The sequence below is a fragment of the Gobio gobio genome (genome assembly GCF_949357685.1).
Source record: "Gobio gobio genome assembly, chromosome: 2".
Classification (NCBI taxonomy): Eukaryota; Metazoa; Chordata; class Actinopteri; order Cypriniformes; family Gobionidae; genus Gobio; species Gobio gobio.
Window position 1 is genome coordinate 7,669,381 of NC_137098.1, and position 72,089 is coordinate 7,741,469.

The following is a 72,089-nucleotide window of genomic DNA, read 5'->3' on the forward strand; positions in this document are numbered from 1 at the left end:
CCATTAATATGTTTATAAGCAACTGAAAAAAACACAAATGTAAGAGCAAGTCAAAACTTCTAAAGGGCCCCAAAACGGCTCAGACTCCAGAGGCGTTTGGAGTACGTTTACAATTTTTAATATATCTCTGATTGTATTCGTCTGAAAGAAGAAAGTCATATACACCTAGGATGCCTTGAGGGTAAGTCAATTATGGGATAATATACATTTTTGGGTAAACAACCCCTTTAAGGCCTTTAAGCACATGCGAAAAAAAGATATTATGTTTTATTTAGCAAGCCTGTTATCTCAATATAGATGGAAATACAGCCAATACAGGAAATTTACCATAGAAAATATGTGGATTAAAGTTTTTTAGCCCGACAGTTATAGCCCCACCTATGGTCCGATTTCCATAAAAGTTTGCATGCTTGTGCATGTTTTTACCTATTTTTGTGAAGTTTCGAGTTTTCGTTCTGGAATGATAGGCTTTTGGGTGCACTTGGCCACGCCTATTTTCTAAATGACCCAGCTAAAGCTATCCAAAGGCCAAAGGTCAATATTTTTTTTATATAAATATTGACTCCTCCCACTTCGAACATTTTGGCAGCCCTGAACATTTTGGCCGTGAACTGAAATTTCAATTTTTTTGATGACTATTGACAATCAGACTCTAGAGAATCTTGCTGCGCTGGTTTGGTTCCAATTGGGCCAAAAACCTAGGACTAGTTCGCAAAAGTAGCTTTTTCAAAAATGGCTAGACGACTGGGTCAGAGTATCTTCAAAACTGCAGCTCTTGTGGGTCAAAAGTGGGACAGTGGTGAACCGGCGACAGGGTCATGGGCGGCCAAGGCTCATTGATGCACGTGGGGCATCAGAGCTGGACCACCAGGATGCACTATGGGAAGAAGGCAAGCCGGCGGAGGCAGTGATGCTTTGAGAAATGTTCTGCTGGGAAACCTTGGGTCCTGTCATCCATGTGGATGTTACTTTGACACGTACCACCTACCTAAGCATTGTTGCAGACCATGTACAGCCTTTCATGGAAACGGTATTCCCTGGTGGCTGTGGCTCTTTACGCAGGATAATGTGCCCTGCCACAAAGCAAAAAGGGTTCAGGAATGGTTTGAGGAGCACAACAACGAGTTTGAGGTGTAGACTTGGCCTCCAAATTCCCCAGATCTCAATCCAATCGAGCTTCTGTGGGATGTGCTGAACAAACAAGTCCGATCCATGGAGGCCCCACCTCACAACTTACAGGACTTAAAGGATCTGCTGCTAACATCTTGGTGTCAGATACCACAGCACACCTTCAGGGGTCAAGTGGAGTCCATGCCGCGACGGGTCAGGGCTGTTTTGGCAGCAAAAGGGTTACCAATCCAATATTAACATAATGTTATGCCTGATCAGTGTACTTCACAATAGGGAAGAAAAGACTATTGCAACATGTCGACTTTAAAAAACACAGCTGTCTGTCCAATCAGCCAGCTTATGTCTGGCTTATTTCATGATATCCCAATCCAGTTGGAGGATAAACCAGCGTTAAGACCTTCTTGGATGGAATTAGTGTTAAATGAGAATTACGGGTTATAAACTAAATCCTGACATCTGTGTTGTGTTTGTCCAGGTGTGGATTCTCTATGTACAGTTATTTCCTCCACAAGTTTGTCTGTGCAACAATATCTTCATCGTATCCCCAGAGACAAGTGTGACTCATGACATATGGAGTCGGTGTTCATACGGCCTCTCTCATACTCTTCACTACGGCAGAAAATGCGTGTGGAACAGTGAAGTATTGACCTCACAGTGAAGGTGTCAAGAGCACACAGTCTGACCTCATGCTATCATTCGCCCAACTGAAAATAGCGAGGGAGGCTTGTTGTGTAGCGTAAACTAGAAGCTGTTCCGGAGGTCAATAGTCCTGTTTGTTTCCTTGCTTTTGTCCTGTCTTGTATAGTACATTACATCTGAAGATGGATCTGGAGGGATTTTCATTTGAATAGTCTTAGGTGAAAATATATATATACCGACATGCACAGCGCAACTCTAAGCATTCAAAAATGAAATGAAGTGGAAATTGCATCATATGATGAGGTGCTCATAATAACTTAAAGATGGGGCAGAAAGAAACACACAATCATAATTTAAAGAGGATCTATTATACCCTTTTACAAAGTCTTGATTTTGTTTTTGGGCTCTACTAGAATAGGTTTTCATGCTTGTATGTTCAAAAAACATTATTTTTTCACATATTTGACCTTGTTACAGCCCCTTCCCAGTCTGTCAGTTAAGTTCTGTTTAGTCTACAGGCCCTTCCTTCCGAAAAGCGCAATGTGCTCTGATTGGTCGACTGAACCCGCGTGTTGTGATTGGTCAACCGCTTCGGGCGTGTTTGGGAAATGTCCCGCCCCCTACCATAACCTTGAGTTTGAACCATAGACTAAAAAAATATGGACGTAGTGTCAGTCAGTGTTGGGGAAACTTACTTTGAAAGGTAATGCGTTACAATATTGCGTTACTCCCTTAAAAAGTAACTATTTGAGTTACTTAGTTACTTTTTAAGAAAAGTAATGTGTTACGTTACTTTTGCATTACTTTTTCTCACCTGGGCTGGGCTTGTTTTTTTATTTTTTTGTTTTTTTTTATATTTTTGTGCAACGGTAAAGACCTCTTCATACCAAAATTGAAATAATAAGCCCCAGGCTGAGGTAAAAATGCAAATTCATGCATGAACAGTAGAGGGTGCAGCTCTGATGTGCTGCCATTCTGGATAATGGTAGAATAAGATGCAGGAGAAAAAAGTTTTACCTATAAAAACTAAAAATCTAGTCATTTTCATCATCAAAGGTCAGCAGCAAGACATTGGTAGATTAAATATAAAAATAGTTGTTTTATTTAACATTTAATTATTGGAGGTTTGCGTAGTACTCTGATTTTGCATTTGACTGATTTTATTAATTTTGAGGAGTACAGAATCTTTATTGTGCAAGTGAGATAAATAAATGCTCACATTTAGTCTAGAACTACAATAACCCTCATGTTCACACACACGCCTCTGCACTTATTTTTCTCAACATGGGGGCAGGAGAGCTGTCAGTCAAATTAATGTGAAAAAGTAACTTGCGTTACTTTTTTTTTGTTGATATTTTGTTGTAAATTTGAAAAGTAATGCGTTACTTTACTAGTTACTTGGAAAAAGTAATATTATTACGTAACTCAAGTTACTTGTAATGCATAAAGAGGCGGGACGTGGGTGGAGCTGAGGTGCTTGGATGACAAATGGCTAGTAGTGACAGCAGTGGCCATCCACCTGTCCCTCAAGTGGCCACGCCCTTAATTATGCAGAACTTTAAGCCTTAATATAATTTAAACGGAAGAGTTATTAAAAAATGGGGTCTTCTGCTGTTGTAGCCCATCCGCCTCAAGGTTGTGCGTGTTGTGGCTCCACACATGCTTTGCTGCATACTTCGGTTGTAACGAGTGGTTATTTCAGTCAAAGTTGCTCTTCTATCAGCTTGAATCAGTCGGCCCATTCTCCTCTGACCTCTAGCATCAACAAGGCATTTTCACCCACAGGACTGCCGCATACTGGATGTTTTTCCCTTTTCACACCATTCCTTGTAAACCCTAGAAATGGTTGTGCGTGAAAATCCCAGTAACTGAGCAGATTGTGAAATACTCAGACCGGCCCGTCTGGCACCAACAACCATGCCACGCCCAAAATTGTTTAAATCACCTTTCTTTCCCATTCTGACATTCAGTTTGGAGTTCAGGAGATTGTCCAGGACCACACCCCTAAATGCATTGAAGCAACTGCCATGTGATTGGTTGATTAGATAATTGCATTAATGAGAAATTGAACAGGTGTTCCTAATAATCCTTTAGGTGAGTGTAGTTCAAATATAAACACTGACGTCTATGGTAGCGATCAACATTTCTATCACTTTGAAAACAGCCCTACAAATAACAACGGTATAGTTAGCATTGTTTCGCCACATTAAAAAAACATGTTTGTCATTGAATAATTTATTCAAGAGAATGTTGCTCTGTAATGTGTGATGCTTCCGAAATCGAGATGATATGAATTGTTTTTGAAAATATGACTCATCTTATACATCATCAGTGTATAATAATAAGTGTGTATGATTCAACTTGTCCCCATGGTTTAGTGTTAGAACCCCCCCCCCCCCCCCCCCCTCTCTTAAGGATCGCAATACATATTGTATCGGCACCCAACTATCATGATAGTAGTGAATCGGGAGTGTATTGCCCTCAACCGGGCCTCGCCTCCTTTATTCTGCGTATGCCTTGGGCGGGAATTATTTAAATAAGGAATATTGTGCATGGCGTGTGCATTCCTGGAAGAAAACTTAAGACTGATATAGAGAATAACTCCCGTTGTGCATTGTAAAAAAGCATAACAGGTCCTCTTTAACATCTGGTAGTCTTTCAGCAAAGGTCGGCACAGAAAAAAACTCATTTCTGAGCAAGAACATTACATTCTCTCATCCTAGAAATCATTGGTAAACACAACACAACTCTACACAATTATTTTATTGTGCATTCATATTAGACTTTATTATCTATTCAAATTCATGTCTGTGCGCATGACTCATCTCGGCTCTGCGATAAAAGCTGTGTCCTAGGAAAAAAGGTCATGCTATGTGTCAAGGCAGAGCGGTGGCCTTGTTTTGCAGGGAACGATTTATACCCAACTCGGGCTCCTCCCAGTCTCCAAAAGGGCCGTGCATAAGATTTTAGAGCATAACTGCATGGAAAATCTGCTGTAATGACAGCCCAGGGCAAGGCTGTGTCCATTGTGCTTCTTGTTTACATGGCTTTGTGGAGATAATTGTATCAGAGGGAGGGAGAAAAGGCTTACGAACTGAATGGGGTCTTTGTTAGGCCAAGCTTCTCATTGTACTAAATGAGTTTTAGAGGAGTAAGTAGCTAGTCATGGCTAAATGATGAGTGAAAAGCATAATGATTACTTCCTCTAAGGTGGTATAGAACCACACTTGTAAAGAAACGATATCTGTATAGGTATAGAAAACTTTCAGAAATAAGTTCTGGTACATCTTTAGCTTTATGAATTATAACTTGATTATTGACAGCACACTCTTGATGAGTAAATCAGCAGGACGACTGCAGATCAGTGAAGATTCTGCTGTCATATTGAAATACAGTGAGGAAAATAAGTATTTGAACACCCTGCTATTTTGCAAGTTCTCCCACTTAGAAATCATGGAGGGGTCTGAAATTGTCATCATAGGTGCATGTCCACTGTGAGAGACATAATCTAAAAAAAAAAATCCAGAAATCACAATGCATGATTTTTTAACTATTTATTTGTATGATACAGCTGCAAATAAGTATTTGAACACCTGAGAAAATCAATGTTAATATTTGGTACAGTAGCCTTTCTTTGCAATTACAGAGGTCAAATGTTTCCTGTAGTTTTTCACCAGGTTTGCACACACTGCAGGAGGGATTTTGTCCCACTCCTCCACACAGATCTTCTCTAGATCAGTCAGGTTTCTGGCCTGTCGCTGAGAAACACGGAGTTTGAGCTCCCTCCAAAGATTCTCTATTGGGTTTATGTCTGGAGACTGGCTTGGTCACGCCAGAACCATGATATGCTTCTTACAAAGCCACTCCTTGGTTATCCTGGCTGTGTGCTTCGGGTCATTGTCATGTTGGAAGACCCAGCCTCGACCCATCTTCAATGCTCTAACTGAGGGAAGGAGGTTGTTCCCCAAAATCTCGCAATACATGGCCCCGGTCATCCTCTCCTTAATACAGTGCAATCGCCCTGTCCCATGTGCAGAAAAACACCCCCAAAGCATGATGCTACCACCCCCATGCTTCACAGTAGGGATGGTGTTCTTGGGATGGTGTTCATCATTCTTCTTCCTCCAAACACATTTAGTGGAATTATGACCAAAAAGTTATATTTTGGTCTCATCAGACCACATGACTTTCTCCCATGACTCCTCTGGATCATCCAAATGGTCATTGGCAAACTTAAGACGGGCCTGGACATGTGCTGGTTTAAGCAGGGGAACCTTCCGTGCCATGCATGATTTCAAACCATGACGTCTCAGTGTATTACCAACAGTAACCTTGGAAACGGTGGTCCCAGCTCTTTTCAGGTCATTGACCAGCTCCTCCCGTGTAGTTCTGCGCTGATTTCTCACCTTTCTTAGGATCATTGAGACCCGACGAGGTGAGATCTTGCATGGAGCCCCAGTCCGAGGGCAATTGACTGTCATGTTTAACTTCTTCCATTTTCTAATGATTTCTCTTTAATGCTTGAATTTAGTCAACATGCATCTTGATACTGCCCCCCACCCCCGCCAGAAAAAAAAAATGATATAATGAATAATTATCACCAGCCGCCACTGAAATTGAGATGTCCTACAAGATGGCTGAGCTTGATCGGTTTCCGGGTCATGGAGGATGGAGGAGCGAGAAAACGAGGAGGGATATTGAGAAGCACCCCTTGTTTTGAATAAGTGACCTCTAGTGGCGGAAGTTACATATTGTGCCTTTAAAGTGATTGTATTTTTTTTTTTTGGAGAAAGGAATTGACAAACAGATGGAATATTTCTTAATAAATAGCCAGTTTGTCATTTTACAAGTTATTGTAGCTAAACAGCCACTCAAACTTATTCATCCAGTGTTTGCTCAATTGTGATAGGGTAGAGTACCCCCTTGGAGTAACCCCCTTTTTGCTGTTTTTCCCAAAATAAGACAAGAGTGATTTACTGAGAAGCTTACACTGGCGATGTACCTGAGAGAAAACGGATTTCGTGGTAAATTATCTCATTTTCAGCAGTAAGAAAAGTGTTTTAGTTGTTTTGCAGAACATCACAGTTGTAGGCCTGTATGATATGAGAATAGTAAGGCCTGGAGTTATGAAGTAGCCTACATGGAAGGAAAATATAATTATATTTTTATAAATTATTAACTTTTTTTTTTTTCAAACCTCGTCTGTGGGGTAAAGGGCATCCCTTCCCATCATAATCACCATGGTTTGAACATCACATCCTTTATATTTTTATATATTTAAAAATGACCTTGTTAGCATGAGCTAGCTAGTTAGTTTGCTAGTCAGTTAGCATCAGCTAGCAATATTTTTCAAATACTCTGATTTTCAGGATGGTTCATTAATAAATATTATTTTTTCCCCTTTCTTTTTATCTATCTTGTATTTTTTAATTTTACCAACTATACCATACCAACTTTATTTGTTAAGCACTTTACAACAACCACAGTTGACCAAAGTGCTGCACAGAAAAAAACATATGTACAATTAATAACCACACAATAAAAGCATTCAAAGTAACAAATTAAATCAAGTAAATAAAGTCGACATCTTACTAGGTGTCAAAAGCCAAAAAGAAAAGATGGGTTTTAAGAAGGGTTTTAAAAACAGATAGAGAAGGCACTGCTTAACATGCAAATTTTAAGCTAAAACTGTTTACTCTGAATGTTTTTTGCTTTTTTTCCCCATAATGGGGGCATTTTGTCCCTCCCTTGGGGCAAGACGTCCCATCCCCTTGGTACAAATTTAATTTTAGTTAAAAATCTAATAGCATGAAATTGATTGCTTTATAATTTGTCATTGTCACTGAAAACTAGGATAGCTGGACACGTTTTTTTCACAGAAAGAATTACACAGTCCTTAGGGGGGCGTTTCCCCCACTCTACCCTGTAGAAAACTAACTTAAATGGGTTTTATATAATATGTTAGGACATATGAAGAGGATATGAAAATATAAAGCAAAAGAGACCTTGTAATGACGGTCAGTCTCTAAAGCGAAAGCGTCCCGTCAGTCAGTCAGTCAGGGCGGGACTGGGAAACGCGCGTGCAGAAGGGAAGCAAGAGTCATTACAGAAATGGTTGGAATTCCACTTCCGTTCAGTGGAACTCAAGAAGTCTCCACAACTTTAAACCCACACGTCTAGATAAGAGTCACATTAACTGTTTTGCTTATCGAATGGCTTCACCGCAGAAATCCCCGTCCTCGCCGAAAGCTCCCACTCCGAAGTCTCCATCCTCCAGGAAAAAAGATGATTCCTTTCTTGGAAAGCTTGGTGGAACTTTGGCAAGAAGAAAAAAGGCAAAAGAAGGTGTGAATTCAACTTTAACTGCATGGATAACAGATGTCTCTGATATTTGATGCTATGCATGTCAAATCAATCTCTCAGCTCTAAAGCGCACTGATGTTTAGGCATGATCTGTCATAGACTGCTGTAGCCTATTATGAACACCTGTAGGCTACTAGCTCTTTGTTTAATTTTTATAATGCAGTGCAGTATAGTGCAATATTATAAGGCCTATATCAATTATGCTATAATATATATATAGGCTACTAATTCAACAGTCTTCTTTCTTTCTTTCTTTCTTTCTTTCTTTCTTTCTTTCTTTCTTTCTTTCTTTCTTTCGTCTTGTTTTTGTTTAATTCTGACCATGTAAACTGTAAGTATTACACTGTTGATATAAACTGAACAATGTGAGTGTTTATAAAAGGCAGCACGTCTCTGCTGTGACCATATAAGGAGGAGAAGTGGCTGTTTTAAATACTCATTGTGAGATGCTGGGTAAATATGGAAATGATATGCAAGACAAAAATATAATTGCCTACACTATAAAAAATGCTGGGTTGTTTCAACTTATGTTTGGGTCATGGACAAACCCAACTGTTGATTTAAAAATGTAGCCTAATTCAAAATGTTCAATATGAACCAACACAGCAGTTGGGTTTAAAAATGTAATAAAAAAATAAATATGGACAAACCCAACTGTTGGGTTTAAACATCATTTAAAAAAAAAAAAAAATGTTTTATGGACAAACACAGCCATTGGGTTTAATGATTTAATTTAATTTAATATATATATATATATATATATATATATATATATATATATATATATATATATATATATATATATATATATATATATATATATATATATATATATATATATATATATATATATATATAGTGTACAAACCCAACCGTTGGGTTTAAAATTTTAATAAAACAATTAAATATGAAAAAAAAGACATATAAATGGCAAACCCAACTGTTGGGTGTAAAAAATGTTATTCAAACATTTAAAAATGGACAAACAACAAACACATTTTAAATATGGACAAACCCAACCGTTGGGTTAAAAAATGTATTCAAAATTTTAAATATGGACCAAGACAACCGTTGGGTTAAAATTTTAATAAAAAAAATTAAATATGGAGAAAAAAGGTCATTAAAAAATTTAAATATGAAAAAAAAGTCATTAAAAAAATAAATATGGAAAAAAAAAGTCATTAAAAAAATTAAATATGGAAAAAAAAAGTCATTAAAAAATTTAAATATGGCAACCCCAACTGTTGGGTGTAAAAATTTAATAAATTTTTTTAAATATTGACAAAACAAATTTATTCAGAATTTTAAATATGGACAAACCCAACAGTTGGGTGTAAAAATGTAATTCAAAATTTTTTATCAACAGTTGGGTTTGTCCATATTTGACCCAAACCTTGTTTAAGAGTGTATGTTTCACATTACATTCAAATATTTAAAGCAGCGATTAAACTTTAATACGTTGCCTTTTTTTTTTATTTTTACTGTGTATGTATTTATTTTTCCTAAAAATATCAAATCCAACCTTTCATTGTTAGACGTCCATTGCTCATTCAGAATGCTTTGACAGTATATATATATATATATATATATATATATATATATATATATATATATATATATATATCCAGCATAGGAGAGATGGAATTGTGTGTCTTGTTGTTTTGATCCCATGTGGCAGACACATATTTAGTTAGCTGGTATGTTTATTTAGGGGTTTAGATTTTCACTGAGAGAAAGAACCACATGCAAGCCACAACAGGAAGTACCATCTGGCACCCCGAGAGAAATGAAAAATCCTGTCAAAAGTTCATTTACAAGCTGTAAATCTGCTGTTATGGATGCGTCCTGAATCTGAGAGTTCACGGGGAAGCCGGAGGGGTGCTTCTCCTCGCCCTCAGCTGTTAGGAGCCGCTCTGGCAGGATTCGTGTTGATTAAAAACAGGATGTCGATATCTCTGGGGATCTGTACCGATTCTTCTTCTGCACTGCCTCTCACAGAGATGTGCTGCAGCATTGCTTTAGTGATTGGCCGGTATCGACGGGGCCGCTGGGCGGATGGAGACGGAGAGGGCGTTTAGAAGATCACATGTGCTGATTCACAGGATGGCAGACAGGGGCGATTAAATGAGACATTCAATGGAACAGCATGATTCACAGGCTTGATCTATAAGCATTAACTAGCACTAATATGTTAATAGGTTTGAGAGTTACATGTCCAGTGTCCACTACAACAACACTGAACACATTACATTCTGCTCTCACTTAAGAATCCTCTTTTTTGGTAATAAGTTCTCCATATAAAAGGAAATTATAACACTGCACATGGCTGTTGTCTCTGTGTATTGTGCATGGGTAGGTGTTTTAATTGAAGGATTAAGTATTTTAATGTATAATATAAAAATCACCTGATTTCAGAAAGTGCAACATGCTCCTGGATTAACATCTGTTGTTGATTTGAGGGAGGAGTTTAGGTGTTGAAGCATCAGAGGGTTAGTTCTTCTACATCAGTGTGTTTAGCTCCGCCCTTCAGAGGAGACGTTAAACTGAGGTCCTGACTCTCTGTGCTCATTGAAAACCCCATGGCACTTCTCATAGAGAGCAGGGGTGTAACCCCCAGTGTCCTGTCCTGACTCACTCCACTGACCTCCTAATATTCCCCATCCACTGTGTCTCTATCTCTCTCTCTCCTCTCCACCTATAGCTATAGCTCTCCACCTTCTCTCCACTCTCTCTCCTCTCCACCTACAGCTATAGCTCTCCACCTTCTCTCCACTCTCTCTCCTCTCCACCTATAGCTATAGCTCTCCACCTTCTCTCCACTCTCTCTCCTCTCCACCTACAGCTATAGCTCTCCACCTTCTCTCCACTCTCTCTCCTCTCCACCTATAGCTATAGCTCTCCACCTCCTCTCCACTCTCTCTCCTCTCCACCTATAGCTATAGCTCTCCACCTCCTCTCCACTCTCTCTCCTCTCCACCTATAGCTATAGCTCTCCACCTCCTCTCCACTCTCTCTCCTCTCCACCTATAGCTATAGCTCTCCACCTCCTCTCCACTCTCTCTCCTCTCCACCTATAGCTATAGCTCTCCACCTCCTCTCCACTCTCTCTCCTCTCCACCTACAGCTATAGCTCTCCACCTCCTCTCCACTCTCTCTCCTCTCCACCTATAGCTATAGCTCTCCACCTCCTCTCCACTCTTTCTCCTCTCCACCTATAGCTATAGCTATCCACCTCCTCTCCACTCTCTCTCCTCTCCACCTATAGCTATAGCTCTCCACCTCCTCTCCACTCTCTCTCCTCTCCACCTATAGCTATAGCTCTCCACCTCCTCTCCACTCTCTCTCCTCTCCACCTATAGCTATAGCTCTCCACCTCCTCTCCACTCTCTCTCCTCTCCACCTATAGCTATAGCTCTCCACCTCCTCTCCACTCTCTCTCCTCTCCACCTACAGCTATAGCTCTCCACCTCCTCTCCACTCTCTCTCCTCTCCACCTATAGCTATAGCTCTCCACCTCCTCTCCACTCTCTCTCCTATCCACCTACAGCTATAGCTCTCCACCTCCTCTCCACTCTCTCTCCTCTCCACCTACAGCTATAGCTCTCCACCTCCTCTCCACTCTCTCTCCTCTCCACCTACAGCTATAGCTCTCCACCTCCTCTCCACTCTCTCTCCTCTCCACCTATAGCTATAGCTCTCCACCTCCTCTCCACTCTCTCTCCTATCCACCTACAGCTGGTGTGTGATGAGCGCTCTGTTCGTTTGTTCATTCATTCATTCATTTGTTCGTTCATTTGTTCATTCATTTATTAATTAGTTTGTTTATTAATTTGTGCATTCATTCATTCAATCGTTCATTCGTTTGTTCATTAGTTCATTCATTTGTTCGTTCGTTCATTTGTTGATTAGTTCATTCATTAGTTCGTTCATTCATTCATTCATTAGTTTGTTCATTCATTCATTCATTCATTCATTCATTCATTCATTCATTCATTCATTCATTCATTCATTCATTTATTCATTCATTAGCTGGTGTGTGATGAGCGTTCTGTTCATTCATTCATTCATTCATTCATTCATTCATTCATTCATTCATTCATTCATTCATTCATTCATTCATTCATTCATTCATTCAATTGTTCATTCATTTGTTCATTCATTCATTCATTCATTCATTCATTCATTCATTCATTCATTCATTCATTCATTCATTCATTCATTCATTTGTTTGTTCATTCATTCATTCATTCATTCATTCATTCATTCATTCATTCATTCATTCATTCGTTCATTAGTTCATTCATTCGTTCGTTCATTAGTTCATTCATTAGTTTGTTCATTCGTTCATTTGTTGATTAATTCGTTCATTAGTTCATTCATTAGTTTGTTAATTCATTCATTCATTCATTCATTCATTCATTCATTCATTCATTTGTTCATTCATTTATTCGTTTGTTGATTCATTCGTTCATTCATTCAGTAATTTGTTCATTCACTCGTTCATTAGTTTGTTCATTCGTTCATTCAATCGTTCATTCATTCATTAATTCATTCAATCATTCATTCATTATTTAATTAATTTATTAGTTTGTTGATTCATTTGTTAATTTATTCGTTTGTTGATTAACGTGTTCATTCCATCATTCATTCATTCGTTCATTAGTTTGTTCATTCGTTTGTTCGTTCGGTTGTTCATTAATTAATTAATTAATTAATTCAGTTGTTTATTCGTTTATTTATGCATTCATTCATTCATTCAATTGTTTGTTGATTTGTTCATTCATCAATTCAGTTTGTTCGTTCATTAGTTTGTTCATTCATTTGTTCCTTCTTTCGTTTGTTCATTTGTTTCATTTGTTCATTCATTCATTAATTTGTTCATTCATTCATTCATTTGTGCATTAATTAATTAATTTGTTCGTTTGTTTATCTGTTCATTCATTTCATTTGTTCATTCATTCATTCATGGGTTTGTTGATTTGTTCATTCATCAATTCAGTTTGTTCGTTCATTAGTTTGTTCATTCATTTGTTCCTTCTTTCCTTTGTTCATTTGTTTCATTCATTCATTCATTCATTCATTCATTCGTTGATTAATTTGTTCATTCGTTCATTCATATTTGTTCATTCTTTTCATTTGTTCATTCATTCATTTGTTTGTTCATATGTCCGTTTATTAATTTGTTTGTTCATTAGTTTGTTCATTCATTTGTCTGTTCATATGTTCCTTCATTAATTTGTTTGTTCAATAATTCATGCCATCGTTCAAACATTTGTTTGTTCGTTTGTTCGTCCGTTCATTCATTTATTTGTTCATTAATTCATTGTATGGATAGGTATAGGGTTGCGATTGGGCAATTTTCAGACAGGAATATTGTTTTAGGATCAACAAAACATGCTGACCCAGGAATGCGTATAACTCAGCAAAATCAGGAAGTATAAGAAAATAATGATAGAAAAAGATATTTTAATGTTAAAAATATATATAATATTCAGTATAATAAAAAATACACTTTTCACCAGATATTTTGTACTGGTTTTTGAACATTCTTTATTTTGTCAAATATTGCTGTATTGATTGAAGGTCTGAATTGTAGTTCTTTTGTTAATGTGAACGTGTTCAGGGATAAATGCATAACATTAAATGAGAGCCTTGAGGAGCCCCTCCACGCTGAGGCTAACACTGCATAACTGACCTCCAATGAGGACAGGAACAGCTCAAAAAGAGCCGTGTGCCAGTTATTGCCAGAGAATTGCTGCTATAGATGATGCCACAATTAATGAGTTCATATCATACAATATATTATATATTTTTAATAATATAATAATATAATTTATTTGTCATTGTTAGTACAACGAGATTACATAAGTACATCAATCGACAGTGCATTTTCATAAAGTGCCAGAGATAAACAGTAACACATGTCACTACATAACAGGGCAATTGACATACAGTAGACCGAGAGTGGGGAATATGAAAAAAAAGTGTGTGTGAATATGTATACTGCAGCGATGCAAAGTCCAGTTCTCAGGTATTGCAATTGGTGGATAGTGTGCATCCTAAATGGGTTAAGTTAGAGGGGAACAGTGTTCATTCAGCAGTCTGACTGCCTGGGGATAAAGACTATTAGCCATTCTGGTGGTCCGGGCTTGAAGAGACCTGTACCTCCTCCCTGATGGTAGCAGACCGAACAAGCTGTTTGCTGGATGGAACCTGTCTCTCATGATGTTAGACAGCGGGAGGTGAACACTGTTGAAATCTCCGGGAGGACAGTCCCAATGATTTTGCCAGCAGTTTTTACCACCCTCTGAATCCTTTGCCGTTCAGCTGTAGTGCAGCTGGAGAACCAAACTAACAGCCCATAAGTCAGTACACTTTGGATTGCACAGTTGTAAAAGTTTGTCATGAGCCTCTGTGGCAGTTTCACTCTTTTTTCTTTAATAATATTATAATAGATTGAGTGAAAATATTAAGGTTTCTTGGATCAAAATAACTAATATATTACAATAAAAATACATTTTGCTTCTCAAGTAAATTTATGATTTAAGAATGTTTGTGCTGGAAAACGAGACATTTGCAAAGCATATCTTTCCTTTATTTCTTTTTACTGGCTGTGATTAAATGGACCAAGTTTATGAACATAGGCAAGGTTTGGCTGACATATAAAGAGTTTTTCAGTTCAGTTTTTATGACATGAAGCATAAAGCGGTTCAAGAGAAAATCTTGTTGTGATGCATATCTTTTCGTAGTGTCTGAGCTCCAGGAGGAGGGAATGAATGCGATTAACCTGCCCCTCAGCCCCACACCCTTTGAGCTGGACCCTGAAGACACCATGCTAGGTAAAATTGATCAACATAACTGATCATTCAGAGTTGAACTGCACAACTTCTGTCATACTAAAAGCTGCTGTATTTCCCATTTGTCTCAAAAGAAGAGAATGAAGTCCGTACCATGGTTGATCCCAACTCAAGGAATGATCCCAAACTCCAAGAGCTGATGAAGGTAAAGCAACTGTTCTCTGAGAGCTTTGGCCTTTTTCTGTCACTCTCTTGACTTGCAACTTTCAAGTGAGACAAGTTAGTCTAGTGGTACAGTTGTTTTCTATCATGCAAAGAGACTCATATTCAAATCCTGATCCAATTTTACACTCTTAAAATAAAGGTTCCAAATAGGGGGTTACGCAGCAATGCCATAAAAGAATGATGTATGGTTCCCCAAAGAACCAAACCAATTTTGCTTAGGGTGTTTTCGCACTTGGCAGGTTTGGTTGGATTAAAATGAACCCTGGTGCGATTGCTCTGTTAGTGCGGTTCATTAGAATAAGTGTGAACACTGCCATCTGAACCCTGGTGTGCACCAAACAAGAGGACCGAGACCGCTCAAAAGATGCCAGTGTGAAGAAATTTTCCACTGTAAAGAATTCTGTGGAATGGAAAGTTTCCATGGACGTTTAAGGTTCTTCATGGAACCATTGATGCCAATAAATAATTTTTAAGAATGTACATATTCAAAGTGAAATACATAAATGATAAATAAAAAATAACGCAAATTACAGTATGTATATTTATAATTGTATATCATCCTTTGAAGACATTCACTAACTAATAATAGAACCACAAGCTACTTTAGGAAGCATTGATGATTGACTAGTTTTGTGCTACGGTAGTCTTTCAACGTGCATATTCAACAAACAATTTTTCCCACAAAATATCCCACTTCTCTGGTGTTTTATGACAGGTGCTCATTGATTGGATCAATGATGTGTTGGTGGGAGAGAGAATCATTGTTAAGGATCTAGCTGAAGACCTCTATGATGGGCAGGTTCTTCAAAAGCTCTTTGGTGAGGAATCTGGAAAAGAGAGTATATTATTGTTTCATTAAGACCCTTATATCGTGTAACCTATAAATTGTGTATTTATTCCCAGAGAAGCTGGAGGGAGAGCAGCTGAATGTGGCTGAGGTGACTCAGTGTGAGATCGCTCAGAAACAGAAGTTGCAGACTGTTCTGGAAAAGATCAATGACACCCTCAAAGTTTCCTCCAGGAACATTAAATGGAAAGTTGACTGTATGTACTGTAGCTTTGGCCTCTTTTCCCATTGGTATAATCATTACTGTTCATCACTCAGCTGTCTCTCCTTTTTTGCAACTAGGGCTCTGTTTACACCTGGTATTAAAGGGGTGGTAAACCACGATTTCACTATTCTAACTTAAGCTAGCGTGTAATGTTGCTGCTTTAGCATAAACAACATCTGCAAAGTTACAACGTTCAAAGTTTAAAGCAAAGGGAGATATTTGCTTTTAAAGAAATCCATTTCTAAGAACTACAGCAAACGGCCAGTAGGCGACGACACACATTCCTCCAGGGTTGGTGACATCACCAGGCTCAATATTTACATAAACCCCTCCTCCGAGAATATTAAATAAGGGGGGGTGAGGCCATTTTGTATCGCGGCGCTGTTGTGGTATAGTTAGGCTGGAGTGTTGTTGCCGCGATGCCGAGGAAACGCTGTTATATTCATCCGGATTGCAGGTCTGGGGTACTTGCTTTGTTCAGCCTTCATAGGGACGGGGGTGCGTTGCAGAGCGTTTAACATACAACATGTTATATGCACGTGTGTATGAGACAGAAGGGAACAGGCACGTGCGGGGGCTCCCGCAGCACATCTCACGGAGGGAAACTTTCACAATGTTCGCGAGTTCAACACCGGATTTGCACAACGTCAGCTGCATAAGACAAACACTGCCAGTGTGTGGATGCACGATGCGCGCGGGGCTCCCTCCCGCAGCACATTTCACGGAGGAAAACTTTCACAATGTTCGCGAGTTCAATGCAGGATATGCACAACGGCTTGACCTGAAAGCTGGATTTACAAACAGAAGCTGTTTACGGGCCACAACCTGTAAGTCTGATTTATTTTTCATCTATGTGTTTTCCTGTAATAGGTTGTAGCAAGGAAGTAAACAGATGACAACTCTGTTCTGCAAACCAGTCTGTTAAATGCTTATTCATACTTAACGTTATCCGACGAACACCTATCGTTACAAACACTAACGTTAAAATCTCAACAGCGAACTTGGCATTAGTGTAAATGATTCTTTGATTAGAGCTTTCATGTATTATTTATCTACAGGCATGCCAAACATGGTTCTGTGTGTGATTTGGCTACTATAGTAAAGCCAGTGTTTAGTGTTTTGGGTTAATAGTTCTTGCGACAGATATTTGGCCATAATCGTTCTAAAAATACAAAAGTAACAGTGCCATTCAGTAGCGATCACTAATGATCCGCAGTCTTTACTCATTAGGACTGAACAGGTTCTGCTCGATCATCTTCACTAAAATGTTCTGGGTCTGATTCGGGCTCAGATTGGTGTGGTTTTATTGACGCCATCGTTTCTAATACTAACCAAAGCACAGTCTACCGGTAAGGTAAGGGGCGTGATGTTTCCGACAAACGTACACTGCGGTTAGCGAATCACAACACACTGGGCCAGCTAACCAATCTGAGCCCATTGCGTATTTTTGAGGGACTGGCTTCATACAACCCGGAAAGCATCAGACCGTTTTACAAGGAGGGACAGAGCAGTGTAGAATAAATGTCAAATATATGAAAAATAATGATTTTTTTAAAAAAACGAAGCATCAACACGTTACAGTGCACCCCACAAACACAATCAAGCCTTCAAAACAATGTGTTTTACCACCCCTTTAAAGGATTAGTTCACTTTTAAATAAACTTTTGCTGATAATTTACTCACCCCCCATGTCATCCAAGATGTCCATGTCTTTCTTTCTGCAGTCGAAAAGAAATTAAGGTTTTGGATGAAAACAGTTTTTCTCCATATAATGGACTTCAATGGGCTCCAAACGGTTCAAGGTCCAAATTACAGTTTCAGTGCAGCTTCAAAGGGCTTTAAATGATACCAAACGATGAATAAGGGTCTTATCTAGCGAAACAATCAGTTTCTGCGAGAAACCGAGCAGTATTTATGCTATTATTTTACCTCTTTTCAGACAAACGTGATCATCTCTGAGCTCTGCCATAACTTCCGCTAAGTGAGGTCAAAATACGAGCGTGGTCATAGATGTATACATAGATACTTCATTAGCACTTGTACGGATCAATAGAATTAGGCATCTACGATCAATATATCTATGACCAGGCTGGTATTTTGACCTTACTTAGCGGAAGTTATTGCACTCTGTTCGTCTGAAAAGAGGTAAAATAATAGCATAAATACTGCTCGGTTTCCCACAGAAACTGATCGTTTCGCTAGATAAGACCCTTATTCATCGTCTGGTATCGTTTAAAGCCCTTTGAAGCTGTACTGAAACTGTAATTTGCACCTTGAACCGTTTGGAGCCCATTGAAGTCCATTATATGGAGAAAACCCTGGATGTTTTCATCCAAAACCTTAATTTCTTATCGACTGCAGAAAGAAAGACATGGACATCTTGGATGACATGGGGATGAGTAAATTATCAGCAAAAGTTTATTTAAAAGTTAACTAATCCTTTAAGATGCATTTTGGTCGATCGGATCATCACAAGTGGACGACACTAAATACAGGTGTAAACGGGTCTAAAACGGTTTGAGCTTGTCCACTTTCGACCACTTCCAGAGGTAGCGGAGAACACATTAAACCGGGTTGCTTTCGTAGTGTAGACGCTCATGTGGTCGAATGTGTTTAAACAGCCACAAAAGACGTCTTCTCTCCGTCTACTGACCTAATGTGTGAACATTATGGGAAGCGCGCTAGCCAGAAAGGATTTAAACTTTGATGGCTGAAGAGCTAAATGTGGTTTGAAGATGAAAAACGTACCAAGCACAATGTTCTCTCACCATTCCTGATTTCCTTAACACACTCACAGCGTTCGGCTGGTCTTGTGGCTGTCAGAGCAGAAACGAAAGCTGATGCTCCTGTGTGTTTTTCTTTTTTCTCCGGACGTGTTCAAATGTAAATTGCGTGATCATACATTTAAAAAAACATACATTTACCCACCCATAGACCCTCCCCTTGAAGAAATCAGGACAGAAGTGGTCAAAAGTGGACAAAAGAACGGACTGATGCTGCTTTTACGTGCTATCGGAAATTTCATAATTCACACTTCAGAAGTTGTGATTACGAGTTTATTGCACTTAAATGCTTTGTTGTTGGAATGAACAGGAATTGTAGAGGACACCAGGTTTATTCATGCCTATTTATTGAGAAACTCTTATTAAAACCAACATCATATGCACATGCACGGACAACCATATAAGCATTTACGATGCTATACAGATTTCTAATGCTATTTTCACTGTGTATAAAACATACATTACGCTTCAAATGATTACTCGTGTATGTAAATATGCACTACATTAATGACAAGACAAGACGATGTAGCTGTTTTGGGGAAAAAACGAAAAAATCATACCTGTCACAGCAGCAGTTCCCTTTCGAAAGGGAACTCGCGCTGCGTCAGCTGACGCTACGGGGAACGCCTCCAGCGTGACAGGTGTCTGAACTACTATCGAATCACGGCAATCCTATTGACCGGCGACAGCCTATGATGTCATCAAGGTGCGACCAGGAAGTATATAAGGGCACCTTGCCAACATGACACCGCTTTTTCGTCTTCAGGGACTGTTTTGTTTGAATGCCGGGGGTCAAGAGCATGCTCATTCAGCTCTTATGGAGCTGTTCGTTTGTTTGTGTATGTGAGCGTTTGTCAATCCGAGATCGCTCCGTTCTCGTCTGATTCTCTTCCTGAGGGAAGAGGGTTTTGGCATCCGAGACTGATGATGCGGTCCTGCTCATGCCGAGGCTGAGCGCGGACGCGTGTCACAGGTTTCATGGATAGAGGAGCTCGCTGAGGCGGCTGACGAGACTTATCTGCAAGTGCTCTAGGGATGCTGTGTATGCTGTGCCTTTGAATGTATATAAAACAACACTGCAGGCGGGCTGCGGCTGCCATGTTGGTGCATGTTCGGCTTGCTCACTGACATTGATGGAAAGGGTAAGAGAATATGGGTATGTGTCATCGGTGGACGAGGACACTGAGAGCTCCAACCCTGCCATTTAAGTCTTCAAAATGATGTTTTGCAAATCTATCGGCAGGGCATACACAGCAGCAGGTCAGCCCAGTGCTACTTCTCTCACCATGGCGGTGTTGCAAAGATGCGCACCAGGCAGATCTGCTGAGGATCTCAATCAGGGGTTGTTTTTCTGATGTGGGGTGCACCAGCCGGAGACTGGGTCTGAGGACCAGCATCGCTGAAGTGCATTCGGCAGCGTCTGAGGACCTGCATACCATTGAGATCCGGTTCCCTAGCAGGCGGGAGGCGTCACGGTCCAAGGACCGAAGACGGGGCCCAAGGGCCAGCATCGCCTCTCTGGGACCCCCTCAGTCGAGGGTGGGGCACACAGAGGCGGACTCCCGGGGGAAGTAGGAGTTCTATATCACAATCGCAGTAAAAAAAAAAAAAAAAGGCGTTGATGATGGGTCTCCTTATCGAAGTAAGAATAAAAAAGTTGACCCTCACCCCTCTACTTCATCTCCTCCCCTTGCGCTTCTTACGTCCTGCCTGGGGTAGGCCCGTGATGATTATATTCTAGGCCCGCCGGGTTGGTCTGTAAGAGCGCCCCCTCAGGATGGTGGTCGTATACTAGCTTGATGGCTGGTTCTTCAAGGTTTGAAGCACCCGAGGAGCGAGTGGTGAGTCCCCCTCGAGAAGGGTGAAACATTTCTTACTATGTTTTTCAGGACCCTCTTTTGATCTCCTAAGAGGGTTTGGGGAATTATGGAACATCGCTGGACATCGCAGGGCCTGCAGCTCCCCATGAGTAAGCTAAGAACAATCTTCTTTGCAACAGTATATGTTTGTGCATAATGCTATACTTTAGCTAGTAGAGATCTACCGCCTCTCCGTGTTATCTCTCTCACTTATGTGAGTGTTTGTATTTGCCGCTCTTGCTCGCGGGCTTGTGGCGTGCGGGGGCGAGTTGTTTGTTTTCTTAGCTTTAAGTATAAAGTAGCATTACGACCGGGTTAAGCACTAATGCGTGAGCTGTAGTGAGATCTGCGCCCAGCTCTGTTGGGCTTTTAAATGGGTTTCAGGGCCCCGTTGTTTATGTAAGGGGTGATAATATTTCTTTCCCGAGCCCTGGGTAGATCTAGTGCAGGTTTAGCACCGCACCACTTGGCCTAGGCTTTGCTAAGGATGGGGGGCGCTTCCTTTAAAAGCAGGTAAGGTCGCCCCAGGCCTGTCTTTAAGTATAAGAACGGTGCTTGTTTTTCTGCATCCTTGATTCAGCCTCCTCTTATTACAGAGTAGTCCGGCCAAGGCCCGCCCCCTTCTCTGTGTTCTGGGGTTATTTAGTAATGCAGTGTAGGTGTTGCAGCAGGGATAGCGACCTTGCCAGTGGTCGTGGGGCCGGGTTGAGCGTCTTTCGCTGTGTGCGTCTAAGACTTTAGTTTTGCTGTGCCCCGCCTTTCAGAGCTGGTGTGGCCGCCACCTCCTGGCGGCCCCCGGCCTCATCCTGGAGGATGGTACGGCCGGTGGGTTACATATTTGTATGAAGTTTTTTACCCTCTGCTCTATGTCCTCTGCTCCACCTTCTTTAGGGCTCGGGTCGAGCTGAACATCGCAACCTTCTGCATGGCGGTTTGATCGAATGCTCCCCTGAGGCCCGAGCATTACCAATGGCTGACGTCCTTGCCCCTAAGGGCCTGCTGTGGGGTAAGCAGGCTCACTGGACCTCCTCTGAGGGGTTGGTCCCGGGCTCCAGTCACTGGATGGCTAGCACGAGCTGCTAGTAGGTAGTAGGCCTCACCCGGGCCTCCCTGAGGGCGAGTTACCGGTTCCCAGTCTCTCTGGCGGTGAGCGTGGAGTGCTAGCAGGTAGTAGGCCTCACTAGGCCTCCCTGGAGGACTAGCACGTTCTGCTATCAGGTGGTAGGCGGCGAGCCTCCCTGAGATCGTTCCCCGGTCCCCAGTTCCGGTACCACATGGTAGCATGGGTTGCTAACAGGTAGCAAGCTGCACGGGGCTTCCCTGTGGTATTCGACATTGGGTAGTAGCCTGAGGGCACGTTCCTGGTCTTCAGTCACTGGACACCTAGCAGAAGATTGCTGTCAGGTAGTAGGCGTCACCAGGCCTCCCTGAAAACTCGTTTCTGGGTGGTGGGCCCCAGCGGGCCTCCCTAACGGCGAGCTCTGGGACCTCAGTCATCTCTGATTGCACGAATGGCTAGAACAGGTGGTAGGCCTCACCAGGCCTCCCTGAGGGTGAGCCCCCGAGCTTGGACGCTCAGTTAGCTGGCTTAACATGCTATCAGATTGTAGGCCCCCACTAGGCCTCCCTGAGGGGGTTCCGGTTCCAGTCACTGTGACAGACTAGCATGGACCGTTAACAGGTCTTCCTACCAGGTGGTAGGCCTCACTAGGCCTCCCTGTCGGAGCGAGTCCCATCTTCCAGCTACCTCGAGGGCCAGCTCGACTGCTATTGGGTAGTAGGCCTCATTAGGCCTCCCTGAGGGCGAACTCCGCTGTTTGGACGCGCGAGCAGTCAGCACAGGTTACCAGGTGGAGGCCCCTTCTGGCCTCCCTGGGGAACGAGTTCCCTAGGAGGGAACACATAACTGGCTTTACGCTGACAGCTGATGGTCACCTGCTATGAGGAGCCGGTTTCTAGCCGGTAGCACCTGAAGGCGGTGTTCATACCCTAGCATGACGAGACGACGCTGCTACTATGCGGTCCCTACAGGAAGGGACTCTCATAGATCGCCTACAGCATGGTTACCTACCAGGCAGGCTTGGGAGCTCCTCTCAAGTGAGAGTCTTCTGTGAGCTGATAGCCGCTTGGCACTGATCCGTCAGTTGTAGGCCCCTCGACGCCTCCCAGCAAGGATCAGCCTGTAGGCCTGTTCGGCCTCCTGAGCACGTTTTAAAATAAGTGCTTGGTAGATCGTAGGATCGAGCGGCTAAACTCCCCTCGCTAGCAAGGGTTAGAAAGCACTTGGCTGAGCGCTGCTCTCCAGGATAACCCATCTCTGAAGTCCGGCTGGTGGAGGACACTGCCTTTTTTGCAGTACCCTAGCAGGATGTCTCTCCAGAGGCAAGTACCAGAGGCTCTGTACTTAAGCAGACAGGGGTTGGCCGAACTGACGTGTCCCACATAGAGGTCGCTAGGTCAGGCCTCCCTGGTGGCATTTGGTGAATTCTTCCCGAATAGTGACTGGCACGGGTTGCCTCGGGTCCCCTTGCCACGTTCCCTTAAAGGAACCCCTTCTGTCGAATGGGCTGGTTCCAGGCCTTCGAGCGGCCAGGGTAGGACTTCATATGGTCTGCGAAGGTTCCTTCTCAGGTTCATAGCTTGGGCTTTGACCGTAGGGAACGCTGTCACTGACAGCCTAATGTGACCAGAAGGGGAGTGGTTCAGGCATTTCAGTTGAATTTGCTTGTCCTGACAGTTGTCACTGCCAGTGGGCATGCACTCCTTTCGGCATGGCGGCGTTGGTATATCGTTCCCCGTAGCGTCAGCTGACACAGCGCGAGTTCCCTTTCGAAAGGGAACGTCTCTGGTTACGTATGTAACCTATGTTCCCTGAGAACAGGGAACGAGACGCTGCGTCGCTTTGCCATGCCTCAAGGCTTGCCTGCCAAACAGTCCCTTCAGACGAAGAGCGGTGTCATGTTGGCAAGGTGCCCTTATATACTTCCTGGTCGCACCTTGATGACATCATAGGCTGTCGCCGGTCAATAGGATTGCCGTGATTCGATAGTAGTTCAGACACCTGTCACGCTGGAGGCGTTTCCCGTAGCGTCAGCTGACGCAGCGTCTCGTTCCCTGTTCTCAGGGAACATAGGTTACATACGTAACCAGAGGCGTTCTCCCCACCACCATGTTTAAAGTTTTTGGCACGCCCTTCTCTGGAATTTGGGTATCAAAATTATTTCAGAACTCTCCAGTGGTAAACACGACACACGTTCATGTGCAATTTTTACCCAGGAAACTCGTATTTACAATCATTCCGTTGAAGGCAGCATAAAACACCAGGTGTAAACGGGAATGTGTCTACCTCGTCTGACCAAAACGCATCTTAATAACAGGTGTAAACAGGGCCTAGGGTTGTTTTTTTTCTTTTTAACACCAATTGTGGTCACTGGGTATTTCACTGATTCTGCTTAAAGGTAGGGAAGGCAATTTCAGAGCGGCTAGCAATCGTAAGCTAGCTTTGAAAGCATTAGATCCCACCCTCCTTTCAGATCACTCTCTAAAGCCACGCCTCCTCCAAAACACATGAACGCGCAGGTCGCGCAGAGCCAGAGCAGAGTCTGCAAAGCATCACAAGAGATGGTGTAAAAGTACCTCATGTCTCAAAGCTCATAACTTTACAATAATAATGAACGTAAATAACTTACAGAGCATAAATCTGAGAATGTGAACAGCTCCGGGTATAATGTCACGGGTTGCTATCCCATAATTACGGTTACGACAGAGCGTGAACGCAGCATAAGCTCGTTGTTTTGGTTCAGGAGGAACTGTAAAGGGTGGCTGCTGTTTGTTTGTGGCGCTCGGTGAATGTCTGTCTATGACTCTGCATAGCCTCTTTAAAAGGTGCTGATGACATGTGATGTCTGGCTGCACGGAGGTATGGAAATACATACACTGACAGACAGTTAGGACATCGGACCATTGCATTCGGACCAAAACATTTTTGGTCCTGAGACTTCCACAGATGATATATATGCACTTTTTTTTTTATTTAGACCACTTCGATTACTGATTGCTATCAGGGTGTGAAGGGAGTTTCAACCAGAAAAACAAAAAGTGTTTATGAAAAACATTGCCTACCCTACCTTTAAGGACCTAGATTTACATTAGAAATGAAGAACCAATACAGTTTATTATACAAATGTCTATACAAATCATTATTTAATATTTTCATCAATTGCGTATGTAAAATATGCAATGAATAGGTTAATAATATGCAAAATTTGTCATTGACAATAAAAAAAATTGCAACGACAATATCATAACCATTTTTATAGTTTATTTTATTTTATTCATGTTTGTTTTTTTAAATTGAATTTAGCAGTTCTGTCATTTTCGGGTTGCAACCCACCAGCGTAGAACCACTGATGAATTAGGATGTTTCATTGCTGACCTTTCTTTTCATTATTATGAATATTTTTAACATAATGTAGACATTAAGAAGGCATTTCTGCTGTTTATTCTGTTGTGTTTTTCTCAGCTGTTCATGCTAAGAACATTGTGGCCATTCTTCACCTGCTGGTGGCTCTTTCTCAGCATTTCCGTGCCCCCATCAGACTGCCAGACCATGTGATCATTCAAGTAGTCGTGGTCCAGGTGCTTTTATTTTCTGTGCATAATGTATAGCTTAATGATTTTCTTTAAGTTTCTCAGTTGCTAAATTGTTCTACACACATTTAAAGGGATAGTTCACCCAAAAATGAAAATTAGCCCATGATTTACTCACCCTCAAGTCATCTTAGGTATATATGACATTCTTCTTTCAGACGAATGCAGTTGGAGTTATATTAAAAATGTCCTGGCTCTTCCAAGCTTTATAATGGCAGTGAATTGTTGTCTCATTTATGAAGTCCATAAAAGTGCATCTATCCATCATATAACTGCTACACACGGCTCCGGGGGTTAATAAAGGCCTTCTGAAGCAAAGAGATGTGTTTGTGTAAGAAAAATATCCATATTTAAAACTTTATAGACTAAAATAACTAGCGGAAAGCCATACGCAATTCAACTTAAGGCGAAAGAGTAACCCCTGATGCGATGTATAGGAGCATTGTAAGCTTTGACGCGTCTCGTGGATAGTGCTGAGCAACAAACTCAAGCCCCTCTTCTCTTATATCGAAATCCTCCGCATTTCTCTTTAAAAGAGTGTTTTGTTTTGCTCTATCCTCTGCACTTCTGCGTTCTTCAATACGCATGCGTCAACTGTTCAAGGGTCAATTACTCTTTCACCGTGAATCGATGCGGCAATCGGCCGGAAGTTAGTTATTTTAGTCTATAAAGTTTTAAATATGGATATTTTTCTTACACAAATGCGCCACTTCACTTCAGAAGGCCTTTATTAATAATCAGTTATATGATGAATAGATGCACTTTTATGGATTTCATAAACGAGACAACAAATCACTCCCATTATAATGCTTGGATTAGCCAGGACTTTTTCAATATTAACTCGTCTGAAAGAAGAATGTCATATACACCTATAGGATGACTTGATTTTATTCATGAGACATGGGCAGCGATCTTTGTAAACGTTCTGTGTAAATGTTCATAAATCCATATTGTCGCAATATGATTGACTTAAGAATGATTTTACGTTTACACAGATATTCATTCTGTTTGGTGTTTCATGAATGAGGTTTGTAAATAACAATAACCACACCGTAGCTATGTTTACTAGTAATACTCTTTTAACTTGGTATCTTGTTTTATAGTAATGTTACAGTAATCACAATAGCAGGTTTTCTTTTTTCTTTTTTTGCCATGGTAAATTTTTTGATAACTTTTCCTTGCTATTTACATTATTTTGTGAAATTTTTCTTTGTCCCAACAGAAACGAGAGGGAATACTTCAGTCTCGGCAGATTCAGGAGGAAATTACAGGCAACATAGAGTATGATTTTATATTTTTTATTCATTACAGGCCTTGAAAATAAAAGAGTAGCACTTTATAGTACGACATGATAACATTAACACAATAGTAAGCATTAGTAAATGCACTGAACTAGAAATGACCAACAATATATTTTATAAATTTACATGAACCAAGGTTAATAAATTATACTATATTATAAAACAGTTAGTTCCCGTCCTTGATTCTGATTGGTCAATAGCTGTGTTTTTTTCACGATTCACCTGACAGCGCTAGCTAAAGCATTTGTCAGTTGTGTCTTGCTCTGTGTTCACAACAGGTTATAGTCCTTTCAATATAAAAGTCTTCGCTACTGACTGACTCACTCCTATTAAAGACAGTCTTCGCCATCTAATGCCGTAATAATATAACTTCCATTGCTGTACATGGTCAGGGACAATTTATTCCAGAGGAAGGAAGTCTTTTAGTGAATTTACTTCATGAAAGTTGCATTGATACATATTTTTGGCTTTAATATTTCTATTGTGTGGTAACTGTTTTATAAAAGCAATAAAGTCCTTGAGGCTAGTGCTGTATCGTGAATAAGTCACAGCTGAAGGGAACTCATTTACCCATAGACCCTCCCCTCGAAGAAATCAGGACAGAAGTGGTCAAAAGTGGACAAAAGAAACGGATTGATGCTGCCTTCACGTGCTATCGGAAATTTCATAATTTGGATAATTTTCATAAGTTGTGATTATGAGCTTGTTGCACTCAAGTGCTTTGTTGTTGGAATGAACAGGAATCGTAGAGGACACCAGGTTTATTCTTGCCTATTTATTGAGAAACTCTTATTAAAACCAACAACATATGTACATGCACTGACAACCATATAAGCATTTACGATGCTATACAGATTTCTGCCGATTCTGTAATTTTGGTCAAATACTGGCTATTTTCGCTGTGTATAAAACATACAGTATGCTTCAAATGATTACTTGTGTATGTAAATAAGCACTGCATTAATGACAAGACGATCTAGCTGTTTTGGGGGAAAAAAACTAATAAATAAAAGGGAACTCCGCTTCATGTCGTGCCTAACAACGCCCTTCTACCTTCTACCCTACCTTATTGCTTAAAAAATATGCTACTCTCTATTCTTAGTTTATGATAATGTACTAATGTTGATCTATAAAACCCTTCTATGCTATAAATGCATTCATAATAGGCCCCGATTCACTTCAAGCTAAATCGCAGAACGAACTTTTGTGTCATCACTTTGAACAAAATCAGGTCAAAAACTAAGTTTGTTTGGTGTTCGTATCAAAAGTTTGATACCAAAATGAACTTTCTAGAAAAATTTGCTCTAGTTGGAAAACACCTTCAAACTACCATTGGCCCGTGGTGATGATGTAATAGGTGGGTGTGGCTATAAGGCTCCGGAAACCTTCTCCAATTGATCTTTTCTGTTCAGACCGTTGAGGTCAGTGTAATTCTAATTCAAAAGTCACTAACCCTGTTTTTTCATGTTTAATACCGTAAAGCTGCTGCTTTATAGCAATCTACTGTATGATGTGCTATATAAACAAACCTGACGTGACTTTACTTGAGTGCAAACATCCACATTGCTATGATCAGATGCTTTCTTAACTGCTGTTTTCTCACCACCGCTGTCATTTTTGTTGTGTGTTTGTTTTGTTATTGAGAGGAAAGCGCGCAGGCGGAGCACATATTTACATTTTCATGTGCGCATCGCTCTCAGTAGTGTGGGCGGCGTTGGGATTAGCTAGCAGTATTCAGATTTCTTTTTACCCCTGAGCAAAGAGTGAAAAAGAACTTCCCCGTGAGTATATTATATGAGTATATTATAGCCTTAAAGGGTTAGTTCACCCAAAAATGTTGTAACTTACACTATTGAGGTGTTGTTGTCCAGAAAGAAAACAAAAGTGTGGTGTCGGAGGCAGGGGCGCCGCTAACAATTGTGGGCCCTATGAGAGAATATGATGTTGGGCCCTCTACCACACCAACCTAGCTATCAAAAATCTTTGTCTGCAATTTAAAGGTCCCGTTTTTCCTGTTTTTTTTGAAGCTTTGATTGTGTTTACAGTGTGCAATATAACATGTGTTCATGTTTCGCATGTAAAAAAACACAATTTACTGATCTGTATACTGCTGTTTTCACTGTCCTAAAAACGGCTCGAAGATTTCCTTATTCTATGAAGTCCCTCCTTCAGAAATACGTAACGAGTTCTGATTGTGCCAGCGGTTCCCGTGTTGTGATTCGACAGCAGCTACGCACGTTGCCCGGAAAGGTCACGTCTCTTACCATAACGGGGAGATGCATGCGCTCAAACTACAGCGTCCCTGAAGCCCAAACAAAGGTGATTTGACTCCGGGATGAAAATAACAGCGTCTTGACGACATGGCGACAAACACACTCTACAAACGCAACCGAACGCAACACTTCCTCTTCTCCACGTGGGAGAGCAACAAGACCACGCCCCCTTTTTTGCGTATTCTTGTGGGCGGAGGTTAGTCAACAAACTGATCTACTGACGTCATTAAAGCAGGATGTACAGGGATGTAGTCCAAACCGGCCGTTCGCTGTAGGCTTTGAAAGGGAACTTCTGTTAAATAAAATATCTCGCTTGGCATTGAACTTTGAGCTTTATAATTTTACAGGTATTATATATGCTCTAACAGCAACATTACACACTAACTAAAGTTTGAAAAATGGGATCACGAAGAACAGGACCTTTAATAATACTGACCAGTAAGCTCCGCTCGCTCAACCCAGAATGCCCCAATTCGCTGATGAAACATTGATTCAAATTTAGATACAATTTATACAAAATGAAATGTACTTTAAATAAAGGCTTTCTACAAAACAAAACTTAATGAAGTGGTCAAAATCATGTCTGACTCACTCCCACTCTCCTGGCATTGCGCATCTTATGCTGTTCACTTTTCATAATCAACATAGATAGACATAAAAAATAACATTGTAATATTTAAACATAAATATAAAACGAAATACCTTTTCTTAATGGCTACAACAAGTATAGTAGCGTAGAGTACAGAGAAATTTCATGTTGGAGTGGGTTTGAGCAAATGTTTCACCCATGAGCGTGAACGGTTCATGAGTGGAGCGTTTTGCTGGATTTAGCCGGAAATAAGCCGTCATTTTGTTATATTTGTAACTCTTTGGTAGATTATTCATTTGTAATTTCTATTACATTAGTACTAGTACTGTTACTACTAATAAAACCAATCTCTGGGGGCCGCAAAAGAGCGGGGGCCCTTAGAATCGTCCTAACTTTTCTCCCCTTAGCGGCGCCCCTGGTCGGAGGAAGGCAAGAGCTGGCATATTTTCCCCAGGTTTAATATGACACATCACCGTCATCCGCATACGTTGGGATTGAGTGAGGAAAAAGTATACAAATATACTTTCAATGTAGGTCACAGATAAAAAAAGGGAAATATGTCTGTCGTATTGTTTAACGTGTATATGCTTGGCTTACTTGTTAAAATATGACCAGTCATCCAGTGTCTTTGACATGCAGTGACATGCCAGTCCCGGGCAGTGGTGTACAGGGTGTGTGTGTGTCCGTTGTGAGCTGTATCCTCCTGCTTCTCAGCAGATTTGCAGTGGTTCTAGAGGTTGAGCAGCAGGGCTGTTGCTCTGCCAGCTCTCCACTGCTGCTGCTGATTAACAGCGGTCCAGCGGGCTCCAGTCAGCTCGGGAGATAAGGCAGAGAGCAGCAGCTGATGAGACATGCCTCTGCCGGGGCAGAATCGACTGTGGAGACGAGCCTCTGCTGGGCAGACGTCCACTAGGCCAATATCCTGGAACCCAGTTCTGTTTGATCGGCCCGCTCCTGGGACCGGAGCATCCCCTTCCCCCCTAATCTTTTTGTTTGCCTTTCATCCTGGCGCTCTTGATTTGACCCTCTGAATTTGGTTATTATTTTGCCATTTAGTAAAACCCTTTCATTCAAACATAAATAGATTGTTGGACTCAAATTGTTATTGAAATAATAATCCTTTTTTTCCTTCCCCATAGGGCATTGTTTGGAAGATATGGTGTGTATTATTATGTTTGCATTTATTTACAGTGGCCTGAATAACATTTAGAAAATTAATGCATTAGATATTTAGATATTTAGATGATTTATTTTCCCTAATAAAATGAATAGATATGAGAACAGCAAAATGATTCAATGTGTAAACAAAAATGTTAATGTAACATTAAATATGTAGTATGCTAATATGTTATATACTGAATTATAATCCTTAATCAATTATTCAATTAAAATATGTCAGGATTATTCAATTTGATGGAATTTTACGGGAATATGGGTTTTATATGACGAACCTGTAAAAAGTATTTGGACGCTTTATTGTTGTGAAACGTTTATAACATGACATAACTACCTTCATACATCTACTAAAATCACCTTGAGATCAGTTCAGTTCTGAGAAAACCTGGTTTGATATCTAATACTTTCTGACATTTCTCATAGATTTTGTGTCCAAATACGATCTGGAGCCACACTTGTAAAGTGATTAAAATACAATTTGACTCTGTATACGTTTTCTAATGCCTCCTTGCATATGAGCAATCATGTCATATTTTACTCTAACAGAGCGAGACGCCTTTGATACCCTTTTTGACCATGCGCCAGATAAGCTGAATGTGGTGAAAAAGGCAAGCGGAGATCACACACTATTTCTTGAGAGGTTTTACACACCGAGAGGTTTGACTTTTGACTCTGATCTCTTGGTATATCTTTTTTTTTCCCCCCAGACTCTTATTACATTTGTAAACAAGCACTTAAACAAGTTGAATCTGGAGGTGTTGGAGCTGGAAACTCAGGTAACATGATCTTGACTCAGTCGTGTATGACTCATGTGCATATCCAAAAACTGAAATCTTAATGTTTTGCAATTCCTTCCAGTTTGCAGATGGCGTGTACCTGGTCTTACTGATGGGACTCTTAGAGGGATACTTTGTGCCCCTCTATAACTTCTTCCTCATCCCTGAAAATTTTGATCATAAGGTAAATTACTGTGACACAATGGTTAATAATTAAAAGATTAAAATGGGCATTAAATAGAAATTACTACTGACCCTGTTTATATACATATTTCTGAGTAAAAATGGTACAAGAAAACAATGTTGGGAGGCACTGTATTTTAATAATCCACCAAAATGTTCAAGCTTCAAAAGGTTCTTAAAGGCATTGTAAGAGTAATTCATACAAATTGTGCGGATTAATCCAAGTCTTCTATAAATGTACATGAATAGAGCACATCAAATAGGGCGTGTGTCCGAATCCACGACGGAAAAAACAGTTGGCGCTCCAGGCGCATGGTCTAAAAGGGTTGTACCTAGTCTCTTAATGAGTCATGGGTTTTGTTTTGTGCGTAACGTGCAATAAACTAACCAGAGTCTCATCTCCCATTCCCTTTAAAAGCCAGTTGCGCTTGCACCATGGCGGATTCGCTATTTACATGGCGGAATTTGCGAGCGGAATGACTGAACGCTTCTCCAGGGAGGAATCCTTTTATTTTAAATATTTAAAAATGTGTGTGCTGCGGCGCGTCCCTGTGTGTGTAATAAGCAGAGTGTACGTGCATTGTGTACCCGCAATTTTTTTTTTAGAGTGTACTGTTGACTTTAGACCAGGTTTTTGTTGGTCAATGGCACAGTCGTTTTCAGGTCCTCAAAATAGCAATGCCCCAACAATGTGCCTGAACACACCTGGTTTTCAGACCAGACGCCCATGGGTGAACAAATGTGCGCGAGTGCATTTGCTATTTAAACAACGTGGCGCTGGATGTGAAAATGATAACGGCGTTGGGCTGAAATTAGCAAAAAACACTTTGTCGCGCCTGGCGTCACATTGTGCTGGGTGTATGATAGAGCCTAAAGTCTCTTCTGAAGACATTCATATGGATTATTTTTTACAATAACTTTATGAACTTTTTGAAGCTTGAAAGTTTGGGTGGAAATGACTTTCAATGGAGGGACAGTATTATTAAAGCTACAATATGTAACTTCTTTTTGTTCAAAATTAACTAAATTTTCATGTCAAAACATCATCAATCCTTCTTTCAAAATGTGTTTTTGTCTTACCAGGATTCACTATGGTAAGCCTATTATAAGTGTTTATATTTTAGACCTTTCGGGATGGTTTTCACAGGAAATTGCGTACTTGAATCGTCTCGTCATGTCCGTAAATAGAGAAAAGTTGCCACTTTGATGCTGTCAAGAACAACTCCGCGACTTGGATGAAATCCCAAATGCAGTGTTTATTGGCAGAAGGCAGATGGTCTGTCAGGGTGCGGTACAATGAAAAGGGGGCAAGGACTCAACAAAACAAATAAACAAACAAACAAAACACCCACGAGGGGAAAAACCAGAACATACCACACACAAGGAAGCAAGGACAGAAATCAATGACAACGAACCAACACAGGACTGCGACCACAAGGAGACTAAATAGGGAGCAAACAAGGCAGTTAATGAGGGAAGACAGGTGGGGCAAATCAACCAATTATCAGCTAACAAGAGAGGAGGGGACAAGACAAAAGACAGGTGCACACATGACACAAACAAGACAAGACAGAGATGTGACAGGGTCAAAACCAAGGCAAACAATACAAACAATAACAGAATCCAAAACACAGGCAAACAGGGATATCCAGAAGATCAAAACTATAGAAAGGGAAACGAGAGCGAGTGCTCAGAAATGCAGTGTGACACTGACAAGAGAATGACTGAATAAACAGGGCTTAAATAGGCAGCGTTAACCAGGTAATGAGTCAGCTGAAAGTAATGAAGCATAATGAGTCCGGGCAATGGGTTATGGGAAATGTAGTCCATGAAGGGAAAACAAGGAAGTCGGGAGGAGTGCCCTTTAGTGGAGATCAAGGGCACTCCAGCTGGGGGATGCAACAGATGCGTGTATAGGCCGGGACACACCAACCCTACGCCAAAGAACTAGCAGTGGCGAAAGCCGGCGGTGTTGTCGCCTCTCGTCGGCCACGTCTGGCCCAAAAAGCTGCACTTGAACACACAGAGAGAACTACAGCCGATTGTCAGCTAGTATGCGCGTTCTGCGCCTGCGTGTAAATGAGACAACTGTCTATTTCTGCAGATATATTCATCTATATTCGTCATTCAAAAGGGAAACCAGCGCTCCAGGCTGCAGATACACAAACCGTGAACAAATCAATCCTGCTGATCACGTTCTTTATTCCACTCCACTCATGTTAACATTCATATTTTCGCCCAGGAACACTCTGTAAGATGACGTTAAATTAGAACAGCCTTCTATCTGTACCGTTTTGATTCTTTGCTTGCTGTTTTGCTTGCTGACTAGCTAAGCTGAACAGCCAATCAGAGTTCTCTCTCACCGACGGCCCAACGCCGATTATACATGTTGAATCGGCCCAAAAAAAGATGGTATCTGACTAGAGCCAACGGTGCGGAACACACCGAACAAAACTAAGTCGGCCGATGCTCAAAAACGGCCCAATGTTGCCCGGTGGCCGATCGACGGCTTGGTGTGTCCAAGGCTTGAGGTGTAGGAGTTTCATAGGTCAGTGGTCACATTCAGTGTTAATTTTGACTGCAAATATGTATTTAGTTTTAGTCATAGTCTTTTGACTGAAATGCCATTTCGTTTTAGTCATATTTTAGTCACCTGAATTGTTTTTAGTTTTATTCTAGTTTTAGTTAACTAAATATCATAAGATTGTAGTCGACTAAATCTACAGTAGATTTAGTCTCCTAAAATCTAATGAGTTTAGTTAAATTGTAATACATTAAGCATTTAAGCATTACAGAACCTCAATTCACTTTTTTGTTTGTTTTTAAAAAAAAAACATCTATATAGTTTTTATAACTTTGTATTTCTGTTTTAGTTAGTAGGCCATATCAGGTTAAGCTAAAGCTTCAAATAAGTTTAAGTTTATTTATTCTTTTAATTTCAGTTAACATTTATTTAATTTCAAGTAATTAAGTTTTTTTTAATGGCTTTAGTGAACTATTATAACCCTGACACTTTATTGAATATGGGCCCTATCTTGCACCCAGCGCAATTGACTTTGTACACCGACGCATGTGTCATTCCTATTTTGCACCCGCGCAAAGCGCGCTTTTCCCTCCACAGAAGCACGTCGCTAAACTAGTGCATGAACTTGCGCTACCTGGGCGGTTCAGCGCAAAAAAGGAGGCGTGTTCCGGCGCAAACAATCCCTGGTGCTATTTTGCTGTTCCATTAAACAATTGCGCCACTGACCAGAAAAAACCTAGTCTAAAGTCAGTGGCGCATTGCGCGTTGTTCATTATGCTATTTTAAGGGCGCATGCTTGACCATAATGTATAGCGTGCACAACGCGCATACACTTTGCTCATGTAATCTACACAGATGCAACAGTTATTTTTGCAAATCATAAATTGTTACACTAAAAAATATTAACACATGAGATGACGGAAATCATTGTGGTGTGCCACGAAGATGTGAAAAAATAGGCATAAATCTAGCTTACAAATTATTCAGGCTAATTGTAGTCTAATAATTAAGGAGACCTGTTTGCCCAATAGTGGCAACTTCTGGCAAGACATATGCATATAAGGACATCTAACAAATTGGTTTGTCCGTCAAGAACCAGGAAAAAAAATCGGTGAGGGTGGACGCAGCGATGTCCTCTGCTGGCGTCAGGTCCTGAGTAGAGGCAGATCCACCTCCCGTTACACGGCGTGCCCGATTGATGCTGGCAAGCTTGGACTTTCCCCGTCTTCTGATGTCATTGTAGCGCTTGCGGCACTGGTGCAACGTCCTGGGGATGCCAGCTGATGAAACAATTGTGGCTATTTCCTCCCACGCCTGTTTAACCGACGCTATATTGGGTGGGTTTCTCCCATCCCCATACAACACAACTTCTCTGTCTTTCACTGCTCTTACAAGAACATCAGTCTCCTTGGCTGTGAACCGCTCCTGGCGTGCGCCTGGTAAATACGCCATAATAATAGCAATCCATAATGGAACTTGCGCACCTGCTTTTACAGGGAATGTTGGATGACGCTCTGATTGGTTTGTTCACGTTACGCCCAAACCACACCTATGAATAATGAAGCTACTTCAGACCAACCCATTTTAGATTTGCGCCGGGCGCAAGAGCCATTTATCCCGCCGGGAAAAAAGCAACAGCGCCGAGACCCGCCCACAAAGTTACTTGCGCTTCGCGCTTTGACACTTGCGTTTCAGATCGTTAAAATAGGGCCCTATGTGTCAAATACTGGTCTTTCCTCCTGACTATGAATTAAATGGGAATGAAATGAAATACAGTTTATTGTGTAACCAAAAACGAATATATAATGCGTGACTTTTAATTATAAACAAGCTCGAAAAATACACATTGACTCTTATTTTGAAATGTCTGCGCCTTACCATTGCAGTTGCAGAATGCTTCAAGTTCAGATGAGGGAGATACAATATGCATTGTAATAACCGTCTAAAACATATTACTATATAAACATTGTAAACATTGTCTTTATACGTCAGCATTAGTTCATAAACAATTGCCTGGCATAAATGTGCGCTATTCATTGATTGTGAGCCGCTCTGGAGCGCTGGATTGGGGATGCGTGAGCCTGTAGAAGCGCCGTGTAACAGCGGTGTTTTCCAGCGGTTAGATCAGCTCAAATCAAATGTACGCATCTGTTACACAGGACATCAGTTCTGACTGGATCTCTTCCCCAATCGACCCTCCCTAACATTTTCGTGTCGTTTTTATTTGTTGACGAAAATGACAGTAGGTTTTCGTCATAGTTTTTGTCATCCAACACTAGTTTTTATTTAGTTATCGTCTCGTTTTCGTCAGTGAAAAAAGGTTGTTGACGAAAATTATGACACAAATTATTCGTCAACGAAATTAACACTGGTCACATTGAGTGAGAAAGGTTGACTTGGAGCCACCAAATCCTACTGTGAATCACACGTTTTAAACAAACGCCAAACAGAGGACCGTCTGCTAGCAAAAAGAGAACGTGACGGAGCTCGTCATAAAACAAGAATAAACATTGGCTTGGCTTTTCGGAGATGGCTTTTGAAATGTTGTAAAAGCAACATGGAAATTGCGTTTTTATTACTCGACAGATGAGTAAGGTATTTTATTGAAGAGATGGATTGCCATATGTAGCTCTAAGACAGAGTTCATTATAGCATTATGGTTTATGAAGGGTCGTATTCATCCGCACATTCACACAGAGCTAAAGCACAACCAAAACAATGTTCTTCTGTAAAATGCATGCAGTTAGAGGGCCAAAAGTTACATAATGTACCTTTAAATATTACAAGGTCAAAAAACAAAAGAAAAAAATACATATGTATACAAATGAATTGTTCACAATAAGGCCAGTAAAATGCAATGACACAATAAGGTTAATTTGGCATTTTAGTGCCGCTATTTGTTTTAAAATGGTTGATTTCTCTTTGTCACTTAATCACAGCTTTGTTTCTCATTTTATGTATTAGGTACACAATGTTTCATTTTCCTTTGAACTGATGCAAGATGGCGATTTGGAGAAGCCAAAGCCCAGGCCAGAAGGTGAGATTAAACTTTCCTCTCAGCGTCTTGCTCTACTTGCACTACTGTAGAGATAATCTGGAGATCCTTGTAATGAATAATGTGCTTCTGGCTTCACGCTGCTTGATTTCTAAGGAACAGTCATGGCATGTTGCCTGATTGCTGTAGTTTATTGTAGTTAAGAAGAGTTGCCATGTGTATCAGTTGAATTGATCTCCTATACCGTTGCCGTTGAACTACTTGAATGAGAAGCTAATCAACAGATGGGGCTGGAGTTGCTTTACTCAAAGGGTTTGTTGAATGCCTCCATTGCATGGCGCATTTACAATTGCATTTTCATTTCGCTTCAACGGAGTTCCTCTGTGTAATCACAAGGCTTAAACAACATCTGGTTAATGCGGCGCAGATGATCTAACTGAGGATATGCCTTAGGGGCGGTTGTTACTAAATGAGGTTTGATGCAAAATGATAGCATAAAATGAGTTGCTGTTAATTATTAGAGGTGAATGCTAAACAAAGCATTGCTATTATTGCTTATTGCAGAGACTAGCTAGAGACCAGGGCCCTCATTTATCAACAGTGAAGGTTCTATATTTTGTCCTACGAATTAAATTTAGAATGTGCCTAAGGACATGAAAATCCATATTTATCAAACATGCGCGCACAGTTCTTATGCACATAAGTAAGCAATCATTGTTGATAAATCCAACATGTGCGTAAAGTACCATGCTCGTTTTCGTTCACGGTCATTAGCATTCGGAAACGCCTCCAATAAACCATATATGGTGACAATACTTCCCTTTAAAAATCACGTGATTGTGTTTTTTCCTTACCTCAATAATGGCAAAGAAGAGGAACTTTGCAAACACAATGAGTCGTGCAATGACGTTTTAACAACAACAAATTTGCATCACAAATGATTTGCATGTTAACAGAATGAAACCCTTTTCTATTTACATCATTAAATGCGTTGGTTGACGGTGCTTTTATGGCGATGTGGGTGCAGTCTATGGCTCCAATTATGTTTGGGAATCTGGCGATAGCATAAAAGCCTCATTTTATTTCGGCTTGTTGAGGACTTCAGTAAGGGGCCAAGGAAATAATTGCATCCAACATTTGTCACAGCTGTCTTTTATAGGGTTTGACACCAATTACGAATCGTGTTTAAAACTACAAAAATTATCAATTGAGTGTTTTGTAATTAAAGGAAACACAGGACATATGTGATTTGCTTAAAGGGTTAGTTCACCCAAAAATGAAAATTCTGTCATTAATTACTTACCCTCATGTCGTTCGACACCCGTAAGACCTTCGTTCATCTTCGGAACACAAATTAAGATATTTTTCGAAATATTGTCAGAACGCCGGCTCTACGTCATATTTTCGCGCATGCCTTGTGGTGCTTTGTGAGTTTACATCAAAGGCCCAGGCGGAAGACAAGAACCTGTTGAATAAAGTTCAACAGGTTCTTGTCGTTAATTTGTTTGTTTTTTTTGCACAAAAACTATTCTCGTCGCTTCATAAAATGATCGTAGAACCGCTGTAGTGAGATGGACTTTGTAATGACGTCTTTAGTACCTTTTATGGGTCTTGAGAGAGGAAATGTGGTTGCTGGCAATGGAGGCCTTTCTGAGCCATCGGATTTCAACAAAAATATCTTCATCTGTGTTGCGAACAGTGTTAATTTAGTTAACGAATAATTTTCATCAACAACCTTTTTTCACTGATGAAAATGAGACGATAACTATAAGTAAAAACTAGTGTTGGATGACAAAAAATATGACACAAACTTGACAAATATGACAAAAAAATATGAAAATCAAATTTCATTTTCGTCAACAAATAAAAACTTTACGAAAATGTTAGGGAGGGACGATTAAGGAAGAGATCCAGTCAGAACTGATATCCTGTGTAACAGATGCGCACATTTGATTTGAACGTGCGGATCTATCCGCTGGAAAACACGGCCTACAGGCTCACGCATCCCCAATACAGCGCTCCAGAGCGGCTCACAATCAATGAATAGCGCACATTTATGCCAGGCAATTGTTTATGAACTAATGCTGATGAATAATGACAATGTTTACTTTATGATGTTTATATAGTAATATGTTTTAGATGGTTGTAACCATAGATATCCATAATAAAGGCTAGATGTTTCGTCCGCGCTGCTGGCCAATGGAGGTTGACGTCCCCACCTGGCGGCCATCTTGTCACAGTCAGCTCGGTCACTCATTACATTGTGTTTTAATGGTGCATGTACTTTTTAAGTAAGCATAACTTGCTCAATTTTCTACCGATTTTCAAACAGTTTGGTTTGTTATAAACGTCAGAGATGTAGTTATGACACTGCATACTTATGAATAATTATTCATAATTTGTTCAAGCATCCAGAATTATAGCCACATTAATAACGTTTGTAAGAAACCAAACCATTTGTAAATCCGTCAAGATTTCAGTGAGATATGAGTATTTATGTTCGTGTAGATCACTCACCTTACATTAGGTACCACAGAGCCCGCCAGAGACAAGATGGCCTGTGACAAGATGGCCGCCGGTGATGACGTTAGAAACTCCGCCGTAAGACATCTAGCCTTTATTATGTATATCTATGGTTGTAACAATGCATATTGTATCTCCCTCATCTGAACTTGAATAAGCATTCTGCCACTGCAATAGTAAGGTGCAGACATTTCAAAATAAGAGTCCCGGTGTATTTTCAGCTTGTTTATAATTAAAAGTCAAGCATAATATATTAGTTTTTGGTTACACAATAAACTGTATTTAATTTCATTCCCATTTAATTCATAGTCAGGAGGAAAGACCAGTATTTGACACATATTCAATAAAGTATTAGGGTTATAATAGTTAACTAAAACCATAATAAAAAACTTCATTACTTGAAATTAAACAAATGTTAACTGAAATAAAAAAATAAAAAAATAAACTTATTTGAAGCTTTAGCTTAACCTGATATGGCCTACTAACTAAAACAGAAATACAAAGTTATAAAAACTTTATAAATGTTTTTAAAAAACAAACAAAAAAGTGAATTGAGCTCCCTTTCGTGTATTTTTAATGTCAAAAACAAAATGATGTCAAAATGTCAGTTCAAGTGACAGTCGGTTATGTAATGCTTAAATGCTTAATTATTACAATTATTACTAAAATCTTATGTATCTTATCTAAAACTAGACTAAAACTAAAAACCATTCAGGTGACTAAAATATGACTAAAACTAAATGGCATTTTAGTCAAAAGACTATGACTCAAACTAAATCAAAATTTGCTGTCAAAATTAACACTGGTTCCGAAGATGAACAAAGGGGTGTCGAACGACATGAGGGTAAGTAATTAATGACAGAATTTTCAATTTTAGGAGGAACTAACCCTTTAATGCATACTAACTGTCTTAAATGCTGTTTATGTGTAGTGTCGCAATTCTACCACTAGATTCTCTGCGTCAGCATGTTCTGATGTGTGCTTATATTTACACACATTTCTACGTATAAGTACAAGTTGGTAGATCCCACACTTTGTGTGAAACTGTTCTTACGTCCTTATTACGCACAAATCTGTGCGTACACACCGTTGATAAATGAGGGCCCAGAACTTGATATTGATGTGCATTTGTGCTCTTTTTGCTCGGACCAGTGAGAAAATACCCATGCAGCAACACCCTTAGAATCCCTTGTGAACAAGAAGTGTGCTTAATTGTATTGAATGTGCACATGTAGTGTACTTCAAATCATAAAAGTATATTTTACAAAAACATTACTTGCAGATAATATAATATTAATGAAATATAAGGCCCCTGTAGTGTACTTAAAGAGAGTGCACTTTCATGACCATGTTACTTAAGTACACTTTTAAAAAGTTTAAAAGTTTTATGGTAACAATTTAGTTAGAGTCGTTATGTATAATGCATTATAAAAGTATTTTTAATGCATTAATTATGCCTTGTAATGCAGTTTACAATGCATTGTGTGATCTCATGAATAATTGTAATACATTATAACACACTTTTAGATAGTATAATGCATTAAAACACAAATTTTTTTCTAGGCATACTGAAGCATTCCTCACATTCCATTCATTCCTATGGAGGTCAAATTGGCCCGTGAGGGAAGGATTTGTTACGTTTTTTATTACAACCACATAAACTTCTTGAATCCAGTCAAATTGTGTGTGTATTAGTGGTTCAAGTGCGACAAAAGTTCACTCCAATGAACCTTTTTTTTTTTATGCCTTTTTAAAATTACCCAAGGGACGGATGAGACTTGGAACTACTGTTTTATTGCACATCTTCCAGCAAATCAGAATCGAGTATTCAGACAGACCATGGTATAAAGATGATTTAAGTACATAAAGATGTATTTAAATAGGTCAAAAGCACTCTAAAGTTCAGCATTTAATATAAATTTTATCTATTTCTCTGTAAATAACATGCAGTTAAGTGTAAGAAACATTCTGATCACACTTAAGATCTTGTAAAGTATATTATTTCTGTTATAAATACTCTTTTTAAAAGTATGTTATTATAATTATATATTATTATAAAGTGTATTTCTTTTTCACAGGGCATTCCTTAGCAATCACCCAGAACACTTTAGCAATGGCTTAGCGAATTAGACACCACACATGATTTAAAAAAAAAATCTACATAAAGAGTTTATGTTAATATTTATATGAATGTATAAGTGTATATCTTAGGCCTTGTAGTTAGTCACCACAAACACTTCGTTTAGATCAGGTTGCCTTTTTGCTCTTACTAAGGCTCTGTTTACATTCAGATGCGTTTTGGTTGATCGGATCTCAAGTAGACGAGGGAGACACATTCCCGTTTACACCTGGTGTTTTAATCTCTTTAATCTCTTTAGACTCTTTTGTCCACTTTTGACCACTTCTGTCCTGATTTCTTCAAAAGGAGGTTTTTCGATCTAATGGACAAAATAAGCTCACGCAATTTACATATGAATGCACTCGGAGACATCGGGGGAAAAAAACACGGAGAGCAGCAGTTTTAGTTTCTGCTCTGACAGCCACAAGACGACGGCAAATGCTGGGAGTGTGTGTTAGAAATCAGGAATGACAGGACATTGTGCTTTACATTTTTCGCTTTCAAACCAAACTTTGGTCTCCAGCCAACAAAGTTTAAATCCCGTCTGGGTAGTGCGCTTCCCATAATGTTCACGCATTAGGTCAGTAGACCGAGAGAAGACGGTCTTTTGTGGCTGTTTGAACACATGAGCGTCTACACTACAAAAGCAATCCGGTTGAATGTGTTTCCACTACCTCTGGAAGTGGTCGAAAGTGGACAAGCTCAAAACGCTTTAGACCCGTTTACACCTGTATTTTGCGTCATCCACTTGTGACCAAAACGCATCTTAATACCAGGTATAAACAGGGCAGATATGACACATTTAAATTATGTCCACTTTACTTAAAAATATCAAATTTTTGTCACAACTTAATTAGTTCAATCAACCTAATATATTTAACACTGAGGTTAATTTGTGTTAAAACTACATGAAATATTTGTGTTGACATAACTAACTGGGCAGTGGATCTGTAGTTCCCAGAATGCTTTACAAGGGACTCCATTAGGAGAGTAAATTTAGGGATTAAAGTGTTATTTTATCAGTTTTTCTGTAAAGGGATAGTTAGTTAATGTTAGTGTTTAAAGGGGGACACACTCAGTTTCAGTCAATCTCATGTCAATCTTGACTGCCTATAGAGTAGTATTGCATCTTTCATATCTCCGAAAAAGTCTTTTAGTTTTATTATATTTATAAAAGAAAGATACGCTGTAACGAGTCTTTGCGAAAAACAACGAGCGGCTGGAGGCGTATCGTCAGGGCGAAACTAAAGAATCACGAGCGTGCGCGGCTATTGCGTTGAGAGTGTCTGAAAGCTGTGACATCCTTAAATGTGGAGAAAAAAAACGTTCTCCTATATAAACCATGACTATCAATCAGATTTAACCACACATATATGATCCAGAATAATATCTAGAGGCTGAAATTGAACCGGAGAAGCAGCATCGACGACTACAGCAGGACGTCTCTATGGTACGTACTGTAACAGTAACATTTTGAAGCAGTTTTACTCACCGCCTGCTTCCAACGCATGACCGTAAACCTTAAAGGGTTTGTTCACCCAAAAATGAAAATTCTGTCATTAATTACTTACCCTCATGTCGTTCGACACCCGTAAGACCTCCGTTCATCTTCGGAACACAAAGGAAGATATTTTAGTTGAAATCTGATGGCTCTGAAAGGCCTCCATTGGCACAATGCACGATTCACTCTTAAGACCCATAAAAGGTACTAAAGACGTTGTTACAAAGTCCATCTCACTACAGTGGTTCTACAATAACTTTATAAAGCGACGAGAATAGTTTTTGTGCGCAAAAAAAACCTAAATAACGACTTATATAGTGATGACCGATTTCAAAATAATGCATCATGAAGCTTCAAAGCTTTATGAATCAGCGAGTCGAATCATGATTCGGATCGCGTGTCAAACCGCCAAACTGCTGAAATCACGCGACTTTGGCGATTCAAACCGCTGAATCGACTCACTGGTTCATAACACTTCGAAGCTTAATGATGCCTTGTTTTGGAATCAGTCATCACTATATAAGTCATTATTTAGGGGTTTTTTTGCGCACAAAAACTATTCTCGTCACTTTATAAAGTTATTTTAGAACCACTGTAATGAGATGGACTTTGTAACGACGTCTTTAGTGTCTTTTAAGGGTCTTGAGAGTGTAAAGTGCATTGTGCCAATGGAGGCGTTTCTGAGCGATCGGATTTCAACTAAAATATCTTCATTTGTGTTCCGAAGATGAACGGAGGTCTGACGGGTGTCGAACGACATGAGGGTAAGTAATTACTGACATAATTTTCATTTTTGGGTGAACTAACCCTTTAATCGCTGGGACTGCTCCATCTTTCAGCATTAGACGAGCTACAAATCCGGAGTTGAACTGTACGTTGTTTATAATCCATCGTCGCCAAAATTCAGTGAACAAACAAAAACCAAACTCCATCCACTGTCCCAGTAACGCTGGGTTCTTTGGGAAGCTGTACAGGGTTGTCTTGCCCTGACAAGCAAAAACACACTTCTTTGGTGACATTGTTGATTTTGTGAAGTCCTGTGACTGCAGCGTAGCCGGCTTCCCTAAAGCGGTTGCTCTCTCGCTCTAATCGCGCGCGCCCTTCTATGAGAAGAGCCCGTACGGCCCGTACAAGGACATTCCGCCCCATCTAACCTCACATAGACCCATACTCGAAAAAAACTTTCCGAAACTTGTGAGAAACCAGAAGGAGTATTTTTGGCACAGAAATACTCCATCAAACGTCCAACTTTTTTTTTTTTTTTTTTTACTTTGTCCATGTTTAGCATGGGAATCCAAGTCTTTAACAGTGTAAAAAGGTCAGTATGCATGAAACAGCATTTCACCCCCCCCCCCCCCCTTTAATGTTCAGTTATGTTGGACATTTGTATGTTGGAGTTTCGATGATGTTTTTGAATTTATGCTGAAGAGTGGCGCCTGTGTTTAGGCTGTGGGCAATCAGTGATCTATAATGTCTGGAGTGACACCTCTTTTCTTTTATTTTCATTATATTCATTGTGTATGGTGATGAATAAAACTGCTTATAATTAATTTTCCAATTAAATGGTTTAATTGAAGTTTGACAAGTATAAAAAAGGAATGTTATAAGTATATAAATATCATTTAAAAACTGTATTTGATCAAATTGAGTTGGACCAACTCAATTACATTTCATTGCATGAAAGAGTTGGGCTACACATATTTATTGGATGGAAAACCTGCCCACTGTCTAAAAAAAAAGAAGAAAAAAAAGCTGTATGCACAAAAGTGCTGTTTAGTTTCAGATTCAGCATAACTTGTCACACTGCAGGACACTTTCAACTTTCTAAAAGTATTTTTTGTCAACTGTTGGAAAACTGGGAAAGTTGGTCCAACATAGTGACAGTGAGTTCTCTTACGAGAGGTTCTCTCGTATTGCGTAAGTTCCTTACGCTACGGGAAAGTATTCTTTCTTCGAGATTTCTGAAAAAATTTTTTGTAACATTGTCAACGCAGTGCGGCAGCCTGGCAGACCATAGCAGGCTATTCCAGCATGCTATTGGCTGCTCTGCTGGCAACTGCAGCAGCCTATCGGTGAGCCCGCGTGACGTGGCGACCAATGAGGGCGCTTCGCGCCCACCTGGCTTCATTTGCCTACAGGTGGGGCGTGGCCACGTGTATATAAGCAGGGCTCACGGGCTGCATATTCGATTTTCTTTTCTTCAGCGAAGCCCTTCGCATCGCTGGATCTGGAACCCGCCGCCGTGATCGTGCAGACGAGCAAGCAGAGGACAGCGCCTGAAGAAGCCGGCAGCATCGCGCCAGCATCGCGCCGGATAGCCTGCTCTGCTATCCGGCAGCATTATATCCTTTCATTGCACGTGTTCTCGCCGTTGCGTCACACGTTTCATAAAAGAGCACGAGCGTTTTTATCAAAACGCCTCGTTCCACCTGCGGCTCGTGCCACGTGCAGCTCAGCACCAGAGACCGCCATGTGTCTGCGCTCTCTGTCTGGGCCGTGACCACGCCGCCGCCGCACTCCTCGCGGGCGATTACCCAGAGTGCGAGGAACTCTCTATGTCGACCCTGCGGGCTCGACTCGAGCAGTTTTATGATGACATCACTCCGCTGTTCCCCCCCTCTGTTCAAGCCGCGCCACCGCGCCGCTTATAAGGGATGGTTGAAATGAACGGTCTCGGAGCGAGCCTCCTCCCCCTCTGTTCAAGCCGCGCCGCTTACAAGGGATGGTAGGAATGAACGGTCTCGGAGCGAGCCTCCTCCCCCTCTGTTCAAGCCGCGCCACTGCGCCGCTTGCGAGGGATGGTAGAAATGAACGGTCTCGGAGCGAGCCTCCTCCCCCTCTGTTCAAGCCGCGCCACCGCGCCGCTTGCAAGGGATGGTAGAAATGAACGGTCTCGGAGCGAGCCTCCTCCCCCTCTGTTCAAGCCGCGCCACCGCGCCGCTTGCAAGGGATGGTAGAAATGAACGGTCTCGGAGCGAGCCTCCTCCCCCTCTGTTCAAGCCGCGCCACCGCGCCGCTTGCCAGGGATGGTAGAAATGAACGGTCTCGGAGCGAGCCTCCTCCCCCCCTCTGTTCATGCCGCGCTAATGCGCCGCTTACATACAAGGGATGGCAGAAATGGACGGTCCTGCAGCTCTCTTTACGTTACAAGAGAGCTGTTCCACCCTCGCGCACACTTCTCAGTCCCCTCATGAGTTCAGGCGACTGGAATTGTTCATATTTTGCTGTACACGAGCCTGTTTAGACACGCACCCCAGCGAACAAACGCCGTCATGAGACATGACGCTGACATATGCTCTCCAACGAACCCGCACTCCCCCCTGTTGGACCGCGCAGATTGCGCCGTTCACAAGGAATGAGAGTGCCGCGCGCGCCGCACTCACCGGGAAATTAACAGAGGGTGTTTTCGTCCCGCTGTGGCCGGACGAACCGCCTTTCTCTAGCATTTCTCAGCCCCCTCTCCAGTTCAGGCGGCTGGAAATATTACTATTGCAGTAACGAGCCTGTCTTTTATGCACGCACGACTGCCAACAAGCACGAGGACGTACTGCCGTATGCTCGCGCTAACTGAATGCTATTGTGTCCCTCCCGGTAGCACAGTGGCAAAATCAGCGGCTGAAACGCCGGAGACCCGAGTTCGAGCCCAGCTCTCGCGGCAGATAAAAATGTTTTACTGTCCGCTTCCCCGGGCTCGCGGCCAGCTTTTCTTAAATACAGAAAGCTAACTTGCACCACGTGGCGCTCGAGTATTTTTGGGCGTCTATACATAAGGAGAGAATAGACGGTTAAGTCCCGCTGCGGCCGGACCACCGTTAAAACTCTGTTTTCCTGTCAGTCCCCACTCCTGTGGCTACTGCAGATGTTTTCCACGCAGCCTACGAGCCGACGGACTCGCCCTCTCGCCTGTTTCCAACTGAAGCCCCTCCAAAGTCCTCCTAGCAGAAGGGGGAAGTGACGGTTAAGTCCCGCCGTGGCCGGACCACCGTCAAAACTCTTCTTCCTGTCAGCCCCCACTCCTGTGGTTGCTGCAGATGGCTCTCACGCAGCCAACGAGCCGGCAAAACTGCCCTCTCGCCTGTCTACAACCGCCGTTTTATGACGAACCAGAGAAATCACGAAGTTGCTTTATTTCTGGTTGCACGGCTCACGCCGTATGTGTTTTCAAATGCAGTAAACGTGCCCACTTTTGTGTTCACCCCTGCACCCAAGCACCACGAATCCCGTGTCTCTCACTCACATAAAGCGGCCACCGGCCGCTCGAGTGCTAGAGTTAGGTCACGTGTCCGCTTATTTGCGCCCACGCCTAATCACCACACGCGCTGTCACACAGCCACTCTTAACCGGTCATGTTCCACGCGTAAGAGTTGTGCCCGCTCAAACGCGCTCACACATTTTCGCGAACATTTTGCCCCCGGCGCCATGCGCCGCGCCACACACCATTTGTTCTCCGCCCAAGGTGGCCGGAACGACGAGTGTAGGGCCACACACAAGCCACTCCCCGCTCGAAGCGGCAGAGATACAGTGTGTAGGGCGGCCAGCCATCGCGAGCGATCGGCTGGCCCACAGCACAGAGAGCGCGCGCACTGCGCCCGCCCCTCCTATACAGGCCGTCAAACCCGCGAAGCGCGGCGTTTTGAGCCCGGAGGCCGTTCTATCCCGTGTGGCACACGCGAGAGCGTGGGAAGCCATTCCAGTGTGTATCAGAATGGGTGCTGAAAACAGTGAAGCACGGCTACACTCTGCAGTTTGCTCGTCGCCCTCCGCGCTTCTGTGCGCGTACAGAGACGAGAGTGAGCGAGGAAGTAGCACATCTACTTCGAGCGGAGATAGCCACGCTGCTGTGCAAAGGGGCTATAGAACCGGTTCCCCATTCTATGAGCGAGTCAGGCTTTTACAGCCGGTATTTTCTCGTGCCAAAAAGGGATGGGTCGCTCAGACCGATTCTGGATCTGAGGCGTCTGAACAAAGCTCTTATGAGAAGATCGTTCAAGATGCTCACGACCAAGCAGATCCTCGCGCATACTCGCCCGAGAGACTGGCTAATCTCCCTAGATTTGAAAGATGCATATTTTCAAATCAAGATAATGCCACGTCACAGGCCATTCTTACGATTCGCCTTCGACGGCCAGGCTTATCAATACACCGTCCTTCCGTTCGGCCTGTCACTAGCACCCCGTACATTTACGAAGTGCATGGACGCGGCCCTCGCTCCTCTGAGAAGTCGAGGGATGCGAGTGTTGAACTATCTGGACGATTGGCTCATCCTGGCGCAGTCAGAGGCCGAGCTCCTCGCCCACAGGGCAATGCTGCTCAGCCATCTGGACAGCCTGGGGCTCACAGTCAATTGGACCAAGAGCTCATTAGTGCCCACGCAATCAACCTCATTTCTGGGTTTGAATCTGGACACTGTGGCAATGTCAGCCCGCCTGTCACCCCAACGCGCGCGCCAAGTTCAGCGCATGGCTGCGTACTTCCGGCCGGGCAAAATCGCACCTCTCAAGCTCTTTCAGAGGATGCTGGGACGTATGGCCTCAGCTGCAGCTGTGCTCCAGCTGGGCTTAATGCGCATGCGCCCGCTGCAATGCTGGTTAAACGCCCGAGTGCCTCACAGAGCCTGGGCGTCCGGAGGCTTCAGGATCAGAGTGACTCAGAGCTGTGTTTCAGCCTAGAGCCCTGGTTAGTAGCCGACTGGTACCAGAGGGGAGTGACGATGGGAGCCATCTCACACCGCAAGGTCATCTCGACGGATGCCTCCACCACGGGTTGGGGCGCCGTTTTCGAGGGCAGATCAGCCTCGGGCCTCTGGTCGAGCGAGGAAAAACTCCTACACATAAACTGTTTGGAGATGATAGCGGTAGAGAACGCGCTCAAGCAGTTTCTCCCGCTTAAACGAGGACACCACGTGTTGGTCCGGTCGGACAATACCACAGTGGTGTCCTACGTGAACCGGCAGGGCGGTGTCAGGTCCAGGTGTCTGGGCAATCTGACAGAACGCCTGCTCGTGTGGGCAGACAGCTCGCTGCACTCGCTGAGAGCTGCACACGTACCGGGCCACCTCAATGTGGGCCCGGACAAGCTGTCCAGGGGCCTCATTCTCTCAGGAGAATGGTCCCTGCACCCCCAGACAGTCCAGCTGGTATGGCGCCTATTCGGCAGAGCGGAGCTCAACCTCTTTGCAACAAAAGAGAACGCCCGCTGCCCGACGTTTCTGTCCAAAAGCAAGGATGCGCTGTCCCAACCTTGGCCCAGCCTCCCGCTGTATGCTTTCCCGCCGATTTCCCTATTGCCCCAGGTCATAGCGAAAATCAGGGAGACGCGCCGCCCGGTGCTCCTTATAGCGCCGCGCTGGGAGAACCAGATTTGGTACCCAGAGCTGGTGAAGCTGTTGCACTCACCCCCCTGGCCAGTTCCGCTGAGAGCAGACCTCCTCTCTCAAGCAGGAGGGTCAGTTTGGCATCCCCATCCAGAGCGATGGTCTCTGCATGTATGGGTGACCAACGGATACCCGTTGACCTGCCCGAAGGGGTTATGAACACGATTTCACACTCTAGAGCCCCCTCGACGAGGCGGTTATATAGTTCTAAGTGGTCGGTGTTCACTGAGTGGTGTGTCTCCAAGGGATTGGACCCACAGCAATGTGGGGTCCAGCGGGTGCTCTCCTTCCTCCAAGAGCTTTTGGAACTGGGCAGGTCCCCTTCCACGCTCAAAGTGTATGTGGCGGCTGTAGCAGCGTTCGCTCAGACGACGCTAGGTAGCACGCTAGGAAGGAACGAGCTCATCATCCGTTTCCTCAGAGGAGCCAGACGGATGAATCCCCCGCGGCCCCCTTTGGTTCCTATATGGGATCTGGCCTTGGTCCTAGAGGCCCTGAAGGCTCATCCCTTTGAACCGCTCGAGACTGTGGAACCAAGGTTCCTTTCGCTAAAAACCGCGTTCCTGATAGCTCTGGCTTCAGTGAAACGCGTGGGGGATCTACACGCGCTCTCAGTGAGCCCGACGTGTATGGAGTTCGGTCCTAATGACTCTAAGGTCATTCTCAGACCGAGGCATGGTTATGTCCCCAAAGCGATCGGCACTCCCTTCAGGGCGCAGATTATCTCCCTCTCGGCTCTGCCAGCATCCGACGAGGGGGACGGTGGCAATATCCTCTGCCTTGTCAGGGCATTGAGGGTTTATGTCACACGCTCCGCCGCCTTCAGGCGTTCTGAGCAGCTATTTGTTTCGTTTGGAGGGCGCGCTAAAGGTCTCGCCTCCTCGAAACAGACCCTGTCCAGGTGGATAGTGGACACGATTGCAGTAGCTTACGCTTCCAAACACCTGCAGTGCCCGCTAGGTGTCAGAGCACACTCCACCAGAGGCATGGCCTCTTCGTGGGCTTGGGCCAGAGGGATTTCCATCCACGATATCTGTATGGCGGCAGGCTGGGCCTCGCCGTCTACGTTCGTGAGATTTTACAATCTGGAAGTTCCTGCCTTACAGGCGAAAGTGTTATCAGTTCAATAGGGCTGTTGGTTCTGCCCAGTGATTCTGCGCAGACATAGCTCACATACTGGTAGTAAGTTCGGTACTAGGCTCATGTGAATTTGAAGGAGACCGGCAGTGCCGTTCCCTCATTTACGAGACGAGCTGTTGTGAGTTTGAAGGTGACCGGCGGTGCCGTTACCTCACTCATATAACAAGATATTGTGAATTTGAAGGCGACCGGCGTTGCCGTTCCCTCATTCATGAGACAAGGTGTTGTAACCACCTGTTGTAACCACCCGTCAGTTCAAATGAAGTGTCCGTATATGTGGTGGCCCGTTTCCTTTACCGGCCACCCTGCCCGAGCAGTGTTTTTTCCCCGGTTCCCTGGGATACATATGCTGTATGCGAGGCGCGCACGGCGTTGACAATATGTTCCCGTAGCGTAAGGAACTTACGCAATACGAGAGAACCTCTCGTAAGAGAACGATACTCGGTTACTTAACGTAACCTCGGTTCTCTCTAGAAGAGGGAACGAGTATTGCGTTCCTTGCCGTGCGCCCCGCGGGCTTTTACGCTTCAGAACTACGAAAACCGAATATGCAGCCCGTGAGCCCTGCTTATATACACGTGGCCACGCCCCACCTGTAGGCAAATGAAGCCAGGTGGGCGCGAAGCGCCCTCATTGGTCGCCACGTCACGCGGGCTCACCGATAGGCTGCTGCAGTTGCCAGCAGAGCAGCCAATAGCACGCTGGAATAGCCTGCTATGGTCTGCCAGGCTGCCGCACTGCGTTGACAATGTTACAAAATTAAGGATAATTTTGGGTTTTTCAGAAATCTCGAAGAAAGAATACTTTCCCGTAGCGTAAGGAACTTACGCAATACTCGTTCCCTCTTCTAGAGAGAACCGAGGTTACGTTAAGTAACCGAGTATCGTTCTCAAGCAAAAAAAAAAGTGAAAACCTATAGTTGTTAATTAATAAAAGCAGCACTTCACACTAGCAGTTGAGATGTCAGGTATTTTGAGAGAGAGGAAAGATATTTGACAGTAAAATGAACCGTGTTACATACCTCAGTCATGTTCAGATCTTTTATGTGTCTCCTCAGACATTGTCAACTCTGACCTCAAGTCCACGTTGAGGGTCCTCTACGACCTCTTCACCAAGTACAGGGATGTGGAGTGACAGAGGAGAACAATACGTGCAGAAATCAGAGAGGTCACATTCGTATCAGTATTATATTGCTGTTGTATTCTTTTCTGTGTTTCCTTTATGTTTGAAATTGAGTCAATGCATATATTTATTCAGTCCGAAAGATATTTAACAATCACATTCTGTTGACCTATTTTCCATTAATATTATATGATATATGGTAATGGACATATGGAAATATATGAAATGTACAAATTCATAATACAGTCTATTGTAATGTGAATGTATTTTGTTTGTTGGCTACATAAAAAAAAAAAACTATTACATGTACATTTTTAACCCTTCTGTAGTCCTTATTTGTGAATCACACTCATGTTCCTTACGAAAGTGACCAGACACCTGAAACATAACTTCTTATTTTTTTCAGTAAAATCATTGTAATACATTTTTGTTCAATAATATACTTTATTTTGCATTTTGAGAGGGTTTTGTGGTACTAGTTAATATTTATGCAGTAATTAATATAAATTTTTTCTCATTGAAAAAAATAAATTAAAATTAAATTGTTTGACTTATTAATTAATGATTAATTAATTATCAATTAATGCAGTATTTCAGGTTAAAAGAGAGACTCTACCATTCAAATTCAATGTTGGATTGGATTTAGCACCATCTGGTTGTTAAAAAAGGAAAAACGTGTAATGCCATAGTGTAACCACTAGTAGAGCGGCTTGTGGATTGCCTAGTTGTTTTTAGACATACATATTTTTATTAGGTGGAAGATTTTAATATATATTTAAACAAACTCAAAGACTGCTTTTTGTCAAGTTTTAGATATTTTTTTGTTAGAAATCCGCTTGTTAAGTCGTGACGTATGGAACGCCGTTTCTGGGTCCAAGCCTCAACTCACTTGAGAATGCCATCGACGGCCGTTTATGAGCGCTATTTATTCATATTAAGCATAAAACATTTTAAAAAGTTAAACATTTTAAATACTTACAGTCTACACATCAGTATATGTGCTCACAGCGTCACAGACATTCATATTTTACCGATTTATAAAAGATGAATCACTGTCTGGAATTTTGGTATGGAGATTATGATGATAATTTTTTTGTAGTATTAGACCACATTGTGTGTGTATATTAGCACCGTTTGTTATTTTTCTCGTGGTATGAGATAGAACGTTTGGACCCGGAAACGTCAGACTTAACAACCCAATAGTGAATTGTTAGTTTTTGCATTATGATTTCAGTCAAACCTGAACATTGTGTTAGAAAGAGAACGCAAGGAAAAATTTTGTTACCATTTTTTGATTCAGAATTTAATAGAAAATGCAATTAATTTAATCACCCTGTGACATTTTTTTCTGCATTATTCCTGAATTATTGAATTGATTTCACATACTCTCAAAACTTTGCTCTGTTACAGACAGCAGTTCGTGTGTGTGTGTGTGTGTGTGTGTGTGTATAAGTGTGTGTGTGTGAATGGGTGTGTTTATTTCATGGGTGTGTTTATTAATGGATTTTGTTTATGTCTTAGTGTTTTAGAGTGTCACCCTTTCACTGCTGTGAGCTTTTTCTGCATTATGACTGAATTATGTAATAGACACAGTGGTTCATAGTGTGTGTGTGTTTGTGTGTGTGTGTGAGAGGATATGTCTAAATCACACTCTTGATATTTTATAGTGTCATCTCTTCACTGCAGTGTACTTTATTTTCAGTATTGTGGTAAGTTGTGCACACAAAAAATTATCTGAATTGTTGTGTTTTTGTCCATTTCCCATTCATTTCCAATGGTCGGTCCTATGGTGGTTTTGACCGAAGACCACAAGTGTGAATTCTTTTTTTTACGACCACTTAGCCTGTTCGAATCATGCCCTCAATTTTTTTTGTGTGTATTCACATTCCAAGTGCCATAAAATTCACCAAGGTTCGTACCATTTCGTACCAGTGATTTTTAAAAATGGAAAAAAAAGAAATTCTCCGGTCAGAAGTGACTGAAGACCATATAAGGGTTAAAAATGAATTTGGAAGAGTCATTCTTTGCTATCTTTGCTACAGTGGTGCTGCAGTCTTTGAACAGCATTGCCAATGCAATTTCGAAATCAAATGAAGTACAGAATAAGGGTTGCCAGGTTTGTGCAACTAAACTAACCCAATAACCTTTAACCCATGAGGATAAAAACAACCTGTGGCAACAATAAAAAGTGGCTCAATCAAGTGGGAAAACTGCAGACTTGCTAACACTTTACAGAATAAAAATGTATTATTTTCTCAACAGTACAACTCAAACAGTGCAGCATGCAACACCAAGGTCATGGGTGTCCCAACATAAGTCCCAACAGGGAATGCATGAACTGATAAATTGTCTACCCGAATACAATATAACTCACTTTGGATTTTTTGGCTTCATCTACCAAATGCATTTAAATATATGAATATATATATATTTTTTTATGATAGCAGAAATATAATAAAAATGTAACCTATTTTTTTTAATTTTTTTTTACAATGGATTGATTAGAATTAGGCTGTGGGTGATTTATATTGATGCATGATGTTTTAGATTAAGAAAGTAGCATGGGCATTCAATTAAAATAGATTCAGTTAAAAGGTCGCTGAAATAGTTTTTGCACTGTAGAGGTTTAAAGTCTCCATGAAATCAAACTTGACCATTCTTAGTTCTGGTTTTGATATTTTTGCTATTTGCATATATTTACTAGCCTGACAAACCAGACTCACATCAAGATGTTGGGTCTGGGAACACACCATTGGCAGGGCTCAATCCGAGGGGCGGGATAAACGGTTGTCTTTCAAATTCCCTCTGCACGCAATAGGAAAGCACTACAACCAACCAGAGCACCGAAGAAGGAGAAGCGGAGCTAGTTGATAGATGAAACTTTCGCCGTATCTGGTAGGCAAAAATCTTACTTTCTTAAGAGTGACTTCAGTGGCGTTCTTTGTTCTTTTCTCAAAGAAAAGCTTAACTCCAAGTCTTCCAGAGTCGCGGCCAAAGCCGATTCGAAAGACCGCTGTTCACCAGCTTCTTTGTTTACGAATAGCACGCGGAACCGCCACAACTCTGCCATCATTATGTTAAGCCCGCCCACCGACTGTATACACGATGTGATTGGCCTGACCAGAGTTGGTTTTTCCAGCTCGCAAGCCAACGGAGAGTTGCTAGACGCCCTGCGGCTGCAAATTATATTTGCTGCCGCTAGGGTGCATCTAGATTTATAGGCTAACTATTTACTGTTTCGTATTAAATAAATTTGGGTCAGTTTGACCTGCAAACATCATAATAATTATTTCCAACACATTTCAACCAGCATTTAACGGCATGGGGCATGGGATATAGGGTGAATTCAGGGTGATTGGGACACTTTTTGCCATTAAGATTACTTGGAAAAAGTGTCCCAATCACCCTGAATTCACCTACATAAACTTGATTTTGAAGGACGAGATCTGCTTTGCTGCTGCTGAGCAAATACATGCAGTGCCAGTCCTCCCTATACGCAAAGTATGCAAGTTGCATTGGGCCCTTGCTCACAAGAATAATGATGAAAATAAAAATGTCTGACTTAACGCATACAGTTTTGTCTTTAGTGAACATACACAGCTTTAAATGCTTGTCAGTGTATTAGGTCTGTGCATTCGGTCTTAAAGTGACAGCAGCCTAATAAACCCGCATTTAATGTTAAAGTGGCGGTTGATTATGATTTAACTTTTTTAACTAATTAGTGTATAATGTTGCTGTTTGAGCATAAACAACATCTGCAAAGTTACGATGCTCATAGTTCAAAGCAAAGGGAGATATTTTCTTTTACAGAAATTACTTTTTAAGGACTACAATAAATGGCTGGTAGGGACTACAACGAGCTTATTCACGGGTTAGTGACATCACTAACCCTAAAATGTACATAAACCCCGCCCCCGGGAACACAGAACAAAGGCCATGTTGGGCTGAGTTGTTGTAGTCGAGCACATTTGTGAGTCTGCTCAAGCTGTCACTGGTGGGATCACTGGCTGTCACATTTATTGCAATACAGTACAAACACAAATGCAATAGCATGTCATAAAAGCAAAATGATTACATATCTTACAACACTTCCCACACAAGCGATTTATAGATTATCATGACAGAATATGCTAATCAATGACTTGACAATAGTAACTCCACATCAGCTACATAAATTCATCAACTAACTATTCAGAAACATCCTGTCTCATTCTACATGTTGTCACTTCTTCTTGAGTCTCTCCATCATTGTCCGACTCCGGCTTGAACATAAAAGGCTAAACAGTTTCGGACATTTTCAGTGCATGTCTGCATGAGGTAATCAGAGCTGCTAACATGAGCTCTTGAAGCTCCGCCCTCTTCCGTGTGCAGCAGCTCATTTGCATTTAAAGGGACACACACAAAAAAATCTTGTTTTTGTTCACCCCCAAAAAGTGACAATTTTAACATCAAGCGTATAGCGTCAGTTCAGGTCACGTCAGTCAAGCTCGCATCAGCTGACTGTCAGATTATCACGTCTGCCTATAGGAATACAACGTCTATCACAGCATACATATATAAGCTCCTTCAGTACTATCAGCTGCTATCGCGTTCTCCAGAGCTCATTTACCCTCCTCCATCCCCAGCTCCCTACAGTCAGGATTTGGTATTCTAATTCCCCTTGAATCAGACTAAATTCCTGAATTATTTGGTACATTTAATATCAACATTAATGATATCTGCAGTACATTATGTTGGTTCTGTTCTGTATACCCTTAGGGGGGTTATGGCTGCTCTCCCTGCTCTTATTCATGCTAGGCTGCTTGGATGTGCAGGGAGTTCTTGCCCAGAACAGAACCATACCGGCAATCCAAACTATTGGATCTACTATTGGACTACTATAAAAGTCAATCAATCATCTTTGACGATAGTGGTCCTGACAGAAATGCTATAAAAAATGATCTGTGGGTTATTTTGTACGGTGGCCCAGTAGTGCACAACACAACAAAATATAAAAAGCAAACATAAGTTCACAACACAACGAAAACAAGCCACAACACAACGAAAAAGCCACAACACAAATGAATCAAACCACAATGGAAACAAGCCACAACACAACGGAAACAAGCCACAACACAACGAAAAAGCCACAACACCATGGAAATGCTCCCAACCACTCGGGGGCACTCGGAGCGAGGTAAAGTTGCCACTGTTCTATAGAATCGGCAATCTTATAAAGATATCAATACCACAATTAGTTTTAACATTATGTAGGCTAACCATTGTTTATCGATATGAAATATTAATTTTAAATCACCTACATACATTATAGCTGCTCCTCCTTGAACTGCCACCTTAACGTGGTGGAGGGGTTTGAGTACCCGAATGAACCTAGGAGCTATGTTGTCCGGGGCTATATGCCCCTGGTAGGGTCTCCCAAGGCAAACAGGTCCTAGGGGACGGGTCAGACTAAGAGCAGTTCAAAAAACCCTTATGATGACCAAAAAAAGGAGGACCGTGACGTCGCCCGGTACGGCGCAGCCGGGGCCCCACCCTGGAGCCAGGCCTGGGGTTGGGGCTCGTATGCGAGCGCCTGGTGGCCGGGCCTTCCCCGGGCTCAGCCCAAAGGAGCGACGTGGGGACACCTTCCCGTGGGCCCACCACTCACAGGAGGGACCGTAAGGGGCCGGTGCAGAGAAGATCGGGCAGCAGTCGAAGGCAGGAGCCTAGACAACCCGATCCCTGGACACGGAAACTGGCTCTTGGGACATGGAATGTCACCTCACTGGCAGGGAAGGAGCCTGAGATTGTGCGGTAGGTTAGGTGCGTAGGTCACCTCTACGCACGGCTTGGGCTCTGGAACCACACTCCTCGAGAGAGGATGGACTCTTCACCACTCCGGAGTTGCCCATGGTGAGAGGCGGCGGGCTGGTGTGGGTTTGCTTATAGCCCCCCAGCTCTGCCGCCATGTGTTGGAGTTTACCCCGGTGAACGAAAGGGTCGTTTCCCTGCGGCTTCGGCTCAGGGATAGGTCTCTCACTGTTGTTTGTGCCTACGGGCCGAACGGCAGTGCAGAGTACCCGGCCTTCTTGGGGTCTCTGGGAGGGGTGCTGGAAAGTGCTCTGACTGGGGACTCCGTCGTTCTACTGGGGGACTTCAACGCCCACGTGGGCAATGACAGTGACACCTGGAGGGGCGTGATTGGGAGGAACGGCCCCCCTGATCTGAACCCGAGTGGTGTTCAGTTATTGGACTTCTGTGCTAGTTACGGTTTGGCCATAATGAACACCATGTTCAGGCATAAGAGTGTCCATCAGTGCACATGGCACCAGGACACTCTAGGTTGTAGGTCAATGATCGACTTTGTGGTCGTTTCATCTGACCTACGGCCGTATGTCTTGGACACTCGGGTGAAGAGAGGGGCGGAGCTGTCAACTGATCACCACCTGGTGGTGAGTTGGATCCGATGGCGGGGGAGGAAGCTGGACAGACCCGGCAGACCCAAACGTACTGTAAGGGTCTGCTGGGAACGTTTGGCCGAGCCCCCTGTCAGAGAGATCTTCAACTCCCACCTCCGGCAGAACTTCGACCGGATCCCGAGGGAGGCTGGAGATATTGAGTCCCAATGGACCATGTTCTCCACCTCCATTGTCAAAGCGGCCGCTCGGAGCTGTAGCCGTAAGGTCTCCGGTGCATGTCGAGGCGGCAATCCCCGAACCCGGTGATGGACACCGGAAGTAAGGGATGCCGTCAAGCTGAAGAAGGAGTCCTATCGGTCCTGGATGGCTTGTGGGACTCCGGAGGCAGCTGACATGTACCGGCAGGCTAAGCGGACTGCAGCCCGGGTGGTTGTGGAGGCAAAAACTCGGGCCTGGGAGGAGTTCGGTGAGGCCATGGAAAAGGACTATCGGCTGGCCTCGAAGAGATTCTGGCAAACCGCCCGGCGCCTCAGGAGGGGGAAGCAGTGCCCTACCAACGCTGTTTACAGTGGCGATGGGCGGCTGTTGACCTCAACTGGGGATGTCATCGGACAGTGGAAGGAATACTTCGAGGATCTCCTCAATCCCGCCATCACGCCTTCCATTGAGGAAGCAGAGGCTGGGGGCTCAGAGGAGGACTCGTCCATCACCCAAGCTGAAGTCACCGAGGTGGTCAAGAAACTCATCGGTGGCAAGGCACCGGGGGTGGATGAGATCCGCCCTGAGTACCTCAAGTCTCTGGATGTTGTGGGGCTGTCTTGGCTGACACGCCTCTGCAGCATCGCGTGGCTGTCGGGGACAGTGCCTCTGGGATGGCAGACCGGGGTGGTGGTCCCTCTTTTTAAGAAGGGGGACCGGAGGGTGTGTTCCAACTACAGGGGAATCACACTTCTCAGCCTCCCCGGGAAAGTCTATGCCAGGGTACTGGAGAGGAGAATACGGCCAATAGTAGAACCTCGGATTCAGGAGGAACAGTCTGGTTTTCGTCCGGGCCGTGGTACACTGGACCAGCTCTATACCCTCTACAGGGTGCTGGAGGGTTCATGGGAGTTTGCCCAACCAGTCCACATGTGTTTTGTGGATTTGGAGAAGGCATTCGACTGTGTCCCTCGCGGCATCCTATGGAGGGTGCTCGGGGAGTATGGGGTCCGGGGTCCGGGGTCCTTTGCTAAGGGCTGTCCGGTCCCTGTACGACCAAAGCAGGAGTTTGGTCCGCATTGCCGGCAGTAAGTCAGACTTGTTCCCGGTGCATGTTGGACTCCGGCAGGGCTGCCCTTTGTCGCCGGTTCTGTTCATAATTTTTATGGACAGAATTTCTAGGCGCAGCCAGGGGCCGGAGGGTGTCAGGTTTGGGGACCACGCGGTTTCGTCTCTGCTCTTTGCGGATGACATTGTCGTGTTGGCCCCTTCTAACCAGGACCTTCAGCATGCACTGGGACGGTTTGCAGCCGAGTGTGAAGCGGCTGGGATGAGGATCAGCACCTCCAAATCCGAGGCCATGGTCCTCAGTCGGAAAAGGGTGGTTTGCCCACTTCAGGTTGGTGGAGAGTTCCTGCCTCAAGTGGAGGAGTTCAAGTATCTAGGGGTCTTGTTCACGAGTGAGGGGAGGATGGAACGGGAGATTGACAGACGGATCGGTGCAGCTTCTGCAGTAATGCGATCGATATACCGGTCTGTTGTGGTGAAGAAAGAGCTAAGCCGTAAGGCGAAGCTCTCGATTTACCGGTCAATCTACGTTCCTACTCTCACCTATGGTCATGAGCTTTGGGTCATGACCGAAAGGACAAGATCCCGGATACAGGAGGCCGAAATGAGCTTTCTCCGCAGGGTGGCTGGGCGCTCCCTTAGGGATAGGGTGAGAAGCTCAGTCACTCGGGAGGAACTCGGAGTAGAGCCGCTGCTCCTCCACATCGAGAGGGGTCAGCTGAGGTGGCTCGGGCATCTGTTCCGGATGCCTCCTGAACGCCTTCTCGGGAAGGTGTTTCGGGCATTTCCAACCGGGAGGAGGCCCCGGGGTAGATCAAGGACACGCTGGAGGGACTATGTCTTCCGGCTGGCCTGGGAACGCCTCGGTGTCCCCCCGGAAGAGCTAGAGGAAGTGTCTAGGGAGAGGGAAGTCTGGGCATCTCTGCTTGGACTGCTGCCCCCGCGACCCGGCCCTGGATAAAGCGGAAGAAGATGGATGGATGGATGGCATGATAGCTGCATATTTATGCTCGAGAATGCTTTGACCCGATACCACGGCGCTAAGGGAACGTCTGCCAATTCCACCAAGTGGTTGAAACGTATAATTTGTATGAATTAAAAATGCTTTTAACATTTCAAAACAGACATGTTAAAATTCCACAGCTTGATTGTATTGTCTTAATAATGCACAACACAACATTAGAATTTGAAAATGTAAAAAAAAGTTAATTTAATTCATACAAATTATGTTTCAACTTTGTGGAATTGGCAGACGCTCCCTTAGCGTCGTGGCAGCAGGTAAAAGCGTTCTCGAGTATAAATATGCAGCCATAATGCACGTAGTTGATTTTGAATTGATATTTCATGTCGATATACAACTGCACACTTAAAACTGATCGAGTGTTTCAATATTTGTAAGATTGGCAAATCTATAGAACAAGGCAAGGAAAACTAACTTTACCAGCACTCCGAGAGCCCCCTAGTGGTCGGGAGCATTTCTGTTGTGTTGTGGCTATTTCGTTGAGTTGTTGGTTTTTCGTTGTGTTGTGTCTTGATTTCGTTGTGTTGTGGATTTTTCGTTGTGTTGTGGATTTATTTCGTTGTGTTGTGAACATATGTATGCTTTTTAAATTTCGTTGTGTTGTGCACTACTGGGCCACCGTAATTTTGAGCTAAAATATTTCGCTGAATAACTTTAGGACAGGAAGCCGCCTATTGAACAACTCTTTCGCAGCTCAAAATGCTTGTACAAGTGACGTTACATGATTCGACTCATTTGGATGTTACGTAAAAGAAAGTAACAGAAAGCGGCATTGTGTTTTCATAATCGTTGGAAGCCAAAATCAAAAACAAAACTGAAACACAGCCCTAAATCATTCTTGAGAGAAAGGGTGGTGGTGGTTCGGGGCCCTACACAACTTGCATACTTTGCATATAGGGAGGACCGGCACTTTTAGGGTTGTGGTGTAAGCACAGCTCACACAATAAAATCACTTTCTGTTTTCAAGCAACTTTCTGTTGATCAGCGCTGCAAATTCATGTGACCGTGAGCAAAATTTGCTTAGGGAACTTTTTTGCCAAATTTACAGTAATGATTAGATTGGTTTATGGTAACCATTGCATGTTACCACTTTTTACAGTGGAGTGGTGAGACAGAAAGGAACTTTTCTGCCAGTGCAATAATTCCACCAAAAGTCTCATGCTGACAAGCACAGAAGTATCGGAGCAATCCTAAAAATTGTAGGTTGTCTGCCTGTTGGTCCCTTTTTTCGTGAAGCTACTAAATTGCGGACCCGCACTGCAGCCTGCCCGGCATATGAAGTGTTTTGAAAAATAATGTTCTCCCTATCATATACTTTGGCTGGTGTTAAGTGCTGGTGTTAAATACGAAACGTGTGTTTAGGAGAGTCTACAACAATTGCCTTTCGATAAACCTTTGTTCTGACGCATTCTCTGCCGCCCCATTATCACTAGAAGTAGGGGATTTAGTGGCGAGTGTGTCTTCATCATAGAAGAGCCTTTGAGAGCAGAAATAACAGAGAAGAACACCTGTGCAATCGAGCGTCCTGCACGAAGGTGTCCTGAATTGTGGTGTCGCCGCCATTAGCAGCCCGCTGCAATTACCTTCCCCTGAGTTTCCTTCTGATCCCTCCCTTCATAATATCAAACAAGACCATGAGAGCATTTCAGCTTCACCGAGCCAGAACCGCTGTTTACTCACAAATACAAAGGGGTGAGGCGAGGAGCCACGGAAATAGCTGCTAAATGCTTGACTCTCACTGGCCAAGCATCTGATCTGAGCTTGTATTGATTTGTACTAAAGATCCTGGTCATTACGAGTAATTGATTCCAGCATCTAAGCAGTGTCTTTAGAGGATTATTAGAATGCCTCTGGCATTTATTCCCACCAGAGAGTGCTTTTGAAGCTTTTTACATGTTACATTTTATTAGCCAGGGCTTGTGTTGCTAAAATAGAAATTGCAATGGGCTAGTGTTTAAACTATGTTCCCATAAAATTGTTAGTTTAGGTTCTGTTTGATGTGTAACAAGACCTTTACATACTGAAAGTCTAGGCTCTTGAGTGCTGCCGGGATAAGGTATTTTTGTAGGCCAAAATTTTAGCAACATTTTTGCATTTGTGGTTCCATCCGGTTTCCGTTTTTTTGATAAATGTCTAAAATAGGGGGTTAATGCAAGCTCAAGATATTTTCACATTTTATTCTACAACATAAAATACATCAGTACTACTCCCTTGTGTTTAAAAAAAAAAACGTTTACATGTCTTGAAAAATGTGGTTGCTAAGTGGCTAAATGGGTTGTCTGGCTGTCACCAGACCAAGCTCAATTTAAGATTGAACATTGGTCTAGGGAGTCTGCTCTGTATTTTCTACTGCACAAGAGGCGTGATAAACGAGTATAATTCAAATGACTCTGTACGCAATTGGATAGTCCTTCAACCAATCAGACCACAAGAGGCGTGATAAACGAGCATAATTCAAATGACTCTGTACGTAATTGGATAGTCCTTCAACCAATCAGAACAAGAAATCATGATTTTCAGCTGTAAGACACTTTTTACAGAAAATGTTATATTGTTATGGTCTGTAACATTTGTGATCCATGACAATGAGTAACAAATAATTAAAATAACTAAACATATAACCAAAAGCAGAAAAAAATGACTTTAGACAACAAATGCAGGGTTACCAAATATAGCACAGATTAATTTTTTTATCTTTTTACTGCAAAGGCAACCAAGTTTTATTGAAAACTCATTTGTCAGCAGTGAAGTACAGCTTTAAACGTGACTACATTCACAATAAAGCACATCCTCTTGTGTGTTATTGCTTAAATATCTAAAATATGTTCCATTTAAAATATGTAAATGAAACACATGTAATTCCATACATAAGAAATTCATTTTCTACGATGATTTTGCCTCTGCTGTAGTTAATATAGTTGCTAAAAGACACTTCGTGCCATTTTTGTAGCCCTCTGTCACTGATCTAATCAGCCCTCACATCTGGTTTTAATCATATTTAATGGATAAGTTGCGCCAGAAGCTATTTCCAGTTTAAGATCGCTTTGACAGATCCTGTTTGTTTATGAAAACTCTTTCTGACTCCACCATTGAGGGTTTAGGAATATGAAATGGAAGTAAGTCGCTTAATTAAATCATTTCTTGCCAAATGAATGTGATGTATGTCTCGGTACGACTTTCGATGTTTAAATACATTTAAAGTGGCACTGATGAATGGACTGTCATTAGGTGGAAATCTCACTCTTCCACATTTCACTTTTCTCCTCTTACATTAAACTAATAGCATGCTCTCAGAAATAGGGACAACACAAAAGAACAATATGATGTGCCCCTTTCAGCGTGCTGGTCTGTCGCATAGCATGTGTGGCTAATCCTTTTCTGGCAAGGATTGGCTATTAAACCCCCCTTCTTTTCTCTCTTAGAGCAACATCAGCAGCAGAATATGATCATAGCTTTATTTGTTGCGTCCCCGCAGTGTGGGATTGTCACAATGACATGCCTCTGAGTACCAGGAGGACCATCAAAGGCAGTAGCCATTGATCCATATCTTCAAACACTGCATTACAGAATTGAATTAAAGAGACATTTAGTCCACAAACATTTGGACATCAAAAACCTCAGCTGTTGCCTGGAGACTAGTGCTCTTCCTGGTTCTCAGCCAGAGCACAGCCGCGAGTGATGGTACTGTAACACAGTGACATCTGAAAACCTCAGAGGACATATTCAGATATGTTTCTTATTATTTTGTGCTAACGCCGCATATGCGCTATGCTCTATTATCCACATGTATTATACATCATATTGCGGCTTGTTGAGGAGAGGTGTGCTAAATTTCATGAAGGGAGGATTCAGGTCATATCTAGGCGCTTAATGATAGCTGTTTTTACTTTCGACCAGTACGCAACCTCTGGAACCTTTCAATTGCACAAATGGTACTTTATGTTATTAAAATGTACTTCACACTAAGAAAAAAAGGTTATTTTAATGTTACCATGAAAGCAAAATGGACAATTCATATTTGATATGGAATATTGCAGTGTTTATTATAAATCAAGCGTACAGCGTTTGTTCAGGCAGGCCACGTAGTCAAAATCCGCTATCAGCTGATTGGGAAAATTCTAACTCCGCCCCTATCAGCTGATCCGATTCCTATGCACTCAATTGCTAACTCTTAAAAAGGGCGCCTTACATAAGCATAGCTTCACTTCAATCTGCCTGCTTGGACGCTTCTGCTGCACGCTGGTTTGCAACCCACCTCCTCCCCAGCTCCTCCTTAAACTGTTTAACTTAATCAATGTCATTCTGTTGTCATTGATTCTAAATGGGGGATTTGCTCTGCTCTCCCAGTGTAAAATGGGAGGTTGTCCCCAGAATCTGCTGCTGTTCCCTGTCTTGGCTTTTTATGGAGCTCATGAAAAGGATGGGGAATTTAGAACAGAGCCATACCGCCAAATATAAATTTTAGCAAAATATGCAATAAAAAGTTGACTAAATGTTTGTCTATGGTGTTTTTGACTTAAGTGGACCTGTCTGAAATGATTTATACGTACACATCCTTCGTAATAATAAGTAATATTCATAATATTTAATTAAAATAACTTCCCCTCCCTCTTGCAGCGACATTTTACCAATGTACACCAATGACTTCCGTACCATATAGTAGGCGAAAAAGAGTATGCGAGCTGATAAGTATGTCTGAATTCATAACACAGTTTGCGAAAAGTTCCCGGATGACCTGCTACTTCTGGCAAGATTCTGAAGTGCGCATTCGATGGACACTTTACTATCCCATGAGGCCATGGGAGAGGATTTGTGAATGGCAGGGAAGCGACACATGACAACATGCCGGATGTACCCAACAAGCAATTTTGCATTTAAAAGACTAAGAGTCTTAAGTCTAATAGCAGTCCAAACACAGCCCTGACGTCTAGGCTAAAACAAGGCAAAATTTGAGCTGTCAAGGAAAATTAGTGTCTAACAATAGCCCAAGAATAGACTAGTCACCGAGAACATGAACATGATCATGAAAGAAATCAAACACCTTGTAATCACTGTTGATTTTGCTTACATGATGGAATATCAGACATCCGCAAGTTATTTTGGCAAACACAACATGTAATCAAATTCAAGGTTATTTTGGCTAGAAGTAGGTTACTCATAACCGGACTATATCGGGTCTATAGTTAACCGAGACAGTGAAATGACGGCTATTGCTTGCTGGGTAGTACGTCCAGATTAAATTCATAATACACACATTCATACTGTTGCAACCCGTTCTCACTCCCAAAAATCTGAAGCATGGTCAAGTGCCTTCAGTGTCACAATGAAGACGCTAAAGGCACACCTAGGCATTTCAATGAGAAACCTTTGGCATCATGCAAAAACGCGTTGGGCATGGGAACGTTATCGTCATGATGAAATTATATTGGGTTCAGACCATTATGACATGTTGGAGTGCGATTCTCAATTTAATCAGCCAGCATTATTTTATGTGATGTAAAACACAGGATATAACAGGCAGATACGACTGCAGGCGCAATTTATTCAAAAAGTACAAATATTCCAAATGTTCCGAGGCCAAACGATTGATTTGTGTGAAGAAAATCCCCAAAAGCGATCAGCGTCGCATCCGCCGAAGATCATGCACACATTGAAGTTTCAAAAATTGCCACCTGAAGAAATGTTATGTCAGATTTTATAGTGAAATTGCATTGGCTCTCGTGTGCGTCATGCTAAAGAGTCGTGTGTATCATTTGAATGAGATATGAATGAGTGCGTTGCGTTCACGGAGCGGTGGGATCATCATCTCAGCGATCAAAACATTAAGATCAGCTGTTTTTTACATAGAGATATCGTATGACTTCAGAAGACTTGGAATGCAACATGAGTTAATACCTTTATAATGTTTTTGGTCAGTTTTTGCAATAAATACCTGTGACTGTACTTTTATTTGCCTGTTACGTGTTTTATTTTGTTATATTGTTTAGAAGGTAGGTTTAGGGTAGGAGTGGGGTTAGCTGCGCCAAAATATAAAAGTAGCCTATAAATATTCATAAAAAATCATGTCTGCTTAATGCAAAGAATTAAATGCTTCTTGATCTGAAGTATTGGGCAAACAATTAAAATCAATGGAGCGCCCTGCGCGTCGATATATTGATGCCTAGGGGTACCTTTAGCGTCTTCATTGTGACGCGGAAGGCACTTGCTTCAGATTTTGACGCCTTGGGAGTGAGAATGGGTTGACTATATAGACTACAGGAGCTAGTTCTGCATGTTTTCAACCCGCCCCCAGTGGAGGGATCTCACTCACAGAATGTAAATGCGCTCGGCCGCTCGGATTGGGCATTAATAACGGAGTGAGTGTTTCAACTTTTCAATGAATTCCTATGAAAGTTTAGCTTCCATATGCGATCAGAAAACGCCCCAGACTGGACACGCGCCGAGAATGACTGCCGCGCTTACCTCAGCTCTGCTCAGCTCTTCGCTCTCGTGATGAATGAAATCTGACTCCTGCTGCGTTTGTGTCGTGACTTTCGTTCGGCTCACTCATACTTTATTAAAAAGACACTTTCAGTTTTTAATTGTAGTATCTGTTCTCTAACTGAACTAAATTATTGTATTACTATGAAAATCAAAACTACGGTGTAATGATGGGCAAGTGATAACCAGTGGCCGTGGCTTTGGGAGTGGCCTCATAGGGCAGTGAAGCAAGTGCATTCCAGGAGTTGTTGTCTTTCATCCACATGAGACAAAAATACATTTTCAGTTTTTTCTCAGTCTAGAAGGCACCAAATTCAAAAATAATTTCACATTTCTACTACATAAATGACCCATTTTAAATACACATTTATCTTCCCAGCGCTGAAGTGCCCCTTTAAGTCCCAAAAAGTCGGTGTGTTCCTTTAAGACGTCACAAAAGCTACAATCATGCAAACACTTGTTCTGAGACACTGCTTTTGATTTATGGGGATTAAAAAAAGAGGAGTGGGTGGTTTTTTACCATTATAGGGTGGTTGTGTACACACACACACACACACACACACACACACGCACACACACACACACACACACACACACACTGTTGTTAAACACCATGCAAAAGAATTTTGCATAATAGGTCCGCTTTAAGAACTGTTCACTGAAACTTCTTTGGGGAAGCCAAAAATAAACCTTCTGTGGAAACCCTCTTTTGGGACCTTCATTTTTTAAGAGTGTGGCAAACATCCAGAACATCTGAATATTGTGGCAGTAAGTTTTGCAGGAGGACTGCCCACATTTACTATAAAAAAACATAAAAATCTGGTTTCTTTTATAGTGATGATTTGTTTATAAATAGCACGTAGCATTGAATTCCCATACCACACAATTCAAATAAGCTGTCAGGCGTCAAGATATTTGCTTCTTTTGTTTTTGACCAAAATTATTTTAATTAAATTTTGATAGCATTATTTCATATTACGCGGTTGTTCAGCGGAGGAATCTGATGAAAAGCAACATCAACAATATCAGGCATTTAATCAACATTTCTCACTAATGAACTCTTTGTTTAAAGTAGCGGCACGCAGCTTCCTGTCCCTCTGATTCATTCTGTTCTTTGTTGACCAGTGCCAAACACATTCCCCATGTATTTCAAATATCCTTCACTCCTTTTTTTATTTTTTTATTTTATTATTCTCAAGAATATGTGCGTGACCTGTGAGGCTTCAGGATTGACCACAAGGTGGCGACTCCATGTATACAGCACTCGTTCTCATATATTTTAACTGCAACTGGAAAGCGTCCAGCATCATACTAGAGCTCTTTTGTCCACCACGCAGGCCTGTTATCAAAACGCATTTTAATTCAACGTGCAATTGGCGCCCAGCTGGATGCAGTTTAAAATGAATTTTCCATGCTGGCATCTTCTTTAAGTTGCTGCTGTGTTTTCATTTAATTGAAAGTGCTTAATTTCAAAGTCATTACCATTAAAGAGACATACCAAAATCTGATGCAAAAGCCCTATGTGGCGGCTTTGATTTAGATAGGACCCCCCCTCCACCCCACCCCCCACACACACACACACACACACACACTCCATGCTTTGATTGAAATGAAGCTCTGTGTTGTTATCAGTGAATGGTCCTGGCTGACGCGGCCCTTATCTCTCAGTAAAGCTCTGTGGAGAGGCTCTGAATAGGCAGAGTAGAGGTCTGCTCCGCACCTGGCCTCGCAGGGGCCCCTGATTATGTGAGGTCACAGGGCAACTGCGAAGTAAACTAAACCAGAGCCGCACCACCTTGCTCCACCTCTGGTCCCCTGGAGCAAAAGAGCCTGACACACTCCAGTCTTCAAAGAGCGCACACACACAAACAAGGCCTTTGGGCTTTATCTGCCCACATCAGATTACACCGCTGATAATGGACATGGAAAAGATGGTCAATCAAGCAAAGGAGCCACAGCTTGTTTCGCTTGTTTGTTAATGTCCGTTAAAGACCCTGCAACTGAGCATTTTGCCTTCTGTTTATTATCTAAAGAGTATATTTGTAATACTGATGCTTTCATTATTATGTGAACAAACCCCTTAACCTTAAAGTCCCTGTAAAGGCAATTCTGAGATTTGTTTCTAAACACATTATAAATGTTAGAAATGTATTGCTGAAACACATTACAAAGACTCTGAACTATGAAGTACTGAATTCAGAAGTTAGACCGTTAAACAGTTTTTCAGCGTTGCTGTGTTCAGGATTTTCTGGGCGGGGCTAAAACGGTGGCTCGATGACGCACTGGAGCCACGAGCCTGGCTCCTCCCCTAACACGATCATAACTAGAGCACAATCGCATCAGTTCGTTCGCGAGTTACTGTAGTACTGTTGGTTACTATAGTCAACAACTTACATAACAGCTTACAAAACAAAAAACGATGAAGAGGTGGATTAATTTTGTGAACAGCTACCTTGATGGAGAGCTGAGGATCATCACCGACACCTGCCTCTGCAGTGACTTTACACCGGATCGTTTTACAAACTTTCACCGGAGACAACTGGGATTCACTGATAATCCGCTGCAGAACCGACTATCCCCCGCCCAGGCCTTCATCCTCCCGTCCCGCCGACATCTGGTACGTCGTGATCATAGACGCTCGTGATCAGTGAGTGTTGTCTTGTGTGCTACTGCCGCTTTCCCGCGAGTGGGCGTGGTTTTGGCGCCGACAGCGGACACACCCCCAGCGTTTGAGAGCAGCATTCTGTTGCTCATTTTTTCAGGTTTTTGATAAGCTAATTTATATACTTCCCGGATTTTTTTATGATTCAAATTTAGCTGGGTGGTTAATAACACATTTATCTGTGGTGTGAGGAACTCAGAACACATGTTTAGTTTTGACTTTACAGGGACTTTAAAGGAACATGCCGCTATTTTTGAAAATAAGCTAATTTTCCAACTCTCCTAGGGCCCTATTTTAACGATCTGAAACGCAAGTGTCAAAGCGCGAAGCGCAAGTAACTTTGTGGGCGGGTCTCGGCGCTGTTGCTATTTTCCCGGCGGGATAAATGGCTCTTGCGCCCGGCGCAAATCTAAAATGGGTTGGTCTGAAGTAGCTTCATTATTCATAGGTGTGGTTTGGGCGTAACGTGAATAAACCAATCAGAGCGTCATCCAACATTCCCTGTAAAAGCAGGTGCGCAAGTTCCATTATGGATTGCTATTATTATGGCGTATTTACCAGGCGCACGCCAGGAGCGGTTCACAGCCGAGGAGACTGATGTTCTTGTAAGAGCAGTGAAAGACAGAGAAGTTGTGTTGTATGGGGATGGGAGAAACCCACCCAAAATAGCGACGGTTAAACAGGCGTGGGAGGAAATAGCCACAATTGTTTCATCAGCTGGCATCCCCAGGACGTCGCACCAGTGCCGCAAGCGCTACAATGACATCAGAAGACGGGGAAAGTCCAAGCTTGCCAGCATCAATCGGGCACGCCGTGTAACGGGAGGTGGATCTGCCTCTATCTGACCTGACGCCAGCAGAGGACATCGCTGCGTCCACCCTCACCGATTATTTTTCCTGGTTCTTGACGGACAAACCAATTTGTTAGATGTCCTTATATACATATATGTCTTGCCAGAAGTTGCCACTATTGGGCAAACAGGTCTCCTTAATTATTAGACTACAATTAGCCTGAATAATTTGTAAGCTAGATTTATGCCTATTTTTTCACATCTTCGTGGCACACCACAATGATTTCCGTCATCTCATGTGTTAATATTTTTTAGTGTAACAATTTATGATTTGCAAAAATAACTGTTGCATCTGTGTAGATTACATGAGCAAAGTGTATGCGCGTTGTGCACGCTATACATTATGGTCAAGCATGCGCCCTTAAAATAGCATAATGAACAACGCGCAATGCGCCACTGACTTTAGACTAGGTTTTTTCTGGTCAGTGGCGCAATTGTTTAATGGAACAGCAAAATAGCACCAGGGATTGTTTGCGCCAGAACACGCCTCCTTTTTTGCGCTGAACCGCCCAGGTAGCGCAAGTTCATTCACTAGTTTAGCGACGTGCTTCTGTGGAGGGAAAAGCGCGCTTTGCGCGGGTGCAAAATAGGAATGACACATGCGTCGGTGTACAAAGTCAATTGCGCTGGGTGCAAGATAGGGCCCCTAGAGTTAAACAGTTGAATTTTACAGTTTTCGAATCAAGGCACAAGGCACTTGCTGTGCGAGCAGGTTGTCACGTTTGCTATGTTGACGGAAGTTAGCCTATTTTCAGGCGCTGTGTAATATCATTGTGCCGCTGCACTCATGGTACGGCAGCAAAGTTCCTTGATTATTCAGTCCCTCCTGAAAAACGCGATTATGCGATCGCATGATTTAATGCATAATCAGCCAAAGTCCGGGGGCCGCATTTTTTCAAATACGCCGCACTTTTGCAGCGTAAATTGCCTATTTCCGCGTGCAAAATATGCGGGGCTAGCATGATTTCATAATCCCCGCATTTTCGTTGCTAAAAAGTCATATATATTAGCAGAAAGTTAAAAAATGTTCGTTTACTTCACACAAGAGCCGCCATTTCCCCCTATTGCCATGGGAACGTTTTGAAGTGACGTAATTACCTGACGCGAACGTCATCGAAAAGCTGCAAACCCCGTGGTGAAACCATAGATATTGGTGAAACCATGATGAAGCACGCAAATTCCCATTTGCCAACAAAAATAACAGCAAAAGACCGCGCAAAGCAGTTTCCCGGTGTGTTGACCGATTTCAAACAACGATTCAGCGGTTTGGATCGCCAAAGTCACGTATTTCAGCAGTTTGACACGCGATCCGAATCAT

At 42.4% G+C, this 72,089-nt stretch overlaps 1 protein-coding gene across 2 annotated transcripts; it reads left to right on the forward strand.

Moving 5' to 3' along the window:
• Window positions 1–7,790: 7,790 nt before the first annotated feature.
• Window positions 7,791–52,516, forward strand: parvab (parvin, alpha b). Of its 2 annotated transcripts, none has more exons than XM_079810873.1 (13): window positions 7,791–8,115; window positions 14,883–14,972; window positions 15,065–15,135; window positions 15,871–15,973; window positions 16,059–16,199; window positions 25,372–25,487; window positions 26,722–26,780; window positions 30,802–30,821; window positions 31,385–31,446; window positions 31,546–31,614; window positions 31,697–31,798; window positions 37,286–37,358; window positions 52,030–52,516. In XM_079810873.1, the coding sequence occupies exons 1-13, from the start codon at window positions 7,983–7,985 to the stop codon at window positions 52,104–52,106; spliced, it is 1,116 nt and encodes a 371-aa protein (XP_079666999.1). In that variant the 5' UTR covers window positions 7,791–7,982; the 3' UTR covers window positions 52,107–52,516. The 2 variants fall into 2 exon arrangements, with proteins under 2 accessions (XP_079666999.1, XP_079667000.1); XM_079810874.1 differs by having other exon boundaries at window positions 7,870–8,115; window positions 15,068–15,135; window positions 52,030–52,417.
• The last annotated feature ends 19,573 nt before the right edge of the window (window positions 52,517–72,089 follow it).

Excerpts from the sequence above, each read along its gene's own strand:
- parvab (XM_079810873.1), top strand. The coding sequence starts at position 7,983 with ATGGCTTCACCGCAGAAATCCCCGTCCTCGCCGAAAGCTCCCACTCCG. Across the intron at positions 8,116-14,882 it reads AAGAAAAAAGGCAAAAGAAG|TGTCTGAGCTCCAGGAGGAG; the intron begins GTGTGAATTCAA and ends ATCTTTTCGTAG. Across the intron at positions 14,973-15,064 it reads CCCTGAAGACACCATGCTAG|AAGAGAATGAAGTCCGTACC; the intron begins GTAAAATTGATC and ends TTGTCTCAAAAG.